The 70000-nt window shown below is 44.5% G+C and overlaps 4 protein-coding genes across 14 annotated transcripts in view; all 4 read left to right on the top strand.

Moving 5' to 3' along the window:
* Nucleotides 1-6852, top strand: part of jakmip3 (Janus kinase and microtubule interacting protein 3) — a 22687-nt gene extending 15835 nt beyond the window's left edge. For 4 of the 6 annotated variants that reach the window (XM_055004730.1, XM_055004729.1, XM_055004725.1 and 1 more), the window contains 11 exons: nt 15-77; nt 157-255; nt 348-446; nt 855-914; nt 1997-2062; nt 2473-2541; nt 3231-3308; nt 4061-4294; nt 5005-5070; nt 5229-5285; nt 5395-6852. In XM_055004730.1, coding sequence (XP_054860705.1) covers nt 15-77; nt 157-255; nt 348-446; nt 855-914; nt 1997-2062; nt 2473-2541; nt 3231-3308; nt 4061-4294; nt 5005-5070; nt 5229-5279 — 885 coding nt within the window. In that variant the 3' untranslated portion in view covers nt 5280-5285; nt 5395-6852. The remainder of the gene's footprint in view (nt 1-14; nt 78-156; nt 256-347; nt 447-854; nt 915-1996; nt 2063-2472; nt 2542-3230; nt 3309-4060; nt 4295-5004; nt 5071-5228; nt 5286-5394) is intronic. The other 2 variants (XM_055004731.1, XM_055004728.1) reach the window with 1 other exon arrangement.
* A 5541-nt stretch (nt 6853-12393) lies between these two features.
* On the top strand, nt 12394-26432 carry dpysl4 (dihydropyrimidinase like 4). 2 transcript variants are annotated; one of them, XM_035945943.2, is made up of 15 exons: nt 12394-12666; nt 15891-15979; nt 16072-16256; nt 17074-17238; nt 18886-18947; nt 19332-19412; nt 19651-19719; nt 19850-19970; nt 20051-20207; nt 20927-21068; nt 21792-21876; nt 21988-22073; nt 22159-22338; nt 22932-23097; nt 23369-26432. In XM_035945943.2, the coding sequence occupies exons 1-15, from the start codon at nt 12409-12411 to the stop codon at nt 23458-23460; spliced, it is 1938 nt and encodes a 645-aa protein (XP_035801836.2). In that variant the 5' UTR covers nt 12394-12408; the 3' UTR covers nt 23461-26432. The 2 variants fall into 2 exon arrangements, with proteins under 2 accessions (XP_035801836.2, XP_023121004.2); XM_023265236.3 differs by lacking the exon at nt 12394-12666 and adding an exon at nt 14952-15086.
* Nucleotides 26433-26708: 276 nt separating this feature from the next.
* Nucleotides 26709-40295, top strand: si:ch1073-416j23.1 (rac GTPase-activating protein 1). 2 transcript variants are annotated; one of them, XM_023265253.3, is made up of 17 exons: nt 26709-26988; nt 28707-28799; nt 28909-29111; nt 30161-30297; nt 30482-30554; nt 31284-31337; nt 32778-32876; nt 33554-33716; nt 34737-34867; nt 34937-35101; nt 36477-36572; nt 37248-37446; nt 37527-37632; nt 37919-38051; nt 38162-38279; nt 38535-38646; nt 39486-40295. In XM_023265253.3, exons 2-17 carry the CDS (start codon nt 28709-28711, stop codon nt 39529-39531), a joined length of 1926 nt encoding a protein of 641 aa, XP_023121021.2. In that variant the 5' UTR covers nt 26709-26988; nt 28707-28708; the 3' UTR covers nt 39532-40295. The 2 variants fall into 2 exon arrangements, with proteins under 2 accessions (XP_023121021.2, XP_023121020.2); XM_023265252.3 differs by having other exon boundaries at nt 26712-26988; nt 30158-30297; nt 39486-40293.
* A 2901-nt stretch (nt 40296-43196) lies between these two features.
* Nucleotides 43197-70000, top strand: part of tcerg1l (transcription elongation regulator 1 like) — a 45313-nt gene continuing 18509 nt past the window's right edge. Inside the window, exons 1-5 of one of the 4 annotated variants that reach the window (XM_023265256.3) lie at nt 43197-43354; nt 49973-50187; nt 51674-51760; nt 52410-52554; nt 61534-61653. In XM_023265256.3, the coding sequence (XP_023121024.2) occupies nt 49987-50187; nt 51674-51760; nt 52410-52554; nt 61534-61653 (553 nt within the window). In that variant the 5' untranslated portion in view covers nt 43197-43354; nt 49973-49986. Of the gene's footprint in view, nt 43355-47671; nt 48409-49972; nt 50188-51673; nt 51761-52409; nt 52555-61533; nt 61654-70000 lie in introns of those variants that run through there. The other 3 variants (XM_023265258.3, XM_023265257.3, XM_035945933.2) reach the window with 3 other exon arrangements.

The following is a 70000-nucleotide window of genomic DNA, read 5'->3' as shown; positions in this document are numbered from 1 at the left end:
TGTCTGTCTGTCAGGATGTGAAGTGGGTGGAGGAGAAGCAGCTGCTGTATCAGAGGAACCAGGAGCTGGTGGAGAAGGTGAGAACTTTAGAACTTGTCCCTCAGCTGTTAGAAGGTCTCCGCTCTCCTTGGTGTGACGGTCTGCTGCTGTTTCCAGGTGAGGCAGATGGAAGGAGAAGAGCTGCGACTGCAAAACGACATCCAGGACGTCAGAGACCAGAATGAGCTGCTGGAGTTCAGGATCCTAGAGCTGGAGGTAAAACTCACACAAACAACAGGTAAACACAGGTAGGACGGGAACTAACACTCTGTGTCTCTGTTTCCATGGAAACGCTGTCTGCTGTTCAGGAGAGAGAGCGACGCTCACCTGGCATGAACTTCCCACAACTACATTTCCCAGAAGGCCTCAGTCCTCTGCAGATCTACTGTGAGGCAGAGGGAGTCACTGTGAGTAGCTGCTGAATGCACCTGCATACACCTGTCACCACCTGAACACACCTGAACAAACACACCTGGACACACCTGAACAGACCTGAACACACCTAAACAAACACACCTGAACACACCTGAACAGACCTGAACACACCTAAACAAACACACCTGAACACACCTGAATACACCTGCATACACCTGTCACCACCTGAACACACCTGAACAAACACACCTGAACACACCTAAACAAACACACCTGAATACACCTGCATACACCTGTCACCACCACACAACACCTGAACACACATGAACACACCTAAACGCAGCTGAACACACATAAATACACCTGAACACACATAAACACACCTGAACACACCTGAACATCGCTGAGTAAAACAGTGTTTGTGTGTTTGTGTTTTTCAGGACATTGTGATCAGTGAGTTGATGAAGAAGCTGGACATTCTGGGAGATAACGCCGTAAGTGTATGTTGAATTTATTTTGTACATGTATGTGCTGCTACACATAAACATGACATCACCAGTTCTAGATCTGTGCATGTTCTCTGAATCATGCGGTGCTGTTGGTCAGGACAGATTTAACCTTCTGAAGTTCCACATGTCCATCAGTTGTCCATGTTTAACATGTTGCTGACATGTTAATTGTGTGTTTCTATGTTGAAATAATGTTGACTGAGATCATGAAATACTGACCTGTTGAAATGTTTGCCATGTTATTTGCATATTGTTGTGTTGTCCTGTTATCCTGTTGTTTATGTGTTGTTGGCATGTTGTTACACTGTAGGTATCCAGTTTTTGGTGTGTTGTTGCATGTTGTATTATTGTTTTTGACCTATTGTTGACGTGTTATTAGGATGCTGTTACCCTGTTGTTGGTGTGTGGTTGATATATTGTTTGTGTGTTGTTGACATGTTGTTGGCATGTTGGTGTGCTGTTATCCTGTTGTTGGTGTGTTGTTGACATATTGTTGGTATGTTGTTGACATTGTTGGTGTGTTGTTGGTGAGTTGTTGACATGTTGGCATGTTGCTGTGTTGTTATCCTGTTGTTGGTGTGTTGTCGACATGTTGTTGGTGTGTTGTTGACATATTGTTGACATGTTGGTGTATTTTTGAAATGTTGGTGTGATGTCGACATGTTGGTGTGTTGTTGACATGTTGTTGGCATGTTGCCGTGTAGTTGGTGTGTTGTTGTTATGTTGGTGAATTGATAACATATTGTTAACGTATAGTTGGCATGTTGTTGATGTGTGGTTAGTGTGTTGTTGACATGTTTTTGAAATGTGTTTAAGTGTAGTTGGTGTGTTGTTGACATGTCGTTGACATGTTGGTGTGTTGTTGATGTGTTTGTTAACATGGTGGTGTGTTGTTGATGTGTTTGTTGACATGTTGACATGTTGGTGTGTTGTTGATGTGTTTGTGGACATATTGTTGACATGTCACTGACATGTTGGTGTGTTGTTGGTGAATTGATGATACATTGTTGACGTGTTGTTGACATGTTGTTGGCGTGTTGTTGACATGTTGTTGGCGTGTTGTTTTCCTGCAGACTCTGTCCAATGAGGAGCAGGTGGTGGTGATTCATGCCAGGACGGTGCTGACTCTGGCAGAGAAGGTGAGAAGCACATCTGGACATGAACACATGAGAAGGTTACTTTGTGCTTCATCTGCTCTTCGCTTTCACAGGTTCCGCAAATGTTCTTCATGTCATTGAATATTTAATGTAAATTTTGTTCAGATTTGTTGTACTCATGGTCTGTGTGATAAATGTGGAGCCACAGTAGCTGGTTAGCCTAGCTTAGCATAAGCCTTGGAAACAGAAACAGCTTAGCTTAGCTCTGTAGGGTTAGCAGACCATCAGGTTCCACTCTAGAAACATGTTGGAGTTTCTTCACCAAAAGAGCTTTACTAGGAAGTGATAACTGTCTGATCCTTGTCCATCTACCTGTCTGTCCACCTACCTGTCTGTCCATCTACCTGTCTGTCCATCTGACTGTCTGACCATCTACCTGTCTCTGTCTCCAGTGGCTGGAGTCCATTGAGGTGACCAGGTCGGCTCTGCAGCAGAAGATGTTGGACATAGAGAGTGAGAAGGTAAAGTGTCTTCACACTGTTTGATGAAGGTTAGGGTTTACCTGGCTGTAGCTCTGTCTTGTCTTTGGACCGAACCGTCTGTCTGATGAGGGTCTCATGCTGAGACACGTTCTAATAAAACTACATGGACCTTCCTCCTTCTTCTCTACCTGGTGAAGTCCTGTGGTCAGTGTGAGGATCTGGCCTGTGATCCAGCTGCTGTTATTTGGCAGAAACATCACCTGTTGTCATGTGATCCTTCTGTGATCACGACTTTCTCTGGTTCAGTTTTGGTGTCAATCTGTCTTCACCTCTGGAACAGCTCCGCTCTGTCAGAAGTCTTTTTCTCACTCCTTTAGAGAATGAAACCCACAAACATGAGAGCAGGCAGACTTGTTAACAAGTTGATTCCGTAGATAGCTGAATGTGTGGTAGCTGTGCCTCCTCAACAAGTGGGACACCTGATCTCCAACATGTTGGTCCAACCAGGAGGGATTGATCTCAGCAGGCCTCACAGAGGAGATGGAAGGAGGAGAACATGTTGTAGATCAGTTCACATGTTAGAGCTGGACAGGCTGGAGATGTCACACCATGAACACACCATGACAAAGAGCCAGTCGTCATAGTAACAGTTAAAAACAAACACTGAAGATGTTTACAGCTTTGTTTGTGTTGCAACAAACAAACATCACTGATCTGGTTTGTTTCAGGATCTGTTCAGTAAACAAAAAGGATACCTGGATGAAGAGCTCGACTACAGGAAGCAGTCCATGGATCAGGCCCACAAGGTCAGCAGACCATTCTACACCACAGAACTACTGAATGATAGGAAGTCAGACCATTCTACACTACAGAACTATTGAATGATAGGAAGACAGTCAGACCATTCTACACTACAGAACTATTGAATGATAGGAAGACAGTCAGACCATTCTACACTACAGAACTATTGAATGATAGGAAGACAGTCAGACCATTCTACACCACAGAACTATTGAATGATAGGAAGACAGTCAGACCATTCTACACTACAGAACTATTGAATGATAGGAAGACAGTCAGACCATTCTACACTACAGAACTATTGAATGATAGGAAGACAGTCAGACCATTCTACACCACAGAACTATTGAATGATAGGAAGACAGTCAGACCATTCTACACTATAGAACTATTGAATGATAGTGAGGTACAATCAGACCATTCTGCACCGCAGAATGTTGTGGTAATGCTAAATTAGACTAGATCAACAGAGATCATTCACCTGGTCACTTTACCTGAAGTCTGCTCAGGTGATTTAACGTCTGAAATTATCGATGTGACCATTGAACCAATCAGCCACAGTTTGTGTTCAGGTCGTCACAGCAGGCAGCTGAGACTCATCAGGATGAATCACTTTCAATAAATATGATGCTGCAAAGCGAGTCATAAAACCTGTGTTTGTCTGTCAGACAGGTTTCAGTTCATTAACCAATAAAAATGACAGATAGGAACATGTGACAGCAGATCATACGTGTTCTTCCCGTGTTTCCTCCTGCAGAGGATCGTGGAGCTGGAGGCCATGCTGTTTGAGGCTCTGCAGCAGGAGGAGGAGTCCAGGATGGAGGGTTTGAAGATGGAGGAGGGCCGACTGTCCGAGACGCTCACTGAGGAGGAGAGGGAGGAGCTAAGGAGGGCCATGGACCAATGGAAACGCACCGTGATGTGTGAGCTGAGAGAGAGAGACGCACAAATCCTCAGAGAGAGGATGGAACTACTGCAGCTCACCCAGCAGGTAAACGGTAACACAACAGGTACACAACAGGTACACAACATGTACACAACAAGTAGACAACAGGGACACGACAGGTACACAGCAGGGACACAACAGGTACACAACTATAACACAACAATAACACAAGAAGTATGGAGTACAGCCATGTGTCCACTAGATGTGTTTTTCCCGCACATTTGACCGACGGCTAGTTTAGATGTTAGAGGACAGTTTCATGATGCGTTGGATCTCTGCACGCTGCATCGCAGCTCCACACGCACCAGACCAGCATGCAGCATGCAGTGCGTTGGAGCTGTGATCCGGTGTGTTTACCCGGAGCAGGTCGCAGCTCATTTACATAAAGTAGACTTGACTTCTACTTTATGTAAATTAGATGCAGCGTGTGGAGATACCACACGCATCACAAAACTGTCCTCAAATGTCTGAACTAGCTGTCGGTGAAGTAAAAGCAGGACAGATTCAGCTGCAAATTATTTCTCCACTCAAATGCTTTCAAAAATACTTTTCTCTGAACTGTTTTCAAAATAAAAGAGAAAGTTTGCAGCCGAGCGCTGTGTTTATCCGACTCATCTGCCGGACTGTCAAACTGAAAGTGCTGTCATGTGACCTCTAGTGACCTTTAATGACCTCTAGCGAACTCTAGTGACCTCTAGTGACCGCCCACCATGCAGGCGATTTTCAGATGTTGATGTTGTGGGTCTGTGTGACAGAGGAACAAGGAGCTGGAGGAGTTTATAGAAGCACAGAAGCGACAGATCAAAGAGCTGGAGGAGAAGGTAAACACAAAGAGACACAACACAGACAAACACGTTTGTTCAGCTTTAAACTGCTTCTTCCATCACTATGGCAACACATAACAGTCAAAACTAACAACATGTAGAGAAAACATCCGTTTCCTGAATTCTACTGATTCTACTCTCTGTGTCTCCTTCAGTTTCTATTCCTGTTTCTATTCTTCTCTTTGGCCTTCATCCTGTGGTCCTAGTAGCAGGTTAGTGACATCACCCAGGTAACAGTTAACCAGGTAACAGTTTAACCAGGTAAACAGGTGTTTGGTCATCACAGAGCACATGTTCAGGTGTGAAATTTGTCCTCCACAGTCCAGCAGCTGGACCTCAGGCTCGGTCCGGATCGGACAGGTGGGTCAGAAGATGTCCTGCCTGAGCCTTCCCTGCTGTCAGCCAACCAGAGCACAGACCTGCCATCAGCTGAGTCTGCAGCTGCTGCATCACACCTTCCCAGAATGCCGCTGTGCTGTCGGGATGATGGGTGGTTTCCATGGTAACAGAAGGACACTGTTCAGACTGAAGGATCAGCTGAGTCACTCAAACTGGTGCTGGACTCCTGATGCTAGCAGAGCTAGCTGTTAGCTTGGCTAGCATATTTTAAACTTGACCAGCTGAGTTTTCTGGTTCCTGCAGTCAACTCAGCTGGTTGGTGGACTGGGTCTGAAGGAGGGAACTAGCAGAGCTCCATCTGAAGCCCAGCAGAGGGTGCTACGTTCAATGGAGAACATCTGTAAAAACACAGATGGAGAACATCAGCAGCCGTCCTGATAGAAGTTCAAGTTAATTATTCTTTGTTCTGACTGGCTGTCAGGATTAACGCCGTAGAGGTAAAGGAGATAAAGTTACAGTCTGCAACCTGCCTGGTTCTCCTGGGACCAGAAGCTGATGAAGGAAACATCTTCAGGAGGTCTTCTGGGGGTTGAAGCTGTGAGGAGAACCAGAGAACTCTCAGAACAAAACTACAGAACCAAACAAAATTGTGTTCCATGTCTGTCCAGGTTCAGGTGATCCAGACTAACCAGGTCCAGATGATCCAGACTCACCAGGTCCAGGTGATCCAGACTAACCAGGTCCAGGTGATCCAGACTAACCAGGTCCAGGTGATCCAGACTAACCAGGTCCAGGTGATCCAGGTTGTTGGTGCAGTTTGACAGAGTAGCTCGCTAACCCTGATGGAATAAAGTACAGCGTGAGGTGACTGAGTGATGGAGGATAATTTCACAGAACTAAAGGAGAATAAATGATTATATCACTCTATATGATTCATTAGAACTTTATGAAATTATGCACCTTTTTATTCTGCTGCTGGAAATAAAAACTGAAACTACAGTTCAAATAAAAAGTTTACATATAAAAAATTTCTTGCTATTTTGTACTTTGGTTAATTTTAAAGTCAACTTGTCTGTTGGGGTTTTTGTTTGTTTGTTTTTAAGATTTTCAGGTTTGTGAGATTCACTTTCCGTCTTCAGTTTGATGTCAGCAGTTTGTTCTTTCAGTGCCAAACTGACTGATTATCTTTGGAGGTGGAGTAAAGAGAACATCAGCAGTTCCAGTGTTCTTCTGTGTGAATTATCTTCTGCAAGCATCCTCAGTGTTTACCTGAACAGGTTCAGCCTGAGGAGTCTGTTGCTGTTGTTTTAAACCTGGATGTTGTACTTTTATTATTCCAGATGATATTTTTCTATCCTTCCTGTGAGTCGGAGCTCTGTGAACATCTGAGGAGAAGATTGGCAGTTTAATGTGATTAAAAATGGTAGACACCACAATGAAGATCAAAGCGAGTTTGTGTTTCTTTTTGGCACAAGGGATGTCCTGATCAAGTTTTAATGCCCTGATCTGATCCAAGTCATTTAATATTTGCTATCTGCTCGTCCCAACCAGACACCGTTTTCCTGATCATACATTTACTTTATTGAAATCAATCCGAAGTACCCGGTTGTTCCACCAGGTGGAGCCTCTTCCTGTTTAATACGGTAGAGACCAGAGGAGGCATCAACATCAGCACAGGACAAATATCCACTAAGCTCAATTTGTGTTACACTGCTGATTGTGGATTAAGAATATTATTGTCAATTCACATTCCAGCATCCTGCCACATACTGAGCTCTCCCTTGACAACATCTGTGTGGCAGTGGACAGAAAATAAGGAAAAGGCCTTGGTTCATGCTGTTCAGTTAGTTAACAAATGCTTTTTTTGGCCCTGATTCAGAATGGTCTGCTGCACTCACTATCATTCTATAATTCTGTAGTGTAGAATGGTCTGATTGTACTTCACTATCATTCTATAATTCAGTAGTGTAGAATGGTCTGCTGCACCTCACAGGTCTATCTTGTTTGTGTTTCTTTAAACCAATCATTGTTGTCATGGGCGGGGCTAAAAACAGAATCACATGACTGCTTTTTATGTTAAATAGTGACGGAGGAAACTTGTTTCCTGTGGACAAACAATCATTCCAAAGGCTGATTCCCTGCAAAATAAATACCACAAACACCAATGAGAGATGACTTTCTGATCAGACTTTCACTGATAAAACAATCAGAACTTGATAACTGGAGCCCAACAGGTGAAGCCTGCTGATACTTCATTTCTGTAAGAGCTCACTGGACTCAGAACCACATCGTTGCTGGTCATATGTTGCAGAACCTTATTAAACCGACATCACAGAAGTTTGCGTGAAGTGGAACAGATCAGTTCGTTGGTTGAGAGTTCTGTCAGTCTGGGATCATCTATCAATCACTAGTTCTTTTGGTCCTGAACTGCTGGGCTTGATCCAGATGATCCAAACCATCAGCAGAATTTAGTACTTTCAGTGTTCAGGTTTCTGCTCAGAGGTGTTGTTTCCTGTAGTGATGGGATTTAAAAACAGATGAAGGTTTCTATCTGAGTCAGAACAACTGACAAACACAACTCTGTGATGCATGTGTTCCTCTAATGCAGCAAAAACCTTTAATTATTCCTGAGACATCATGAATCAGGTGCTCTGCAGTTACATTCCAAAGCTTCCAGATATTACTGACTACCGTATTTTCGCGACCATAAGGCGCACCGTATTAAAAGGCGCAGCCTCAGTTCCGGGTGCTATTTCTGTATTTAACACATACATAAGGCGCACCGGATTATAGAGCGCGTGCAGGTAAAACATACCAGTACGCTAGCTTAAAACATGCATGCTAGCGTGTGTTTTAAAAAAGGCAGCGGAAGCTAAATGTTTTCACGTTGTTTTTTAATCAATCCTCATTCACAAATCCATCAAAGTCCTCATCTTCTGTATCCGAAATGAACAGCTGGGCTAGTTCTCCATGGAACACGCCAGGTTCCCGCTCGTCATTGTCAGAGTCAGTCTCGTTGCCGTGCGGCTCCTCATAAATGATGCCGGCTTTTGCGAGAGCTCGAACAACAGTGCAAGCAGACACGTTAGCCCAAGCATCCGCAATCCATTCACAAATTGTGGCGTAACTCGCCCGGCGCTGCCTCCCAGTCTTAGTAAAACTGTGTTCACCATCTGTCATCCATCGCTCCCACGCCGTTCGCAACTTCACTTTGAACGCTCTGTTTACACTGATGTCCAGCAGTTGGAGTTCCTTCGTCAAGCCTCCCGGAATGATAGCAAGCTCCGAGTTCATTTGCTGCACTTGGTTTTTCACAGCGGCTGTGAGATGGACGCGCATGGAGTCACAGATCAACAGGGACGGTGACGCCAAACCCATGTTGTTTTGCATAATGCACATACCGGCACTATATACCAACTGGGGGCGTGTCTTTAGCGTCTTCTTTCACGCCCACACTTCCCCCTTCAACGTTCTCATGCTGTCCTCTGTCACGTCCGCCTTTTCTCTATATAAGCAGCGTGTCGGCAGGAAATGCTGTCAGTCAGTCAAGAGGAGCTGATCAAAGTCACACAACAACATTTACGGATTTTGGAACTCGGTGCACACATAAGGCACTCTGTATTATAAGGCGCTCCGTCCATTTTGGAGAAAATTTAAGACTTTTAAGTGCGCCATATGGTCACGAAAATACGGTATATAGTGTCGTGTATTGATCATATCTGTATATACATGTGTGTTACTCTGTATATAAAGATTGACAGACTTACTGTATAATATATATAATACTAGAGTACAATGTACATTAGTGTGTGTGTGTATATATATATATATATATATATATATATATATAGCTAGATAGATAGATAGATAGACAGTGGCACAAAAAAGTTTTTGAACACCCTTAAAATTTTACACAATCTCAAATATTATCATAAAATATTTATGGAAAAATCTTTTTTGTGTTTGTAAAGGTGTGGCTGCATTCGACAGTCACAAACAAATGCAAATTATATACTTTTTTTGTCCCCACGATGAATTGCCACCTTAGGGGTTTGAGTGTCCCTGTGATCCTGGGACCTCTGTTGTCCGAAGCAGTCGCCCCTGGTAGGGTCTTCCAAGGCAAACTGGTCCTGCGGGAGAGACCAGATAAAGAGTGATTAAGAAAACCCTGATGACAGCAAAGAAAAGAAAAGCTGCCACCTCGCCCGGATCAGGGAAGCTGGGACCTCTCCCTGGAGCCAGGTCTGGGGGGCAGCTCGCCAGAGAGCACCTGGTGGCCGAGCCAACTGGTTTGGGGACCTTCAGATCACGTCTCTGCTTTTTGCAGATGATGTGGTTCTGTTGGCTTCATCAGACCATGACCTTCAGCAGCACTGGACCGGTTTGCAGCCAAGTGTGAAGCAGCGAGGATGTGGATCGGCACCTCCAAGTCCGAGGCCATGGTTCTCTGCCAGAAACTGGTGGACTGCTCCTTCTGGGTTGGGGGGGGAGTTGCTTCCCCAAGTGAAGGAGTTCAAGTATCTCAGGATCTTGTTCACGAGTGATGGGAAAATGGAGCATGAGATGGAAAAGAGGATTGGCGTCAGCAGTAATGAAGGCGTTGTATCGAACCGTCGTGGTGAAGAGGGAGCTGAGCCTCAAGGAGAAGCTCTCAGTTTACCATCCATCTATGTTCCAACCCTCACCTGTGGTCATGAGCTCTGGGTAGTGACCTAAAGAATGAGATCATGGATACAAGTGGCTGAAATGAGCTTCTTCTGTAGGGTGTCTGGGCTCAGCCTTAGAGATAGGGTGAGAAGTTCAGACATCCGGAGGGAACTCAGTGTAGAGCCGCTGCTCCTTCACCTCTAAAGGAACCAGTTGGGGTGGTTCGGACATCTGATTCAGATCCTCCAGGGAGACTTCCTTTGGAGGGCTTACCAAACACGTCCACCCGGGAGGAGACCATGGGGCAGACCCAGAACTTGCTGGAGGGATTATATATCTCATCTGGCCTGGGAACGCCTCAGGATCCCTCAGGAAGAGCTGGAAAGTGTTGCTGGGTGGAGGGACGTCTGGAATGACCTGCTTCATCTGCTGCCTCCACGACCCGACCCCAGATAAGAGGAGGATTTTTTTGTTTATTGTTTATTTATTCATTTATTTGATCAGGGATCATGCAATTAACATAGAACACATCAGATGTATTACGTATAGAGTGTATAGCATTAAGCTAATTTTCAACTCCTGTGCCTGGCTGGGCTTTTCAGTAAAAGTAGTCAAAGGACCAACAACACTAATAAAAACAGCACAGACAACATTATAAATCTATAACACCCACACACACAAGCACACACACACACACACACACACACACACACACTTCAAAACATGAAAGCTTCATGTTCATCTTTTGTTTCAGTCCGCTGAGTGTGTGTGTGTGTCTCATTACATAAAGTGAATCTGACAAAGGAATTCAGTTCAAACTGCAGCGACTTCAGGGCTTCAGAGCATGAACAGTAATGAGCACTGACCTGTGTGTGTGTCTGTCTCTGTGTGTGTGTTTCTGTGTGTGTGTATCTGTGTGTGTGTCTCTCTGTGTGTGTGTGTGTGTGTGTGTGTGTGTGTGTGTGTGTGTGTGTGTGTGTTTCTGTGTGTGTCTGTCTCTGTGTGTGTGTGTCTGTGTGTCTGTGTGTGTGTATCTGTGTGTGTATCTGTGTGTGTGTATCTGTGTGTGTCTCTCTCTCTCTGTGTGTGTGTGTGTGTGTGTGTATCTGTGTGTGTCTCTGTGTGTGTGTGTGTGTGTCTGTGTGTGTGTGCGTGTGTGTGTGTGTGTGTGTGTGTGTGTGTGTGTGTCTGTCTGTGTGTTCTTGAACTCAGAGTGTTATTCAGTAAATAAATATCTGATATCTGATCGGTGATCAATCGTCCCTACAGTCAGCAGGTCTGTTTATCTCCAGATTTCTCCACTGCAGACTTCAGAACATCGATGAGCGGCTGGACGGATTCAAACCAACGATCTCTGATCAGAAACTGATCATCGAAATTAGCTTAATTCTGATTGAGTCTCAAAGATCAGAATCAATCAATGTATTGATAGATGATCGGTATGGAACCTCAGCCTGATGTCATCCAGGTAACCCAAAGGTAGAACCAGTGTGTAGAAGGATGCTATGGATGCTACTTTAGAAGAACTTTCTGATTCTACAACCTGATCAGTCAATGGTCAACCAATAAAACAATCAGATCACAGAAAACATTGGTTCTGTTCCATCAACAGACTCGTGGTTGGTTCCTCAGTCTGGTCTGATTCTTCAGCTACTGAGATCCAGGAACTCTGCAGTTCCAGTTCATCTGGAACACCTGAGCTCTGGTTGGAGGTCATGAACCTTCTCAGAAGTCTTTGTCATGGTGCCCGTTGCTGCTAAACTCCCACAATGCTCTCTGCTTTAACATGAACTGTAGTCTGAGTGACGCCTCCTCTGGTCTCTACAGGATTAAACAGGAAGAAGCTCCACCTGCTGGAACAACCAGGAACTACAGCTGATCTACATTTACTGACATCCAAACAGGTTTTCTATGTCTGTTGGAGCTTGTGGAGTCTCAGGAACAACAAGGTTCCTGTTCAGGAAGTAATGTTCTGTAGCATAAACACTGATGTAATAACTTTAATGTATTTGAAGTGTGTATTATCAGGAAATATTATCAGATTGGGAATATTAAATGAGTTGGACCAGGACTTCACTAGTTGAAGCTGATCTTCATTCTTCTTCAGATTAGTTTTTTTGCTCTCATCTTGCAGCTTCATCGTGTTTCTTCTCCTCTTCCTCCCTCTCAGTGTCAGTTTGAGGTCATGTTTCCTCCCCCTCATTGGCCTCCTTTTTCCTCCTCCTCCTCCTGTCTTCTCATTTATGGCCTGAGGTCTTTAGCCAACCGGCCTCTTCCTCCTCCTCCTCCTCCTCCTCCTCCTCCTCCTCTTCCTCTGCAGCTCCTCTCAGATCATCACTTCTCTCCATCATGTCTGAGAGGAGGTTTTCTCAGGAGGACGACTGCTCCTCTCTGCTGTCTCGGCTGGGCTCTGACTCTCCTCGTCCTCGGATGAAGTATGGAGGGATGTTCTGCAACGTGGAAGGAGCCTTCGAAAACAAGACCCTGAACTTTGAGTCCTTCAGTCCGCAGACGCAGCGACGCCGAGCCGCTCGGACCAGAACCGATGGAGGCCAGACGGTGGTCTATCCGTCTGGACACGCCCAGGAAAACTACGGCAAGAGAGAGGTACAGTCTCATCAGTTTACCATGCAGCTGGAAAACCAAACTCCCTATAATCCTGATGAGCATCACCAGAATCAGACTACAGCTGGAAATGTCCTGTAGTCATTAATGTCTGTTTTCTATCAGCTGAAATAGTTTTTATTCAGTGATTGTCAACATTAGAAAAGCTGCTGTAAGACGGAACTCAGTAACACTTGGGATCCACAAAAATACTGAACACAAATGTCTGTGTTCATCTGTGAATTCAGAAAACTTTAATCAGATTACGTTCAGCCAAATCAAAGGTATTTTAATAAACTGAAGATGGAGGAAGAGACTCTAAACTGGTTGAGTTCAAATTAAACACAGAATGAGCGTCAACTTTAAAAACACTGTTCTTAAAGGTCGATCTATATGATCCATCAACTCAACAGAGTGCTGGGAACAAATTCTCAAGAATACTCTAGAGGCTTAGGACTGTTTGGTGCAGCTGGAATGTTGTCTGACTGTTGCCTGCTTGTTGACTGGTTGTTGCCTGGTTGTTGCCTGATTGTTGTATAACTGTTGCCTGCTTGTTGTCTAATTGTTACCTGCTTGTTGCCTGCTTGTTGACTGGTTGTGGTCTGGTTATTGACTGGCTGCTGCCTGGTTGTTGCCTTCTTGTTGACTGGTTGTTGCCTGGTTATTGACTGGTTGTTGACTGGTTCTTGTCTGGTTGTTGCCTGTTTGTTGACTGGTTGTTGCCTGGTTGTTGTCTAATTGTTGACTAGTTGTTGCCTGGTTGTTGACTGGTTTTTGCCTGGTTGTTGTCTAATTGCTGACTAGTTGTTGACTGGTTGTTGACTGGTTGTTGCCTGGTTGTTGCCTGGTTGTTGTCTAATTGTTGACTAGTTGTTGCCTGGTTGTTGACTGGTTGTTGACTGGTTGTTGCCTGGTTGTTGACTGGTTGTTGCCTGGTTGTTGTCTAATTGTTGACTAGTTGTTGCCTGGTTGTTGACTGGTTGTTGACTGGTTGTTGCCTGGTTGTTGTCTAATTGTTGACTGGTTGTTGCCTGGTTATTGACTGGTTGTTGCCTGGTTGCTGTCTAATTGTCGACTAGTTGTTGCCTGCTTGTTGCCTGGTTGTTGCCTGGTTATTGACTGGTTGTTGCCTGGCTACTGACTGGTTGTTGACTAGTTGTTGCCTGGTTGTTGTATAATTGTTGACTGGTTGTTGCCTGGTTGTTGACTGATTGTTGACTGGTTGTTGCCTGGCTGTAGCCTGGTTGTTGTCTAATTGTTGCCTGGTTGTTGACTGGTTGTTGCCTGGTTATTGACTGATTGTTGACTGGTTGTTGACTAGTTGTTGCCTGGTTGTTGTCTAATTGTTGCCTGGTTGTTGACTGGTTGTTGCCTGGTTACTGACTGATTGTTGACTGGTTGTTGACTAGTTGTTCCTGGTTGTTGTCTAATTGTTGCCTGGTTGTTGTCTGTTTGTTGACTGATTGTTGTCTAATTGTTGACTGCTTCTTGCCTGGTTTTGGTTTTGCTGCCGGATGAAGGGTTCCAGCTGGAGTTCAGATTCTGAGTTTCCGTCACCTGCTGGGACGGCAGGGATAAATGTTCTGGTTCTGGTTCTGGTTCTGCTGTTTAATGATTCATAAACTCTTCAGCAGCAGATCAGTTTCCATCTAGACCCTCTAACATTCAGAAAAACTTCTCTGAACTCTTCAGCTGCTGCATCTGCAGACAAACATCCGTTTTCATGGAGTTTTTCTAAAAATCTCAGTGCAGCTGCAGTCTACAGTGAACTAACATCAAAGATAGAATTATAGTCCGAGGATAGAGGAGAGAAAAACTCTGATTAAAACACGCTGATTTAAAGACTTCCCTCTGGATTTATGCTGAACCTTTAGTTGGTCTGAAGAATGAATGTTTTCATGTTTTCTGATGAAAACACAAGCACAACAAAAACACAACAAATACAGCAAACACAGCAACCACAATAAACACAACAGACACAACAAAAACACAATAAACACAACAGACACATCAAACACAACAAACACAAACACAACAGACGACAAAAATGCACAGCAAACACAACAAACAAACAACAAACACAATAAAAACACAGCACTGTGTGAGAAAACATTCCTTTCATGTTAAATTAAATACTCTACAGTGTTCTGTTCCATGTGTAGGATTCTGAATGCAGTAATTTCATATGTGGTGAAGTATTTCAGTACTTCAGTGTTGCTCTGAATGCAGTATTTCAGAACTATTGAAGGCTTTTATTTTGAAACTCCACGCCGGCAGATGTTTGAGGGGCGACGGGGCGACGTCAGAAGTGACATCATCAACAATAGCTGCTGTGTGAGCGCGCGTGCGAGCGGATCAATCAGCCGATCGCGAATCGATCAAGGATGTCGTTCCAAAACAAGAAGAGCAGCACGAGACCCGCGGTAGGTCCCACCGAGCCAAACCGAACCGAGCCGGGCAGAGCCGAGCCGGTGCTCCCGGGAGGGAGGATGCTGCAGCTCCGCCTGTCAATCACCGCCGTTTAGAGGCTGAGAGCGGGAGGACCGGGCCGGACCGGGCCGAACTGAGCCGCAGAGCCCGGAGCAGGACAGCTGCTGCGTCCCCGACCTGGTTCGGTCCGGCTCGGCTCGGCTCCGCTCCGCTCCTCTGCAGCATGCTGACCGGTTTCACAGTCATGACGCTTTACGGTGCAGCGGTGCGTTCAGGAGCGGTGGGACGTTTCAGCTCCGCCCAGAATCTAACCCGGTTTAAAATTCTGACCCACTTCACAGACTGGTCCTATCAGAACCCAGACTGACAGGTCACCTGACTTCACCCGTGACATCATCAGTCTAACTGTTCTGATCAATAAAACCGATGAAGTGTTTTAAACAGCTGGTGTGTGGGTTCAGGAGACGCTGCAGCTGAAAAACAGATTTAATTATTACAGGTTGTCTAAAGTTTGTATGTAAATCTGCAGATGAGGAGTTGTCCTTTAAAATCAATCGTTAGCGTTAACGTCTGTCTGAACCTCGGGGCTGAATGTTGGTTCTGTAATTCCAGATCCAGACGGTTCACCTGGAATCAGAACTTTTTAAAAAGCTGTAAACCGTCAGCAGGGTCTGATTCTTGTTCTGAATTCACTGTGTTCTGTTGTTGGTCCCATAAAACCACAGGAGCTGAAATGAAGCCGACATTTTAGCAACTTCAGGTTTTTATTGTGCACTTCACTTCCTGTCTGTCTCCAGGGCGACCGTCTGGTCATCAAAGGAGGAAAGGTGGTGAATGACGACCAGTCGTTCTACGCAGACGTCTACATTGAGGATGGGACCATCAAGTAAATCTATCTAATCAATAATCACTCTGTTTGAGCTGAGCATGAACACCTGTCCTCCAGGTGTGTTAGAGCTGCTGTCCTGTCCTCATCAGACAGATCGGCGAGAACCTGATCGTCCCGCCCGGCGTGAAGACTGTGGACGCCTACGGTCAGCTGGTGATCCCCGGAGGCATCGACGCCAACACCAGCCTGCACGCCCCGCAGAAAGGCCTGAACCCAGCCGATGACTTCTACCACGGAACCAGAGCCGCCCTGTCCGGAGGAACCACCACCATCAGTACGTGATCAATAACCAATACAGAGCACCACCAGTCACTGATCAATAATCTATCAGAACAGTTCACTGATCAATAATCAATACAGAGCACCATCAGTCATTGATCAATAATCAATACAGAGCACCATCAGTCACTGATCAATAATCGATCAGAACAGTTCACTGATCAATAATCAATACAGAGCACCATCAGTCACTGATCAATAATCAATACAGAGCACCATCAGTCACTGATCAATAATCGATCAGAACAGTTCACTGATCAATAATCAATACAGAGCACCATCAGTCACTGATCAATAATCAATACAGAGCACCATCAGTCACTGATCAATAATCGATCAGAACAGTTCACTGATCAATAATCAATACAGAGCACCATCAGTCACTGATCAATAATCAATACAGAGCACCATCAGTCACTGATCAATAATCGATCAGAACAGTTCACTGATCAATAATCAATACAGAGCACCATCAGTCACTGATCAATAATCGATCAGAACAGTTCACTGATCAATAATCAATACAGAGCACCATCAGTCACTGATCAATAATCAATACAGAGCACCATCAGTCACTGATCAATAATCGATCAGAACAGTTCGCTGATCAATAATCAATACAGAGCACCATCAGTCACTGATCAATAATCAATACAGAGCACCATCAGTCATTGATCAATAATCAATACAGAGCACCATCAGTCACTGATCAATAATCAATACAGAGCACCATCAGTCACTGATCAATAATCTATCAGTCAGTGATCAATAATCAATACTAATCAGTATTGATTGTGCTGCTTGTGTTGCAGTGGACCACGTGTTGGTGGAACCAGGGACTAGTTTACTGTCTGCCTTTGATCAGTGGAAGGAGACGGCAGAGCAGCGGGCGTGCTGCGACTTCTCCCTCCACCTGGACATCACCCGCTGGCATGAAGGGCTGTATGAGGAGCTGGAGACACTGGTCAAAGATAAAGGTCAGATCAATAATCAATAATCAATAACCCGCTGGCATGAAGGGCTGTATGAGGAGCTGGAGACGCTGGTCAAAGATAAAGGTCAGATCAATAATCAATAATCAATAACCCGCTGGCATGAAGGGCTGTATGAGGAGCTGGAGACACTGGTCAAAGATAAAGGTCAGATCAATAATCAATAATCAATAACCTGCTGGCATGAAGGGCTGTATGAGGAGCTGGAGACGCTGGTCAAAGATAAAGGTCAGATCAATAATCAATAATCAATAACCCGCTGGCATGAAGGGCTGTATGAGGAGCTGGAGACACTGGTCAAAGATAAAGGTCAGATCAATAATCAATAATCAATAACCTGCTGGCATGAAGGGCTGTATGAGGAGCTGGAGACGCTGGTCAAAGATAAAGTTCAGATCAATAATCAATAATCAATAACTTGCTGGCATGAAGGGCTGTATGAGGAGCTGGAGACGCTGGTCAAAGATAAAGGTCAGATCAATAATCAATAATCAATAACCTGCTGGCATGAAGGGCTGTATGAGGAGCTGGAGACGCTGGTCAAAGATAAAGGTCAGATCAATAATCAATAATCAATAACCCGCTGGCATGAAGGGCTGTATGAGGAGCTGGAGACGCTGGTCAAAGATAAAGGTCAGATCAGTAATCAATAATCAATAACCCGCTGGCATGAAGGGCTGTATGAGGAGCTGGAGACACTGGTCAAAGATAAAGGTCAGATCAATAATCAATAATCAGTAAGGGTAAAGGTCAGATCACGATCAGTAACCAGGAACCTATAGTACTCTGTATTAGCTCCAGTATTTTGTGTACTCCTGAGTATTACTGCAGTACTGTGTGTATTCCTGAGTATTACTGCAGTACTGTGTGTATTCCTGAGTATTTCTGCAGTACTGTGTGGACTCCTGAGTATTACTGCAGTACTGTGTATAGTGCTCGGTATTACTGCAGTACTGTGTGTACTCCTGGGTATGACTGCAGTACTGTGTGTACTCCTGAATATTACTGCAGTACGGTATGTATTCCTCAGTAAAACTGCAGTACTGTGTGTACTCCTGGGTATGACTGCATTACTGTGTATAGTCCTGAGCATTACTACAGTACTGTGTGTACTCCTGGGTATTACTGCAGTACTGTGTGTAGTCCTGAGTATTACTGCCGCACAGTGTATAGTCCTGAGTATTACTGCAGTACTGTGTGTACTCCTGGGTATTACTGCAGTACTGTGTGTAGTCCTGAGTATCACTGCAGTACTGTGTATAGTCCTGAGTATTACTGCAGTACTGTGTGTACTCCTGGGTATTACTGCAGTACTGTGTGTACTCCTGGGTATTACTGCAGTATTGTGTATAGTCCTGAGTATTACTGCAGTGCTGTGTACTCCTGAGTATGTCTGCAGTACTGTGTATAGTACTGAGTATTACTGCAGTACTGTGTGCATTCCTGAGCATTACTGCAGTACTTTGTATTGTCCTGAATATTACTGCAGTACTGTGTGTATTCCTGAGTATGACTGCAGTACTGTGTATAGTACTGAGTATTACTGTAGTACTGTGTGTACTCCTGAGTATTTCTGCAGTACTGTGTATAGTCCTGAGTATTACTGCAGTACTGTGTGTTTTTGTATTTCAGGTGTGAACTCCTTTCTCTTCTTCATGGCCTACAAAGATAAATTCCAGAGCTCTGACTCCCAGGTGACCCACAGATAAATTTTGTTGTTTGTAGGTTGTGACGCGTGTTGTTGTTTTTAGGTTGTGATGTGTGTTGTTGTTGTTGTTTGTAGGTTGTGATGTGTGTTGTTGTCCTTGTTCGTAGGTTGTGCCATGTGTTGTCGTTTGTAGGTTGTGACATGTGTTGTTGTTTGTAGGTTGTGACGTGTTGTTGTTTGTAGGTTGTGACGTGTGTTGTTGGTTTAAATTTGTTTTTCTTGTTGATTGTTGCCACTGTTTGTTTTTCCTTGTTTATTGTTGTTGTTTGTCATTGTTGTTTGTTTATTGATGGTTTTGTTTGTTGCTGTTTTTATTGTTTCTGGTTTGTTGTTTATAAATGTTGTTTATCTTGTTTGTTCATGGTCTCAGCTCTACGAGGCGTTTGGGGTTCTTCGGGATCTCGGAGCGATCGCACAGGTCCACGCTGAGAACGGTGACATCATCGATGAGGTAATCAAGCCTGACCAATGAGGCGGGAGCTTTCGATAATTAATACTGTTGATTAACAATAAAGAAACAGAAGTTTCTTGTTTCATTTTAGAGCCTCAGCCAGTTTAAACTGGTTTAACGGGTATAATATGGTATTACCTGGTGTAAACAGGTTAAACTGGTTTAACTGGTATAATATGGTATGACCTGGTGTAAACAGGTTAAACTGGTTTAACTGGTATAAACGTTTGCATTTCAGGAGCAGAAGAAGCTTCTGTGTCTCGGCATCACTGGACCTGAAGGACATGTTTTATCTCACCCTGAAGAGGTACGTGTACTGGAGACGCACCTGAGGCACACCTGAGACACACCTTAGATGCACTTGTATCACACCTTACATTCACCTGTACCATACCTGAGATTCACCTGTGTGATGTGTGTGTTGCGTTGTGTCTCAGGTGGAGACGGAGGCGGTGTATCGGGCCATCACCATTGCCAAACAGGCCAACTGCCCCCTGTACATCACCAAGGTGATGAGTAAATCTGCTGCTGATGTCATCGCTAAAGCCAGGAAGAAAGGTAACATCATGATCCCCACCTATACCATCATCATCCTGCCCTGAGTGCTGCACCTCAAACTGGTACCCTTCTGTCCTCAGGTATGGTGGTGTACGGGGAACCAATCACAGCCAGCCTGGCTACTGACGGCTCTCACTATTGGTCCAAAGACTGGGCCACAGCTGCTGCCTTCGTCATGAGCCCACCCCTCAACCCGGACCCTTCAACTCCGCAGTATCTGACCTCCCTTTTAGCATGGTTAGCATTCACATTTCTGTTAGCATGGTTAGGATTCATCTCTCTGTTAGCATGGTTCGCATTCACCTCCCTGTTAGCGTGGTTAGCATTCACCTCCGTGTTAGCGTGGTTAGCATTCACCTCCCTGTTAGCATGGTTAGCATTCACCTCCCTGTTAGCGTGGTTAGCATTCACCTCCCTGTTAGCATGGTTAGCATTCACCTCTCTGTTAGCGTGATTTGCATTCGCTTCTCTGTTAGCGTGGTTAGCATTCACCTCCCTGTTAGCATGGTTAGCATTCAACTCCCTGCTAGCACGGTTAACATTCACTTCTCTGTTAGCACAGTTAGTATTCACCTCCCTGTTAGCACGGTTAGCATTCACCTCCCTGTTAGCATGGTTAGCATTCATACACTGCAAGGATGTAATAAAGTGTAAAATGGTGCCAGAACTTCTCCCAGTCCCATAAACAGCCGCGGTGTAAAATGAGCCCAGTAATATCTAGTAATATCCAGTAATATACAGTACTGAGTGCTGCAGCCTACAGAGGGCATATGAACACACAGAGGGAACGTACAGATGCTTACCTGACTGATGTCCTAATTGCAGCTAGTGTAACAGTGGGCTATGGTTAGTGTCTCTGGATACTAGCATGTTAGCAGAGCAAGAAGTCGCAGGTGTGTGAGGAGCGAGTCTCAGGTGTGTGAGGAGGGAGTCTCAGGTGTGTGTGTGTTTTGCAGTGGGGACCTCCAGGTGACCTCCAGTGCTCAGGCCAGCTTCTCCACTGCTCAGAAAGCTGTTGGTAAAGACGACTTCACTTTGATCCCGGAGGGAACCAACGGCGTTGAGGAGAGGATGTCGGTGGTCTGGGACAGAGCTGTGGTGAGACAACAGGACAGGCTGACCAACCGGCCAATCGCAGCCTCCTCTCAGTCACATGGTTGCATCCAACAGTCTGCAGTGTTTCTGTGTTTTATTGTCCAGTCTGAGTGTCCTTCTGGTCTCTGTCCAGCCACTGGGTATCTCTATCTCTCTGTGTCTTTTTATCTCTTTGTCTTTCTGTATCTCTGTCTCTCTATGTCTCTCTATGTCTTTTTGTCTCTGTGTTTCTTTGTGTCTCTTTGTCTCTGTGTCTGTATGTCTTTCTGTGTCTCTTTGTCTCTCTGTTTCTCTTTGTCTCTGTGTCTCTATGTCTCTCTGTGTCTTTTTGTCTCTTTGTTTCTCTGTGTCTCTTTGTCTTTCTGTGTTTCTCTGTGTCTCTTTTTCTCTGTGTCTGTGTCTGTATGTCTCTCTGTGTCTCTTTGTCTCTGTGTTTTTTTGCCTTTGTCTCTTTGTCTCTGTGTTTTTTTGCCTTTGTCTCTTTGTCTTTCTGTGTCTCTGTGTCTCTCTGTGTCTTTTTGTCTCTTTGTTTCTCTGTGTCTCTTTGTCTTTCTGTGTTTCTCTGTGTCTCTTTGTGTCTCTTTGTCGCTGTATCTTTTTGTCTTTTGTCTCTGTGTGTTTCTCTGTCTCTATGTCTCTCTGTGTCTCTACCGTCAGTCAAACAGAGGCGGACAACCGGAGACATTACAGATGATTCATGATGTGTCCTTTGTTGTGTCTCTGCAGTCGACGGGGAAGATGGATGAGAATGAGTTTGTTGCTGTAACGAGCACCAACGCGGCTAAACTCTTCAACATGTATCCTCGTAAAGGTGATACACGGTGTCCCGAAGACAGATAACACAGTAGGACAGAGGACAGAAACCCTTCCTGTCCTCTGCATGTCAGTTCCCTCAGCAGTAACCCACCGTCTCTGTGTTCAGGACGGATCGCCGTCGGATCGGACGCCGACGTCGTCATCTGGAACCCGAAGGAAACACGAACTGTTTCTGCAAAGTCTCATAACCTGGTAACAACCTATCTCTAACCCTACCCCTCTGGTCAGTCTGTCCATCCATAACTGATCATCACCACCAACCATCTTCTGTCTGCAGACGCTGGAGGTCAACATCCTGGAGGGTCTGGAGCTTCGAGGCGTCGCATCACTGGTGATCAGTGCCGGCCGAGTCGTCCTGGAGGACGGAAAACTTAGCGTCACAGAAGGTTCCGGACGCTTCGTTCCCAGAAAGGCATTTCCAGACACCGTCTATAAGAGGATCAAAGCCCGCAGCAAGGTAGCGAACAGGTTAACCTCTGACAATTAACCAGCTAACCAGAGCTAACTAAAGCTAACCTCTGACAATTAACCAGCTAACCAGAGCTAACAAGAGCTAACCTCTGACAATTAACCAGCTAACCAGAGCTAACCAGAGCTAACCTCTGACAATTAACCAGCTAACCAGAGCTAACCTGCAGGGTAACTGAACCATCTAACCAGGTATCCAGTTGGTTGTTTAACTGGTGATTAGTGGTATCAGGTTGGTAACCAGTAACAGATTAGTTGTTTACAGCTGGAGGTCAACATGTAAAACCTTTAGTTGTAGTCTGATTGATAACCTGATTAACAATTAACAGCTGGTTGATTGATTACATATCTGATTGATAGCCTGATTAACAATTAACAGCTGGCTGATTGATTACATATCTGATTGATAGCCTGATTAACAATTAACAGCTGGCTGATTGATTACATATCTGATTGATAACCTGAGTGATCATTTTTTGAATCCAGGTCATATCGATGAAGTAATTGATGAATAGATCAATAAATATTAATAATATAGAATAATTTTGGAGGGTCTCAGATGTTTCTGTCTCCTTGTCTCAGATGGCCGAGGCTCGCGGCGTTCCACGTGGAAACTATGATGGTCCGGTCCATGATGTCATCAGTATGACCAAATCGGTCCCGCCCACTCCGACCACCAGGGGGCCCCCCTGTCCAAAAACCCAGCCTGGTCCCCGAAACCTCCACCAATCAGGATTCACCCTGGCTGGTAGGAACACACAAACATGTGTGCAGTATTCTGATCAGTCACCTGATCATTAAAGTGATGTGGTGCATTGTGGGTAAACATACAGCAGCTAAATGAAGAAGAAGAAGACTGTCATAAAGGCAGCAAAAACACAGCGGCCCCCCTGAGCTCCCTTCACACAACTGAAATAACAAATAAAATGAAATAGAATAAGAAATAAAATAAAAATAATTAAAGATAAATCCTGAGGAGAGCCTCTGATAATGAACTCTGTTCTTCTTTTTGTGTCCAGGAGCTCAGATCGACGACCACATCCCTCGCCGCTCGGCTCAGAGGATTGTAGCGCCTCCTGGTGGTCGGTCCAACATCACGTCTTTATCATAAAGAGTCAAAGAGTGGCTTCAGTTTGTTCTGAAGTTCCTGCGTTCCTACCAACAGCTGAATCTTAGTACAGTGGTACTGTAGTTAGTGCTGAATGTTAAAACTTGGTGTTCTCAATCTTCTCAGAAATCCAACTTTACTGAATAACATTTGATCGTGTCCTTCCTAAAACTCGTCCTCATGTCTGTCAGCTCTGACAGTAGTCATAGTAGTGATAGTAGTAGAAGTACAACCATGTTTCCTTTCACCTGACTGTACCATCGGTTCACCTGTCACACCTCTCCAGGTGTTTCTCTCTGACAGCTGGAAACATCCTCGTCTTTCCATGAACTCTGTGTGCTCGTTGTGAATTAGATCCACTGAAGTCGGTCTGGAATAGGACCTGATCGAGTCAATCAATCAGTATTGTTTGATCAGCTTTGTCTCTGAGTCAGATTGACGCTGTGGATGGTGCTAATAAATCCAGTGTAGCCTGCTAGTAGCAATCCCTTCAAACCACGCCCCCTACAGGAAGTAAACACACTGACCCCGCCCCCACAAGTGTGAAATGCTGATGTCATCGTCACAGAAATAGCTAATCATGGATTTATTAATGAGCCTACTGCACATGCTCACTACAGCTTGTGATGTCCATCATTCCTTCATCAGTTTTTACAGTTTCCATGAATTAAAGGCCTTTTTTAGTCATTAATCAGCGCGGATCCGAGACCTTTTAAAGAAAGTAACACTGTTACTGCTCTTTAACAGCTGATCTCCGGGAGGCGCTGTACGATCGGATCCAAGTGGAAGACATCAATAACATCGACCACAACCTCTGACCTTTGACGACCCTAAAACTGACCTGTTTTTAGCCTGTGATGTCACAGTTGTCTCCTCCAATAGCTAGCCTCCTATGACCACTGATTTTTACTGGTGTGTTTGGTTTCTAAAGAATTCACGATCATTTTGTATTTTTTACAGTTTTTGTATCCTGGAGTTGTTAGCATTAGCATAATGTTAGCATTAGCATAGTGTTAGCATCAGTGTAGTATTAGCATAGTGTTAGTATTAGCATAGTGTTAGCATAGCGTCCATGCAGCCACCAGCAGCCATGTTGGTGCTTCGCTGCTGCTATAGTAACATGTTGTTAGAGGATGTGATGGAGAACAGACAGTGTACATCAGCAGAGTACAGCCAAGTGATTCTAAACTTTATGCCCCCACAGTAATCAGATTACTTCTAGTTCTGGTATCAGATTACAAACTACAGTTCAGATTCTATATTACATTCAGGCTCCACAGCAGGAACTCAGAGGAACTAAGGTGAGGTTCTTTGGTTCCTCCTTCAGTTGTCCTCATGGAGGAAACCAGAGTCCACTCATTTGTGCTCACATCTTCTCACATTCTTCTGTTTTCTTCAGCTGCTCTTTGCTGGAGGGGTTGTGTTGCTCTACCTTTCTCTGGAGAACACCTCAAAGGTTCTGCTGGCTTCAGGACTCACACTGTCCAGGTCCTGGTTCCACTTGGTTCTAGTGGAGAAGCTCTGTTGTGATGTTGTTCTTTGGATGTTCTCCTGCTGGAATGTTCCTCTTCTGCATCTGGTCAGCCAGTATTCTGGTTCATCCTCAGACCTTCATGCTGCATCTAGAAATGTCTTCAACACCTTCTGACGTCATGCAACCGCAGATCATCACACTCCCACCTCCATGCTTCACTGTCAGGACTATGCATCCACTGTGGTAGTCCTGGTCAGGTTCTCACTTAACATCTGGACTCCATCTGAGCCCAACTCATTGATCTTCATCTGACCAAAGAATGTTCTCCATCATCCATCAGGCTTCTTTTCATGTTCTTCAGCAAACTTTCATCTGGAAGTTTAGTTCTGAGCAGCAACCAGGTTTAGTTCTTGTCCTCCGTCCATAGAGGTTGATGTTCGGAAGGTTTCTTCACACTATCTGATCTTCACACTAACTCTGGTTTCCATTGAGAACCCCTGAGCCCAGTCTGAAGCAGCTGCTGTCTGTTTTTACAGATGGATGGAGGAAGTAGTTCACTGTCTGTGGAGTCATTTTAGGAGCTCTGATTAGTGGTACTATGACTCCTTCTGTACCTCCTGATTAGTGGTACTATGACTCCTTCTGTACCTCATGATTAGTGGTACTGTGACTCCTCAGATTTTTCTCTTCTTCTGTTTAGTTCTTTTCCATGTGGAGCCATGATTTAGATGTAGATAGACCCAGTCCATAGGTCCAGAACTGAAAATGTTCTGCTGTTTTCAGCTTATTTTAGAACCCTGTTCATCAGTTAGACTAATTGGAATCACAGCTGGACTCAGTTTGGTTCTTTTGAGTTTCTAATCTGGCTTTATAAGTCTTTGGTAAAGGATTTGTATGTGCCCTAAACATTTAGTGACACCTCTTCTTGTCGTTCTCTCTGAGTCATATGGTCAGACTGATTCCACATGAAGCTATAGCAGCTAGCTTAGCTTAGCTGACAGAAAACAGGGGAAATAGCTAGCTTAGCTTGGATTAAAGACTGGAAACATGGAAACAGCTAGCTTAGCTTAGCTTAAAGACTAGAAACAGGGAAGCAGCTAGCTTAGCTTAGCTTGAAGACTGGTAACATGGAAACAGCTAGCTTAGCTTGAAGACTGGAAACAGGGAAGCAGCTAGCTTAGCTTAGCTTAAAGACTGGAAACAGGGAAGCAGCTAGCTTAGCTTAGCTTAAAGACTGAAAACATGGAAACAGCTAGCTTAGCTTAGCTTAAAGACTGGAAACACCTGGCTACAGCTGGATCCAACATGGCGGTGGTGCTTTTTCTGTACTCTCAGATGCACTGGAGCCAAAATGGAGGGCATGAGCTCTTTGTGCTAGCCTGGCAGTGTGTACAGAGGGTGTTGCCATGGCGACAGTGCTTCTGTTGTTGTTCCTGTGGTGAATGTAAAAGTTCTTCATGTTGTGATGAAAGCTGCATGAATAAACTGAAGAGAAACACAACAGAGTGAGATGTCTGCTCATTTAACCCATCTGTGTCCCTTCAGATGAGCTAGAGATGCTAAGCTAACAGCTAAATAGGCTAGTAGAACTCTGGAATGATCAGATGGAGGCAGCAGAGGAGGCCAGGAGGTTTCAGGAGGTTCCAGGGTTTATGGAAACAAAAATTAAGATAATAATGTTGTGTTGTTTCCAGCTCTGCAGCGCCCCCATGTGTCCAGTTCTAAATATTACCATGAACCCTGCTCTGTTTATTAATCACAGCTGTTAGATTTAAACTAGGGTCAGGTGGTCGGCTGTGACGTCATCTTCACCTGACGTCGCTTTAAACTGACGCTCAATTAAACACCTGCTGCCTCCTCACGGCTCAGCTGGGAGGAAGAAGATGATGAAGAAGAAGCAGCAGGACTGAAAGTTTAGCCGGTGAAGGAGCAGCAGGAGCTGCAGCAGGACCAGGACTGAATGAGCTGAACGTCTCGTTACTTCACCTCCGGATCAAACGCTACCTTCAGACGCAGCAGAGACCGGAGAGGAAGAAACACCTGCGTGGAGTTTACAGGTAACTGTCGGTTTTGATTCGGTTAACGGACTGTCCCGACAGACAGGTGTGTTCAGATAAAGCCTCAGAAGAAGCTTCAGCTGGAGGTTTCATGTTCTGATCAGTCTGTTGGTCAAGATGAAGTAAAACTGACAACAGAAAGTCACAGAATTGATCTGCTGTGGAAACACTGAAATATGGATTACAAACTATTGATCGGAATATGGAATAAAAAACTGCAGTATAAATTACATAATACACAATAAATAATATAAACAGAATAAATAAAATAGTACGGAATAAATAAAATAAGCAGAATAAATGAAATAAAACAAAAAAAATTACAGGATAAATAAAATAAACAGAATAACTGAAACAGAATAAATGAAATGAAACAAAATAAATAAAATAAACAGAATAAATGAAATAAAACAGAATAAATAACATGAAACCCTGCAGCTTTCTCCATCTGTTCTGTGTTTGACAGTTTTATATTCTGATGACTTTAGTGTGTTAAAGTTGACTTCTGGCTGGTTTTTAATCCAGTTGTATTTCAGGCAGTAAACAGTTTTCCAAACACTTAGGACGAACCGACAGCTGGTTTCTGTGTGATGCTGGATTATTTCCAGTCAACAGATAATCTGAGTTTACACTTTGCAGAAATACTGTCAGCTAGGACATGAAAAGAGTTGTTTATCTGCATCCAGTGCTGCTGGTTGGATGCCTGAACAGGTAGCTCACCTGAACAGTGAGGTCACTCAGGTGAAGGCTGGACGAAACTGTTTAAAGGGGAGAAATGCTAAACAAGAAGTGGGGAGTTTATTTCAAACTGAACTGGTTTTTGACAGCAGATGAAGTGCTGTAGACATTGTTCCATGATGGATCTATTTCAGAACCCTAACCCTATCAGAGATTAACCTTAAGTTACTGAGATCCAGGAACTCTTGAGATCCAGTTCATCTGGAACACCTGAGCTCTGGTTGGAGGTCATGAACCTCCTCAGAAGTCTTTGGCCGTTCCTCAATTCCAAGTACACAAGTCCATACTCGCGTACTTGGTGAGTAGGGACTTGCAAGTACGACTCCAAAGTACGGACTTCTGAGAACGCATCTCAGTTAATGTGCAGTTGGAACACCAGCGTAATTGATGACATCACTGCCTCGCTCCGGTTATTTTTACCATGGAAAACAACCAAATGGAATCAGACCTAATAACACAGCTGTGCATGTTCACATTTAATATAAAAACGGTTACTCTGTGGATATATTCAGGTCGGTAAGCTAGTTCTAAATCTTTTTTTAATGTTCTAGAGGTATCTGAAGTCACAGACGTTCTCTCCAGCAGATTTCCAAGCATCTCATTTCCGTGTGGCTCGTTCATGTGGATAGAATAACCCAGCCTTAATAGTCTTAACTGACCCCGACTATCAGTCCTAACTGACCCCGACTCTCTGTCCTAACTATCTCTATCAGTCCTAGCTATCTTTAACTATCAGTCCTAACTATCTCTAACTATCAGTCCTAGCTATCTTTAACTATCAGTCCTAACTATCTCTATCAGTCCTAGCTATCTTTAACTATCAGTCCTAACTATCCCTGACTGTCAGTCCTATCTCTTACTATCAGTCCTAGCTATCTTTAACTATCAGTCCTAGCTACCTTTAACTATCAGTCCTAGCTATCTTTAACTATCAATCCTAACTAACCCTGACTATCAATCTTACTAACTAACCCTAACAGTGATGGGTGAGTCACGGCGTGTTGTGGAGGAGCTTCTGGCTTTGTGTCTGCAGAGAATCACCATGGAGGAGAACAACATGAACGCTGAGCTGAGTGAGACACACAACACAGCAACTAAAAAGTCCAACACAGCACAGTCCAACAATATGACAGCAACACAACACAACTCAGAGCACCTCCTTTTTCTATGATCTTCTTCCAGAGTTCATCGAGGTGGTGAAGAACTTCGAGTCCGTCCAGAAGAAATGGCTTCATGCTGAGATGGAGCTGAAGAAGTACAAAGAGCTGCTGGTGAAGTCTGACGTCTCCAAAGCTGCTCTGGAGGTCAAACTGAAACATGCCAGAAACCAGCTGGATGTCGAGATGAAGAAACGCTACAAGATCGAGGCCGACTACCAGTACCTGGTGAGAAAACACAGGAATCAACTGAAGATTAGATGTTCATGGACGTCAGATCCCAGTGAGAACAACCAGAAAAGCTCTAAAACCTGAACCTTCGCCATCTGTTAGTTCTGTTGGACCTGCTGCAGTAAATGTCAGATTCATCAGCTTTATTTAACAGCTGATCCATCTCTCTGCTATCTGGTTGGACTGATAATTGAGTAATGTATTAATTAGTAATATCAGGGCTGCAGCTCTTTGTGTTTTCATGATTCTTTTTTACATGAAAGTTTTTATTCCAGTAGAAAAATGTGTCTCTCAGCTCCAAATATATCATTTTGCATAAAATCCTGTAAAGCAGCTGCCAGACGTCTTTCATCAGTGGTTAACTAATAATTTCTACTGTAGAAATATCTTTATCAGGATACCAACTGTTTCTGTTCACGTCTGTTTACTGCAACACAGCTGGAAGCATCAGATGATTAATGTTTACTGATCATTTTATTTAGATGTCATGGATACATCCTTGTACTTGATGAACAGATCCTCCAGGTTTTCATTTATCCCTCAAATGTGTTGATCATGAAGATAGTAGTACAGAATGTTAAAAAGAACAAAAAGACTCCACTGCCCCTTTAAAGAGGAAGATCACTGGTGTACAGTTACAGCACTGAAGTTAATGCAGCCTACAGGGGGCGCTAACAGCTGAGGTTAATGCAGCCTACAGGGGGCGCTAACAGCTAAGGTTAATACAGCATACAGGGGGTGCTAACGGCTGAGGTTAATACAGCATGCAGGGGGTGCTAACGGCTGAGGTTAATACAACATACAGGGGGCGCTAACAGCTGAGGTTAATACAGCATACAGGGGGCGCTAACAGCTGAGGTTAATGCAGCATACAGGGGGCGCTAACAGCTAAGGTTAATACAGCATACAGGGGGTGCTAACGGCTGAGGTTAATGTACGCCTACAGGGGGCGCTAACGGTTGAGGTTAATGCAGCCTCCAGGGGACGCTAACGGCTGAGGTTAATATAGCCTCCAGGGGGCGCTAACAACTGTGTGTTTCCAGCAGCGGCAGATGCAGCTCATGTGTGACATTCTGGTCCACGACAGTAAATCCAGCGCCTGCCTGAACGATGAGCAGAAATCTCTGCTGGCGACGTTTGAACATAAAGCAGGAAATGCGACTCTGCAGAAGAGCAGCAAACGGTGAGTTGATCAATCAATCAGAGTCAGTCACATCAATCAACAACAGATCAATTTTTAGACATGAAGCATTTAGAGCCATTTCTAGATGTTTACTGAAGTGAATTTCAGACAGTAATGAGTAAAGATCTAAAATGATGAAGACTTCCAGCTGCGTTCTTTAACCAATGTTTCATTAAATCATCAGGCTCTCTGTCATCGATGAGTCATCCTTCCTGTCACATTCTGACATCAGCTACGACCGCACGGATGATGACGTGGTAAACACACAACTGTGGACAGACACACAACTCTAGTGCACACCCCCCAATGTACTACATATAACCTGTTACATCTTCATGGTAACTGATGTTGAGGAGATGTTTAGATTTAACTAGATGTTTTCCTGATGATTCTCTCTGAGTGATCCAGATGCTGGATGCATCCTGTTGCCATGGAAACTTACATGTATCCAGCTGCTGATGCAGACATTCCATAAATACATTTTTATGTTTGGACCATTTACTCTGCTCATCCTGCAGCTGGTAGATCTCTGATTAGATCATTGATCATCTATTGGAATTTATTACTAGAATATTCAATCACTAACTTTAGTTTCACTTTGATTTGTCGATGAATTAAAGGGATTTCCTGCATTATGAGATGGAGTCAGACATAAACACACTTTAATAAAATGTCAGGTTTGAATATATGCTCTGTTGCCCCGTGAAGTTTAACAGCTCTCATTTGTCAGTTATCAATAATCAGCTGCATTGATCAGTAAAATAAATACATACATAAATACGTTCTCCATTAAAACAACCTGTTGGGTGCAGTAGGAGGAACCTGATTGGTCCGTTTACTGCAGAAGAGTCGCATGACTTGTTAAACTCCTCCCAGTCTGAGACAGGAAGTCTGAGGGAACAGACAGCTGGAACCATCTCTGAGGGCTTTTAGTTGTGGATCTGTTGGACCTGCTGACTGACTGATGCTTCTTCATCTGGTCTCAGGATTTGGACACCACCGTGATTAAACCTCTGAGATCTCGAGCCAGAGAGAGGAGGGTGAGACATCCTCCCTTTTTACATGTTTACAGCATGTTTGTGCTTCTTGTTGATTTGTTGCTCCGGTTTAGGTTTACTGACGTTCAGCTACTAACTCCTATCAGTGACGTTCAGCTACTAACTCCTATCAGTGACGTTCAGCTACTAACTCCTATCAGTGACATTCAGCTACTAACTCCTATCAGTGACATTCAGCTACTAACTCCTATCAGTGACGTTCAGCTACTAACTCCTATCAGTGACGTTCAGCTACTAACTCCTATCAGTGACGTTCAGCTACTAACTCCTATCAGTGACGTTCAGCTACTAACTTCTATCAGTGACATTCAGCTACTAACTTCTATCAGTGACATTCAGCTACTAACTCCTATCAGTGACGTTCAGCTACTAACTCCTATCAGTGACGTTCAGCTACTAACTTCTATCAGTGACGTTCAGCTACTAACTCCTATCAGTGACGTTCAGCTACTAACTCCTATCAGTGACGTTCAGCTACTAACTCCTATCAGTGACATTCAGCTACTAACTCCTATCAGTGACGTTCAGCTACTAACTCCTATCAGTGACGTTCAGCTACTAACTCCTATCAGTGACGTTCAGCTACTAACTCTTATCCAAAGAAACCTAAGAGACACAATCTAAAGACTGACAGGAAAACACAGCTTCTACCGTCTGTTGCCCTGTCATGTTGTTGCCCCGTCATGTTGTTGTTCTGTCATGTTGTTGTTCTGTCATGTTGTTGCCCCATCACATTGTTGCCCCGTCACGTTGTTGCTCTGTTGCCCTGTCATGTTGTTGTTCTGTCATGTTGTTGGTCTGTCATGTTTTTGTTCTTTCATGTCGTTGCCCCGTCATGTTGTTGTTCTGTCACATTGTTGTTCTGTCATGTTGTTCTTCTGTCATATTGTTGCCCCGTCATGTTGTTGTTCTGTCATGTTGTTGCCCCATCACATTGTTGCCCCATCACGTTGTTGCTCTGTTGCCCTGTCATGTTGTTGCACCGTTATGTTGTTGCCCCGTCACGTTGTTGCCCTGTCGCCCTGTCATGTTGTTGTTTTGCCATGTTGTTGATTTGTCATGTTGTTGGTCTGTCATGTTTTTGCTATTTCATGTAGTTGCCCCGTCATGTTATTGTTCTTTCATGTTGTTGTTCTGTCACATTGTTCTTCTGTTATACTGTTGTTCTTTCATGTTGTTCTTCTGTCATGTTGTTCTTCTGTCATGTTGTTCTTCTGTCATGTCATGTTGTTGCCCTGTCATGTTGTTGCCCTGTCATGTTGTTGTTCTGTCATGTTGTTGTTCTGTCATGTTGTTGCCCCATCACATTGTTGCCCTGTCATGTTGTTGCCCCATCACATTGTTGCCCCGTCATGTTGTTGCCCAGTTGCCCCGTCATGTTGTTGTTGCCCTGTTGCTCTGTTGACGTTGCTGTTGTTGCAGCGCTCCTCGATGGGTCCTTCCTTCGGTCCTCCGGTAGTGAAGCGAAGCCGAGGAGGAAACGTTTCTGCAGAGCTGCTGGACAGAAGAACGGTGGAGAAGGTGAACAGATCAAACCATCTTCAGATGCTTCTGTCTCTTTATTCTTCACCAAATGCTGGCAGGTTGTTGGTTCATGAAGTTGTAGCTGAATGCAGTCAGCGAGGAATCCTGCAGACGATGCTCAGGGCTAAAATGACACTTTAACTCCTTGATGTCTGTTGTCATGAATTCTCATCATCCCACGTCCATTCAGGCTGTAGATAGCGTATCCATTCCCCCAGTGCTGGTTTGTTCATATTCAATACGGACCTGGAACCTTTTAAAGCACTGGTTTCTGGTAGGACAGATCGGAGTGGGACCTAATTGTTATATATCTGTTGCTATTATTATTATTATGTATCTTTTGTTGTTATGCCATATGTTGTGTATATATGTATATATGTGTGTGTGTGTTATTATTATTATTATTATTTATCTGTTATATATGTGTTCTATAGATAAATTAACAATCTCCACTTATTTTAGCATCAGCTGGAAAGCAAAAACACACAAAAGTTTTTTTTTTTATATTTAATTGTAAATAAATTCAGGCATCAAGGGGTTAATGATGATCTCTGAGATACTGGTTCTGATGTTGGTTTTAATGAAAACCAGTTAAACTCCCAGCGAACACAGATCTCTGATGGGACCAGCAGAAGCTCCTCGTGGATCTGAAGCTGACTCTGTATTTGACTCAGGACGTGGAGACCATCGTCAAGGCGTCTCTGATGACTGCTGAGGCCGGAGGTCAGATCCACATGGTGGTGGGAATCAGCCAGGAGACCCCCAAACATCCAGCCGGGACCTTCAGCCAGGAGAACCCTGAACATCCAGCCGGGACCTTCAGCCAGGAGGCAGCAGGTGAGCTGTGAGTCGGCATCCAGCTGCTCTCTGATGGATTCTGGCAGATATATCAACTTATTTTAGGCAGCTTCTTATCAAACTTTCTGGTCTCTTCAGGTAGTTTTTGATTTTTTCTAAAAAAGAGTTATTGCGCCTCATGTGAGATGAAAACAGTTTTTCTGAAGAAGTTCTGATGCCGTGAACTTTTAGGTCACATGATCAGCGTGAAACGTGGCCAACACAAAGGAAGACTCTGGAGCAGTTTAACGTTAGCCATGGTCCATATTTAATATCTCCACTGCTGTCTGGATTCAGCTTCTTATTCTAAAACGGTTGAACTGATTCTAAATGAAGACTTGGTGTCTTCTGGATCCTGATGTCTGAAAAACTGCAGCAGAGGTGAGGAATGTCTGAAACACTCTGCGTGATTCTCATTTCCATTTAAATTAGTAAAAGAAACCCTTTTGTTCAGAAACAAATGTATTTTGTCACATGGTAGAGAAGGCTTCCAGAAGAATAGATCAGGCCTCGTTCGGTTCTCCTTCAGCATCATGTCTGTAGGTCACGGCTCATCAACAGCACATCAGAACATCCAGGCTTCCTCCATGTTTTGGAGTTTGTGGAGCCTCTAACCTTCTGACTTGATCTGGAGCTACGTGTCTCTGACCTCCTATCTGTTGGTTCTTCTGTTCTGATGGGTTTCTTGGTTTGTTGTTGTTTAAAGGAACTTGTTGCGTTTCTCTCTGGAAGGTTTTAACCTCTCTATGTAAAACATCTTGAGATGCCATATGTTGTAAATTAGCGCTTTATAAATACAGTTTAATGGATTGTTTTTAATAATCGTCATGTACTTGAAGAGGGTGTTGGGACGGATGAGTTAAAGGAACAAACATGATGGGGCAGAAAAGAAACTTCCTCAAAATGTAATGGAGAAGCGTTTCATTTCAGGAATGAATAATGATTTATGGTAACTGGGTTCCACACCACAGTAGCTGCAGGACATCCAGGACCCTGATGATGTTCCTCTCTGTTCCTCAGACCAAACCTCAGTGTGGTTCCCCTGCGATGACACCGTGATTGAACCCGAACCTGAAGATCTGCCAAAAGACGAAACCGTTCACGCCTGCAGAACTCAAAGAACCAACAGCCATGTGTTTCTGTCGAAGACGGTAAAGCCCTCCTGACGTTCTGAGTGCTGCCACACACCTGCACATCCTCTAACGCTCACCTGTCTCCAGGTGATTCGGCCAGAGACCTGCCTGCCCTGCGGGAAGAGGATGCGCTTCGGGAAGATGGCGGTGAAGTGCAGAAACTGTCGCGTGGTCGCTCATCCAGAATGCAAACAGAAGTTCTCCGGTGGCTGCTCAGCCTCCAAGCCAGCAGCTAGAGGAACTGTTCAGATGGTGAGATGGTTAGACCAGGTCTCACGTCATCATCTCCAATGTCTAGCAGAATAAACCGCTGAAAACCAGAGAAGGATATGGTTTAGACACTGCCTGGGAAAGTTCTTAGCTTCAGTCAGTATCACAGTAGTCATGACAAGCTGCAGACACTTCAAAACCTCTTTCAGTACGGTTAGAAATGACTGAACAACAAATCAACACAGTAATCAGATTACTGGCTTCCATTTCTGTTGTGTTTGATCCCAAGCTGGTTGAAATATTCAGCATCAAACATTATTTAATTTACTATATGTTTAAAGCTTTGGTCTAGCAGCAGGTGAATCAGACTGATCTACATGTTTAAAGCTTTGGTCTAGCAGCAGGTGAATCAGACTGATCTACATGTTTAAAGCTTTGGTCTAGCAGCAGGTGAATCAGACTGATCTACATGTTTAAAGCTTTGGTCTAGCAGCAGGTGAATCAGACTGATCTACATGTTTAAAGCTTTGGTCTAGCAACAGGTGAATCAGACTGATCTACATGTTTAAAGCTTTGGTCTAACAGCAGGTGAATCAGACTGATCTACATGTTTAAAGCTTTGGTCTAACATCAGGTGACTCAGACTGATCTACATGTTTAAAGCTTCAATCTAACAGCAGGTGAATCAGACTGATCTACATGTTTAAAGCTTTGGTCTAGCAACAGGTGAATCAGACTGATCTACATGTTTAAAGCTTTGGTCTAGCAGCAGGTGAATCAGACTGATCTACATGTTTAAAGCTTTGGTCTAGCAGCAGGTGAATCAGACTGATCTACCTGTTTAAAGCTTTGGTCTAGCAACAGGTGAATCGGACTGATCTACATGTTTAAAGCTTTGGTCTAGCAGCAGGTGAATCAGACTGATCTACATGTTTAAAGCTTTGGTCTAGCAGCAGGTGAATCAGACTGATCTACATGTTTAAAGCTTTGGTCTAGCAACAGGTGAATCAGACTGATCTACATGTTTAAAGCTTTGGTCTAGCAGCAGGTGAATCAGACTGATCTACATGTTTAAAGCTTTGGTCTAGCAGCAGGTGAATCAGACTGATCTACATGTTTAAAGCTTTGGTCTAGCAGCAGGTGAATCAGACTGATCTACCTGTTTAAAGCTTTGGTCTAGCAACAGGTGAATCGGACTGATCTACATGTTTAAAGCTTTGGTCTAGCAGCAGGTGAATCAGACTGATCTACATGTTTAAAGCTTTGGTCTAGCAGCAGGTGAATCAAACTGATCTACCTGTTTAAAGCTTTGGTCTAGCAGCAGGTGAATCAGACTGATCTACATGTTTAAAGCTTTGGTCTAGCAGCAGGTGAATCAGACTGATCTACATGTCTGAATGAATCTCTACTGTTTCAGGACTCGTTGGAGGGTTTTGCTCCGCAGACTCATCCCAGAGTTCCTGTGCTGATTGTAAACTGTGTGGCTGAGATTGAACGGAGGGGGCTGCAGGAGGTGAGTTCCCCCAGACCGGGTCTCTCTGGCTGGATCCACACCTGGATTAATGACCCTCTACTCGGAGTCTTTATTCTTCCAAAACCAACCAGCTGATTTTGTTAACACACACCTTTCATTTCTCAGATCATCAACTCATTTTTTGAATTACCAAGCATTTGGAGAGATGAGTATTTCTGGGAATAATATAGACAATTGTTCAGTATTTTATGCTGTGAACAATCGTAAGATTTTTAGATAAAATGTCCCATGTACTGATAATGAAGATAAGTATTGGTTGCACATCCACAGTTCTCCTGCAGCAGATTAATGTAACCCTGCCTCATGTTTTCTGTGTTCATTAACTGAAAAAATTCAAGCTGTATCATTTTAAAACTGGGTTTGGAATCCGTGTAGCAGAGCAGAACCTGGACGGACGGTAGAGGACACAACAGACTCTATGTTCGAACATCCCAGAGTCTGGATAAAAAGTGAAGAAGCTAAGAATCCAAAGAGTCTGAAGGAGTGAAGGTTCCTCAGCCCGAGAGTTTCTAGTGTCATGTCACCTGCTGGTGGTGGTCCACCAAGCTCCGTCAGGTCCACCAAGCTCAGTCAGGTCCACCAAGCTCAGTCAGGTCCACCAGGACGAAAAATTTCTTCCCAAAATGTTGTTCTGTCTCACCTGTGTGTCTGCAGAGAGGTCTGTACCGGGTTCCTGGAGGGGAGCGGCTGGTGAAGGAGCTCAGAGATCGGTTTCTTCATGGGGAATCATTGGTGATGCTCAGTAAAGTTCAGGATGTCCATGTGGTGTGTGGACTTCTGAAGGACGTCCTCAGGAAGCTGAAGGAGCCTCTGCTCACCTTCAGACTGCACCGGACCTTCATGGAGGCTGCAGGTGAACTCTGAACACAGACACAACAAGCAGCTGGAAACCTTTGAGATTCTGAAGGAAGCTTTACCTTCGATGTGTTTCAGAGCTGGCCGATGCTGACAGCTGCTCGGCCATCATGGTTCAGAATGTTTCAGAGCTGCCCAAAGCCAACAGAGACACTCTGGCCTTCCTAATGCTGCATTTACACAAGTAAGAGCTTCCAGCTGCTCCTGGGGTCTTAGATTCATTAACAGTCAGCTTTACTGGAACCCCGGTGTTTCCTCTCAAAGTCCTGAAACTAAATAAAGCACCTGTTTGCTTAAATAAAAGCTGCAGGTTAAACTACAGGTATGTGAAATTAACGCAGAATTACAGAGAACCCAAGTTTAGTCCGGTTATTAAACGATGAGTACAAAGTTCCTCTCATCTTAAGGTGGTTTTGGTCTCCATCTCCAGGGTGAGTGAGACTTTCTGATAAAGTGTGTTCCTCCATCAGGGTGATGAGGAGTCCTCAGTGCCAGATGGACCAGAATAATTTGGCCCGGGTGTTCGGACCGACCATCGTGGGTCATGGGATGTCTGAGCCGTCTCCAACCACCATCATGAGAGACACCAACACTCAGCCGAAGGTCAGCCTCCCTCTAAATGTCCACAACAGCAAAATGTGGGTTCTCTATGGGTTTAGGTGAACATGTTGAAGCTACATAGTACTTCAGAATCCTGATCCTGTTGCTTTCAGGTTGTTCTCCGCCTGCTGTCCCTCCCTGAAGACTACTGGAGACGTATCCTCACCATTCAGATGGATCAGGGGCCCTCCTCATCCTCCACCTTTAAGATGAACCAGGAAGAGACACATGGTGTGTTTCCATGTTTTAAAAGTTTGTTAGCGGCGCTGATGGCTGCAGGTTGGATTAACGTTATGTTGCGGAGGTTTTCAGCCATCCTCCAGCCCACAATCCTTCAACTCTTCAAACTGTCAGGAAAACAAATATTCTTTCTGCTCCACCTTCTGAAGGATTGTTAGCATATCGTTGTTGGAGTGAGGAAGGGATTGTTGTTCAGTGTGAACAGGAGGAGGCATTTCCCGGCCCTGAAGGGATTTTTCTCTTCAGGTCGGCTGTTTAAACCAGTCACTTCTCCAGAGTTGAACAGCTACTACAAGACTGCCAGCAGAGGAAATCCGAGAAGCCAGGCCAGGAACCTGGGCAACGCTTTCAACAACACGTAAGACCACAACAAACCAAGAAATACTAAGTCTGTTCCTCTAAAACATTCCATTCTGTTCCTCTAAAACATTCCAGTCTGTTCCTCTTAAACATTCCAGTCTGTTCCTCTAAAACATTCCAGAGCAGGTGAGTGTTTCCAGGATTGGCCCTCTAATTGTCCCTTTCAACCTCAGCTGTAGATCCAACAGCTTCACCGTTAACTCGGTGGACAGAACTCCAGTTCTAGGTAGGGAACAGAACAATGGAGGTTTGTTCTGTTAGAATGTATGGAGAACTTTACTGTTGGAGATAGTACCCACACTGGAGTAGGGACTTCTGAAAGTGGTTCTACATGAACAGTTCCTCTAATCAGATCCCCCCAAAACAAACCACAAGTTCCAGCTGGACAACCGCTCTCTGGGGGAACATTGGCAGGCTTTGTTATTTTGTTTTGTCACAAGAAAATGGAGATGATCAGATTGTCTTGTATCAGAAGAATGTGAGAAATAATGTCCTAAAAAAAAACAACAACCCACAAACATCTGAAGGTTTGTGTAGATTAGATGGGAATGCCCAAACAATATTAGCATGAGTCAGCTAAAGCTAAACTATGGAATTAAATTGTTAATGAACAAACAAGACATCTATTCTAGATTCATAGTTTCACAGTTAATGTTATAAATATTCCAGCATGTTTTCCAACAAACCTTTAGCAAACCTCCAACAAACCTCCTGCCTTCATGCTTACTGGGCTGATAGCTGCTATTATGTGTTTACTGGTTTACTGGACTTTAATATGAACAATTTTTACTGTTCATCTTCATCCCTCATATCTTCTGTCCTGGTTTCTGTCCTCAGGGGTCGACTGGAGCCAGGGAGGAGGTTCTTCACGTCACCCAGCTGATTCCAACACTCTGTTGCTACATCCAGTCTTTAGTTTTACACCAACAGCAAACACTAGATGTCAGAATGTAATTTACGTGTTTCATTTCGTGTTAAAGAACTCTGAATAGAATCAGTGTGAGTTTGGAATATGCTGTTTGTGTTTCTGGTAGTTTTCTGAGATATAGAATCAGACCACAACTCAAACTGTTCATCCCTCAGTGATGTTTTAGTGTGAGAAAGATGGATGCAGAGTCAGTGTTCACACTTTTATGAATATGTTCAACAGAGTCGGACTGGTGGGACTGGTCCATTACAGAAGCACCAATGAGAGCACAGCTTTCCCCTGCAGCAGATAAAGATATCTGCAGATGACTTGCTGTTATGTGTTCTAGGATGTAGGACATTCAGACTGGGTCAGACTGGATCAGACTGGATTAATCCAGGTCAGACCGGTTAGCTCGATCAGGTGGTTCTGGAGTTAAAGCATTTTCCACTGTGGAAAATAAAGTCACGTCCATGTTGAAATGTAAAAGAAATAAAAGTGAAACAGCTCATGCTGCAGGTGGTCGTTTCATTCCTGCTGATCTCCTGTGAACCTCTGACTGTATACGAACATGTCTGAACCCTCAGGTTTCTTGTAGAGCAGTTCAGAGGTTCTGGTTGGTTCCACCTGTTTCCATCTTGGCAGTTCCTGACCACGGACTGCTTGGAAAGATGGATGTCACCGGTTTGTGGCTGGCTAGTCTGAAGTTTTGAAATGGAACCTGAGGGGCAGCAGTGAACTTGTGGACATGGTGATCTGGGGGGAGCCTGTCAATCACCAGATAGCCCCGCCCATCCAGCCAGTCTGTGGTGTTCTAAATGGAACGATGGTTTACTAAAGGAACACATGTTGTCCTGAAGAAGCCTTGAAACTAGAGACTGAGGCTACCAATGCATCAGGAAAATGTGTAGTGAGGTTAGAGATGGAGGAACTAGTAGACTCATTTCTCCACAGACTTTGTTTTGTACTCAAGGAGTCGCCTCTTGCTGACAGAATACAGGTTTCAGTTTGTAGATTCTCTGTCATCAGGTCATGGTGATCCTCAGAGCTTCAGTAGAAACATATAAACTTCTCTGGTAGGTTCTTGAAGAAGTTTCCCCTTCATCCAAGGTTCTTCAGTTCAAACGGACTGATGGGGAGTTACAGAGTTTATAGTCCCTCCAGCTCACATGGCTGATGGAACATTAACCACCAGGACTCACCTGTTTCCAGGTGTGGATGCTGTGAAACCAACAACATGGTGGTGGAGCTTCCAGTTTACACCACAAAGGAAATGAATCTGTCAAGACCCTAGATGTTGGTGATGGAGAAACTTTCTGGAGAGAAAGTTTATTACTGCGTTAAAGGAAACTGATGATGTCATAACCCTCCTCTGGTTAGAGATGATGTTCCAGTTCGACATCAATATAAAGGTCTGTGTTCTCCTGTAGTTTATTCTCCTATATAAAGGTTCTCCTGTAGTTTATTCTCCTATGTAAATGTTCTCCTGTAGTTTATTCTCCTATGTAAAGGTTCTCCTGTAGTTTATTTTGCGAGGTTCTCCTGTTGTTGTTCTCCTATATAAAGGTTCTCCTGTAGTTTATTTTACAATATAAAGGTTCTCCTGTAGTTTATTTTGCAATATAAAGGTTCTCCTGTAGTTTATTCTCCTGTATACAGGTTCTCCTGTAGTTTATTCTCCTATAAGGACGATTCCTAACAGAGGATCTACACATAAGTTTCTGAAAGAGGCTCCAGAGGAACAGCTCCTGAAGGAGGTTCTATAGTGTTCATGGTAGAGATTCTACATGTTCCTTCATGTTCCCGTTGACACCAATAAAAGGAACACTCAGCTTTAAATTCAAACTGTGTTGAACAAATGTCCAAAGACACACTGTCTAGTTCTGATGATGGAACATTTTGAGTTCTCCTCTGATGGAACTGTGTGGTTCTCACATCTTATTGTTCCTCTCTGCTCTGAGGACAATTATTTCACCTCGCTGCCTAATTTCTTTCTGCTTTGATGGAAAATGATTTGTTGTTTCCCAGGAACTTTTAGTGAGGAGTCTAATTTGAGCTGGATGCTCTCTGCTCAGCGGCTCATTCCTTAACGAGGGTCTGAAAGTGTAACGAAGCATCCGGCTCATTACTGACTGAGACTCTGAGGCAAAGAATGTCTTTGTTTCTCTCAGGGACTGACTTCACCTCTGTGACTTCCTTCCATTATTCAGCTGCTCCATCGACTGAGAGGAGAACAGAACTCCAGAGTTTAATGTATATAAGCTAATGATTTCAAACAACCACAAACAGGTCAGTAATGACTCAGTTTCCTAAACCAGGCCAGCAGTGGTATCATTAACACCCGCACTGACTGTAGCAGCTGATGTTTGCACACTGTTCACTACTGCTACACTCATTGGTTACCGTGACACACTGACTGGTTGCTATGGTGATACAGCAGGGCTCTGGGGAGTGGAATTCAGTGCAGCTGTTTATGATTCAAATATTCATTTCCATAATTAAACAGTAAACTGTTTGAGTCACGACGGTTTCTTACAGCAATGACAAGAAGCTGCTGAGAACAAACAGATCAGTTGTTTGTCCTCTGATGAACAAACAGGAATTTAAAACACCTGAACTCCGCATTAATACCAGCAGTCAGCCTGCTTCCTCCTCAGTTACTGTTCCCACAATCTGTCTGTCTTTCACTAAACAGGGAGGAAAAGCTGCTGTGAACCTGCCAGAGCTTCACGTTTGTCCAAATACAGTCGACAACAGCAGTGACTGTTGTAGCATTAAACAACAGTATGAACAACATAGCAACAGCATCACTTACATGTCAAATGATTCTGAACTGTCAGCTCTCAATGACTGAATAATACTAATAATACTAATAATACTACTAATAATAATAATAATAATAATAATAATAATAACTTTATTTATATATGTAACACCCATAAATTGCACTACAAAGTAGTTGGCAGTATTTATAGGGTTAACTCAGTGCAGTTTTGTCGTTGTGCCAGCAGAGTGCGCAGTAGTGCTGCCGAGTTCTTTTTCTACTTTTTTAAAAATTTTTTATTTACGGCAGAGACTAGAGCAAGACGTATTTTCGTCGGATCGTGTTGAGCTGGTAACTTCTCTAAACGTTTAGTTCCAGGTATTTTCCTTTGGAGTTTTTGCATTGTGGAGACTTTTACCGCTGAGAAAGCAGAGATAAACTGCTGAGTGATATCTTTCTTATTGTTTTCCGTTGGATTAAGCTCCGGTGAGTCCACTTTTATCTTACATTAGCTTAGCATGCTAGCTAAGTTCGCCACGAGGTTACGTTGTGTCTGTATGCAGCGTTATGAATCCTATTATTTATGTTGATGCAAATCTAAAAAAAACAGTCGGAGACAGACAATGAATGTATCTTGTGATATGTTTAATTTGATGAAAATATGGTGAATTCTGTGTTGTTTACTGAAAGCTAATGTTATTGAGTTAATTCATTTACACAGCTTTATGTGTTGTGTTTTCTGTTATCACTGAATTCATGCTTCAAAAATAGAGAAATATTATAATGTACAGTGAGTGGAGAGATATAGATTGTAATTGTAAAACAACTGCTGTATGCAGGCTGTTTTTTTTTGATACTGTTTAAAGTGGATGCTGAATGGAGAGCCAGATTCCAGTGAGCTTCGTAAAGTGAGGAGTGGATCAGCGTGGAGGGTGGGAGACCTGGACTCTGCTTTGTTGGGCGGCAAAGGAAAAGGATGCACTCGTCTCTTCTGAAATCCAGCTAAGACATTTTGAACAAAATCATATTACCTGGGTAGGTAAACTGAACTGAACACACACACACACACACACACACCACACATTGTCACACTGTCCATTTTTAAATTTTTTTGTCTATTGTTTTCCAAGTGCACTTGATAACAGATTGTTTATACTTACTGGTAGTGTTCTGTTGGAATTAGTACAGAGTTAAATGGTCATTTATCAGATCCCCCGATGGTTTGTGATCAGTTACAATTTAAGGTTGATCATTTTAAAATAAATGTCAAATGAAAGCTGTTTAACTAAAATATTGTACTTGTCCAACTATCCTTCTTGAGCGAACCTAAAGTTACCACTGCCAGAGATAAAGCCCATATATATACATGAAATTGTATTATATTTTGAGATTAAGCTTCCTATTGTAGTAATAGTTCATACTTTGCTACATATAGCACCTTTAAGTCAAAGTGCTTTACAGGGCAAGCAACAGATAAATTACAATGAAATGATAACTGATAAAAGCAATGGTTGAGAAGACACAATAACAACAATAAAACTGATAAAAACAATATCTAAGAAGACACAAGGGCCATATGATGGCCCAGTGCCATTTCCAGCTTTATATATGTGTTATGGAGGTTTCACAGTAGAAACTCAAAGAACCAAAGACTCCAGCTGTGATTCCAGTCAGTCTAACTGATGAACATGGTTCTAAAATGAGCTGTGAACAGCAGAACATTCTCAGTTCTGGACCTATGGACTGGGTCTATCTATGTAAACAGTTTATATTCTTGGATGCATCACCACGGTAACCACTGGTGATACCGCGACGTGTTGGAAACTGTTGTGTTTCCATGGTGACAATAAAAGGAGAAAAGGGAGATAATTGTGTTTTAGGAAACACTTTAACCAATCACAGCGGCTGACAGCCGGGGCTTCAGGGGAATAATGGTGTGTTTTGCGTTGTCATGCCGACTGCAGCTTATTAAACAGCTTTCATCATCACAACATGTCAACAGAAAGATGGAAAGATGGAGGATAATAGGAGAAAATGGAGGGTTATAGCTCAGCCTCTCTCTGTTTTTCTTTCCTCTCAGTCTCCAGACTGAAACAACTCAATTTCACCCCTCACTAACACCGTGTGTGTGTTCGAGTGTGTGTGACCAGCACTCATTTAAAACAATGACAGAACGCCAGAGGAGCTCCAAGAGAAATGATTCACACAGACTCTGTTTGTCCATGAAAGACAGAAAGCCGTCAGTCATTCCGTCAGGAAGCCTCTGGTTCCTGAAGCTCTGACAGCATCCTGCTAACCGTCTCAAGTCGAACATCTCAACCACCCGAGTCCTGCTGCTTTTACTGAAACTCTTCAGATTACCTGATGACTGAGGATCTGCACAGTCTTCACCATCCTTATTCTGACACCTAAAGCCAGTTCTAGGTTATTAATCTTCTAAACTCCAGGCAGTGGGTGGGTCTCATTCTTCTTCACTGAGGTTCTAAAGTCCTGCTACTCTGAGGAACCAGAACATCATGAAGGAGAGAGAACTCAGAGATGTCTTCTGGCACCATGACACAGAACGACATCGATCAGAGAAAACGTGTTCAGAACTAAAAACATATCCAGACAAGATTATTATCTTTGGAGAGTTTTTAAGGGGTTAGGGTTGTGTGTGTGTGTTTATATTTTATATGTATATGTGTGTGTGTGTGTGTGTGTGTATATATATATACACACACACACACATATATGGGAAGTAAAAAAAAACGATGATTCCTTCTGATTTTCCAGTTTGTGGCTGTCAGGGTCTCTTCCTGCTGTCTTCTCCCTTCTTCTTCTCTTCCTCTTTCTATCCTCAGCTGCCTCTGGTCCTCCTCCTCAGCTGCTCTCCTCTCTCCTCCTGGCTCCTCTTCCTCTTCGCTGCTCCTCTGGCCGAGCTGCTGATCCTGGTCATTGGATGCAGCTGAGCTTCATCACTAATAAACACCTCTGTATGAGGTCACTAATACACATCTCTGTATGAGGTCATGAAACAGTGAAACATGGTTTGTCTTTTCAACATAAAGATCGTGTTTATTTTTCATCATTTCTTCTGGTCATGGAGGAGCACCTGTGGTTTATTGGGTGCTAAAATAAACAAAAGATTTGAAAACACTTTCTTTCCCCACAGCAGCCACTTTATTAGGAACACTTTCTAATACTAGACTGGATCCTCCAGTTCCTTCAGAACTACTTTTCTGTGGCACAGATTCAACGAAGTCCTGCAAACGTTCCTCAGAAGTTTGGGTCCATATCGACTTGTTCCTCTACATCCTGAAGCTGCTCTGCCAGACTGATACCTGGAGACCGTGGAAAACTCATCAGCCAATCACAGTGCTCCTCGGTCTCCTCCACCGCTGAGATGTTTCCAGGAACTTTATTTCTCCTCCTTAACACTTGTCTGTCCTACTTCCTATAAATATTTGTTCACAGGATTCGAGTTTGAGTTGATTTTCAGACACTGAGGCGTTCAGGCTGAATCCTTGATGAATGCAAATCCTCCCGTCTCTCTTCCACCTCCACCAGGGATTAGCAGCTACACAGAAACTGCTAAATGCTCTCTGATGTCCTCTGCTAATTTGAATTAATTGAATCAGTGGTGAAGCTCCACTCGGCTGCCAACCAGGGAAAATCATTCATCACGTTCTCAAGTTCTGCCAGTTAATAAGCTTCAGTGTGACACAATTCAAATCTGGGCAGAGTTCAGTGAATCCTCCTGTCAGCCGGATTGTATCAGCTGCAGTTCAGGAAGGACAGCTGTGGAAAAATGCTTCCTGTGTTCAGATGTTAGGATCCAGAACCAGGAAGGTTTTCAGTCTCAGTAACATTCTGATCTAGCATGTTAGCAGGGTTAGCATTTAAGGCTATGTGATTGTTGTGAATCAGGTATATATATAGATATATATAGGTTATACATTTACATTTACAGTCATCCCCCATGATGCTGCCACCACCGTGCTTCACATCATGATGCTGCCACCACCGTGCTTCATGTCATGATGCTGCCACCGCCGTGCTTCATGTCATGATGCTGCCACCACCGTGCTTTAATCATGATGCTGCCACCACCGTGCTTCATGTCATGATGCTGCCACCACCGTGCTTCACATCATGATGCTGCCACCACCGTGCTTCATGTCATGATGCTGCCACCACCGTGCTTCATGTCATGATGCTGCCACCACCGTGCTTCATGTCATGATGCTGCCACCACTGTGCTTTAATCATGATGCTGCCACCACCGTGCTTCATGTCATGATGCTGCCACCACCGTGCTTCATGTCATGATGCTGCCACCACCGTGCTTTAATCATGATGCTGCCACCACCGTGCTTCATGTCATGATGCTGCCACCACCGTGCTTTAATCATGATGCTGCCACCACCGTGCTTCACATCATGATGCTGCCACCACCGTGCTTCACATGGTGGTGGCTTCCACATGTCTTCTGGTGAACTCTAGTCCAGATTTAATTGGAGCTTTTTCCATCAGAGTCTTTCTCTTTGTCTCCATGAAGCTTTGACTGGTGAAGAACAGACAACGGTTGTTGGATTAACAGTCTGAAGCTGGAACTCCTTCAGAGGAGTCATAGGAGTCTTGGTGGCCTCCCTCTCTAGTCTTTCAGGTCTTGAGGACGTCCTGCTCTAGTCAGATTTATTTATGTTCCATCTTCCTTCATTTCTTAATGATGGATTTAACCGGACTCCTAGAGATCTTCAGGAACTTTAAATGTTCTTGTTTCGTTCTGACTGATGCTTTTCAACAACCTTTTCTCAGAGTTTCTTGGTTCTTCAGTCTTCATGGTGTAGTTCTATCCAGGAGTTCTGATCCACCAGAGATTGGACCTTCCAGATCCAGGAGTCTTTATCCTCCAATCACTGACCTCAGATCATCCATTAAGGACTTCTAGACTAGCCCAGTTCCATCAGAGTACCTTTAAAGGAGGAGAAAACTTCTGAATCTCTTATTTTACATTTTATGTCTTTAATTCATTGACATTATTGTAGTAAAAAGCAATAAAAGAGAAAACTTCCAAAGGCAGTAAATACTTGATTGCTTTACTTCTATTATTATTATTACCATTTCATTATTACCGCATTATTACTGTTATTATTACTATTATTATTACTACTGTTGAACTGCTTCATGCATGAATTATTCAAAAACTAAACTTTAAACACGTTCAACTGGATTTATTCCAGTACTGATTATAGTGAAACGCGCGCGCACACACACACACACACACACACACACACACACACACACACACACACACACACACACACACACACACACACACACACACACACACACACCGGGAGCGGCTCTTTTATCTCACAGCAGCTCCATTTACCGGAGCTTTAATCGGTTTGTACCGGACAGGACGGGGAGGAGGGGGGAGGTTCCGTGACGACGCTCAACTGCACGCGGTCTCCGGTATTTTTCTACCAACAGGCGTCGCATCGCCGTGACTCTCTGTCCGTTAGAACCGGGACTCTCTGTTAGAACCGGGACTGTCTCTCCGTTAGAACCGGGACTCTCTCTCCGTTAGAACCGGGACTCTCTGTTAGAACCGGGACTGTCTCTCCGTTAGAACCGAGATTCTCTCTCTCCGTTAGAACCGGGACTGTCTCTCTCTGTTAGAACGGGGACTGTCTCTCCGTTAGAACCGGGGCTGTCTCTCCGTTAGAACCGGAACTGTCTCTCCGTTAGAACCGGGACTCCCTCTCTGTTATAACCGGGAATCTCTCCTTTAGAACCGGGGCTTTTTCTCCGTTAGAACCGGGACTGTCTCTCCGTTAGAACCGGGACTTTGTCTCCGTTAGAACCGGGGCTCTCGGTATTTTAACCTCACGTCGTGTCTACACCATCTCCGTTATCGGAGGGGAGGATGATCTGCGGACCTCCGTGAAGCCGGAGGAGCGAGCCGCCGCTCGGGACGTGACTGGACCGGAGGGTCGGTGTCGCCGGTCAGAGGACGAGGTTACCGGACAGCAGGTGGAGGAGCTCCGCAGGTGACACAGACTGAAGCCGTTTACCAGCTGGGATACTCCCGTCATGTGCAGGTGTTTATATTCACACTGATCAGGAATCGGTCACCGATGATCAGTGACGATCGGTGATCGACCTCTGGTGATCACTGATCAGGGATCGATCAGGGATCAGTGATGATCAGACATCAGTGTTTAAAAAAATATCTGCTTCAGTTTTATTGTTTTAGAGAATTTAGTCTGATTTCATAAAGTGTGTGTGTGTGTGTGTGTGTGTGTGTGTGTGTATGTGTGTGTGTGTGTGTGTGTGAGTGAGAGAGAGAGAGTGTTGATCATGTGCTGGTTGTGTCTTAGTTGTGTTTCTGTGTTGTGTGTGTTCGTAAGATCAAAATAAAAACATTGATAGCACATAAATAGAGCATTAATAGAACATTAATAGAATATTAATAGAACATTAATAGAGCATTAATAGAATATTAGTAGAGCTTTAATACAGAATTAATAGAGCATTAGTAGAGCATTAATAGAACATTAGTAGAACATTAGTCTGTATTAAATGTTGATCATCATCCAGACAGAGATGAAGGTATCAGGACGAACATAAACATGTAGATAAACATGTGAAGGTGACATGATCAATAGTTTTTATTGATCAGGGAGCTTCTTACAAACGTCGATCAATGTTTGCTGTGAGCAGAAACTTGGAAATAGATCGTCCTCAGTTCACCTGCAGACATGGTTCTCCATGTTTATATCAGGGTTCCGTCTCTATGTGGTCAGGACTGGTGCACGGACATATAGAACCCAACAGAACCCTGATATAAACATCGGTCTGGATAACAGGAGGAGATAGAACCCAACAGAACCCTGATATAAACATCAGTCTGGATAACAGGAGGAGATAGAACCCAATTAATGATTGTTATTTATTATTGATACAGGAGGTGTATATGCTACTGATGCTGATAGTCTTTATCAGCTATTGATTCAGCATTAGTGAGTTATTGATACAGCATTTATGTTGCATGATTGATGAAGGAGAACTAAAGTATTGACGAGGTGCTGATGCAGTATTAATACATTCCTGTAGTGGTTCTCATGGTAATTCAAAAACAGTTTTTAGGATGTTTTCTGTCAGTCACAATCAATCGGGTTTAACCAGTCAGGATCAGTTAGTCTGGATCAGTCATTAAGGATCAGTCAGTCAGGATCAGTTAGTCAGGATCAGTTAGTCAGGATCAGTTAGTCAGGATCAGTCATTAAGGATCAGTCAGTCAGGATCAGTTAGTCAGGATCAGTCATTAAGGATCAGTCAGTCAGGATCAGTTAGTCAGGATCAGTCAGTCAGGGTCAGTCAGTCAGGATCAGTTAGTCAGGATCAGTCAGTCAGGATTAGTTAGTCAGGATCAGTCAGTCAGGATCAGTCATTAAGGATCAGTTAGTTAATATCGGTTAGCCAGAATCAGTTAGTGAGGATCAGTCAGTCAGGATCAGTCATTAAGAATCAGTTTGTCAGGCTCAGTCATTAAGGATCAGTTATTAGGGATCAGTCATGATCAGTCGGTCAGGATCAGTGAATTGGGATCAGTCTGCTTCTGCTTGTTGGTGCTCCGTCCTGATCGGTGTGTTTGTTGCACAGGTGGTGATGTCATCATGATGCTGCCAGTCTCCAGGGTCAAAGGTCAGCCAGTTGGCATGGTAACCAGCACCACACCCTGGCTGTCCATCAGCAGTGATCCCGCCCCTCAGTGGTTGTGGATGGCCAGCTGGTCAACAGCCACATACCAGGCCACGCCCCCTCTGGTGTTCTACCCTCCAGCTGTGTGGGTACCTGAACACACACACCTGATACAGGTAACACACCTGATACCTGAACACACACACCTGATACAGGCAACACACCTGATACAGGCAACACACCTGATACCTGAACACACACACCTGATACCTGAACACACACACCTGATACAGGTGACACACCTGATACCTGAACACACACACCTGATACAGGTAACACACCTGATACCTGAACACACACACCTGATACAGGCAACACACCTGATACCTGAACACACACACCTGATACAGGCAACACACCTGATACCTGAACACACACACCTGATACAGGTGACACACACATCTGATACAGGTAACACACCTGATACAGGCAACACACCTGATACCTGAACACACACACCTGATACAGGTAACATTCATTTGTTATTTTTCTTCCATGACACCTGAACTGATTAAAATCTGATCATGGAGATGTTTGTTTTGAGCTCCAGATCTGTCAGGATTTCACAATAAAACTCTGTCAGACTTCCTCTGACTGCATAAATACATAAAACTATTAAATCCAGTTTAAATACTCTGAGAAGCAGTAGTTGTATTTGTGATCTGATGGATTGTACGGATGTTATTTAAAGAATGGAATCAGTAATATCCATATTGTGAACTGGCAGCTGTAACTGTTTTTGATTCAGCTGAGAGTCACACGCTTCCCAGCATACCTTGTGGTCGACTCAGTCTGGTGGGTTTGTGGTTGTGATCAGAGCCGGCTGGTCAGCAGCATTTACAGCAGCTTCATAGAGGAGAACCTGGAGATCAGAGGCTGATGGTGGGTTTCTGTGAGAAGTGACGATTCAGAGGGTTTATCGTCTCACGTCTCTTGTCTCATCTGAAGTGTCTTTAAGTGCTGCTTCCTCTGCAGGCTGGAGATAAGATGAAACTTTAATGATCCCTGAGGGCAAAGAGAATAATTGTCTGTTAATTATTGGTGGCGTGTTAATTATCTCATGCAGCTCTTCTTGAATTATCTCTGCTTAAACTCCAGTGACAGACTTTAACGTATTATCAGCAGACCTTCTCATGTGTTTGTCTTCAGCAAAGAAAACTGACTGAAGTCCTAAAATGTGACATGAGGCTCTGCAGAACCAGAATCCGCTTTTTGGAAGAAGCTGCAGGTTGTTCTCCAGTCACAGTGTTGGATGTAGAACCTGCTCAGAAACCGCACAGGAGCTCTGGAGACCCCTTCAGCTGGTTGGACTGTCCAACATGAGCTTCTTCTGGCCTCTAAAGGGCCTTTTACTGCAGAGGAGAACCTCAAGAAGGGTTCTGGTTCTGGTTCTGTATGTGGTTCTAATGGTTCTTCATGTGATTCTGTTAGTTCTTTATGTGGTTCTAATGGTTCTTCAAGTGGTTTTATTAGTTCTGTATGTGGTTCTAAGGTTTCTTTAAATTATCTGGTATTTTGTGGTTCTAATGATTTGTCCCTCAGTCTCTGATGGTTCCTGTGGTCGTGACTTATGGATCTAATGGTTTCTGTTTGTGGTTTCAGTGGGAACGTCCAGCAGTTGAAATTGTTCCTCTGGTTCCACCGTTCTACCAGTCTTCACCTCTTCATCCTTGTCATCCTCAACCCAAGGTACGCTCTCACACAGACACACAGACACACTTGCCGGACACTGACATGATGCTAACATGACGCTATCACCATCATGCTAACATTATGCTATCATCATGCTAAAACGATGCAAACATGACACTATCATCATGCTAACATGACACTTTCATGATGCTAACATGATTCTATCATCATGCTAACTTCATGCTAACATGGCGCTATCATCATGCTAACATGATGCAAACATGGCGCTATCATCATGCTAACTTCATGCTAACATGGTGCTATTATCATGCTAACTTCAAGCTAACATGGCACTATCATCATGTTAACATGATGTTAGCATGACACTATCATCATGCTAACATAATGCTAACATGGTGCTATCATCATGCTAACATGTCACTGTTATCATGCTAACTTTATGCTAACATGGTGCTATCATCATGCTAACATGGCACTATCATTATGCTAACATGGCGCTATCATCATGCTAACATGTCATTGTTATCATGCTAATTTTATGCTAACATGGTGCTATCATCATGCTAACATGGCACTATCATCATGCTAACATGATGCTAACATGGCGCTATCATCATGCTAACTTCATGCTAACATGACACTATCATCATGCTAACTTCATGCTAAGCTGATGCTCTGTTTGCAGTTCTCTGATGGGTGGATCTCTCCAGAGGAAATGGGCGTGTTCTTGCGGAGAGACAAACCTCTGCTGCTGACCAATCAGGTCATCCCAGGGCCTGGTGGACGAACCTCCAGGTCCCGCCTGCTGCTGTGTCCATCTCGACGCTCAGGTAAGAGGTCACCTGTTGCAGATGGACGTATGTTTGCGTGTTTTTAACTCATGTCATGAAGATCATGTTTGGCACCGTCAGGCTGACATGTTACATGTAGATGACAACATGTCACGTTACATGTAGATGACAACATGTCAGGTGTTTACCTGTTGGCAGCACACCTGCAGCATCTGCTGCATGATGTCGTCCAATCAGAAGCATTGTGTTGTCTCCGGACTTGGTGTGTTGACTGATCGTCCAATCAGATCAGACGGATTTTCTCCTTCTGAAAGGCGGGGCTTCCTGTAGCCAATCAGCACACAGCCCGTCTGGAACTGAACCAGGGACTCCTGGAGGTCGGATGTGTTCTTGGATGCTGCATTCAGGTCTGTCATGTTGCTATGACAACAGAGCTCATATCTGAGAGGTAATTGGCTGTGTGCTGCTGGAGGTGAATTTGTGTGTTTTCTGCTGGGACACACACACACCACTGCCATCATGTAATGTGAGGATGATTGGTGGATTTGAAGTCACTCAGTGGAGCATGATGGGAAATGCGTGCAGTTTCAGATCTGGGACTTCAGACGTGTTTCATCCACAGCGACCTAAGATGGACGGCTGGTCAGACTCTGGAATATTCTCTCCATCGATGAACGTAAACCTCATTTAAAACACTCCGTTCTTCTCTCGCTTCTCCTTCAGTCAACTAACTGGTTTTTAATGTTCGCTCCCTGCATTTTCATCTGTTGTTGTTTCTACTTTCACTTTCATTACAGCAATATTATTGCTTTCATGTTTTTTCAGCTTTCATACTTTAGTCTTTCCTCCAATGTATTATCCTTTTTATTCCTCTATTTCACCATATTCACTGCTTTGTTGAATAAACTGGTGTCCATCTCCATGCCGGTTAGTAGATGACTGTATGTAGCAGAACCTGGTTTCCCTCAACTCAAAGTCAATGTCATCAACGTACTTTAAAAGTGTCACTCCATCACTGCTACCATCAACTGTCCTGATGACGTCTCAGAAACACATTCAGTGGGTGGAGCTTCTGGATCAGTTTCTGAATCGCTCTGATGTTACAACGTAGCTTTACAGTGATGGAACAGAGTCATGGTGAGCTGGTGTTCTGAGCTGCAGAGAGGCAGGACCTTCTAGAAGAACCAGCAGTTACATCTGAGACATTTTAGTTTAGCTTAACAGAGCCCTGTGTTTAATGTCACCTTGGTGGATTTAAAACCATTTAAAGGCCTGTCCTGTATAACACCAGTGTGCAGAAACTGTTGGCAGTATTTAAAGTCCATGAATAAAATCTGAGTCTACTTAGAGTCTAAAGGAATCAGACTTCCATGCAACATTTATGACTCTAAGTTCTCCATTTTGTGAAGGTTCTACTGGTTCTCAGAGCTTCAGGATATTCATTAGTCCACTGAGTTCTTTGTGTCAGCGTTTAGTTTTCATCAGATGGTGATGGACTGATACATGTCGCTCCCTCAGGGTTCACCGGAGTTTCTGCTGGTTTATGAACCTGCAGATCTTCTGCACATTGAACAGTGTTGAACAGATCAGCTCGGACATTCAGGCTTTCTAACTGGTGGAGTTTATTTCAACCTGAACCTGTCTTTTACAGACTCTGCTCAGTTAGCCTGTTAGCGTCTTACCTCTGCTGCAGTTTCATTAACACCTTTAGAGGCTGCAAGTGTTGTTTGCATTTTGCTAAATTTATTAGAAAGGATTTTATTGAATCCAGTTTCAGTCCAGAAAGAGGAGCCTCTTCCACATCGTCTCACAGATGGAAGTCTCAACACTATGTTCCTTCATCATCTCCTGCAGACTGGTCTTTCACCAGCTCAGATGTTCTTGTAGTTTGAAGGAGCTCTGATGTGTGTCTTTATATTACTTATGGAACGACAAGGTAAACAACATTTGCTCCCCAAGTTTCTCCTTCAGACAGCTCCTCCACAGCCTTTAGCAGCTTTACCAGAATACTCATGTTTCCTGCTGCCTTCACAGCTGAAGTCAGGGAACAAATGAGACCTATTTCTCCCTCCAGCATGTCCCTAACTATCTATCTGCAGGACCACACAGCTGGCAGAGCTTCTTCTGGGTGTTGCAGGCTGTAGTGTAAAAGGTCATCTCTTTGTTTGCACTGCGATCAGTGTGACGTATGCTGCGCTGCAGAGGATTGTGGGTCAGAATGACCAGAAAAGCATGCTGGCTGCAAACTGTACCATCTAGCTTCATGTAGGAGGACGTGCTGATGTTTTTGAGCTGCTGTATACTGGGACATGGGAAGTCTGTTTCCATTCTGCATAGTGCTGCATTTGGACGTGTTTTCCCTGCGTTTCAGTGTGAACAGTTCTGGAGCATGAAATGGTGCTGAGAGACCAAACGTTCTTCTTGCTCTTCTTGGTGCAGTCAGAAAAGGCCATGACTCTGCAGGATGAACTCTGATAGACGCCACACTGTGTCTTTCATTGAAACAGTGCTAAAGCAGAGACTGACACAGATTTTAATTTCTCAGTTGGTTTTCACTCACAGACATATTGGAGTCATCTGTTTCCCTCTGCAGTCTCTCTGCTAAATTGTTTGAGAGGATGCTCAGATGCAGTTGGAGGCTTCTAGAAGCCAACAAATGCAGATTAAATTTGCTTTTATTTTGTTGAACGTGGGAGTGCGTTCGTGTTGTTGATGTTTTCTGGCAGAGGCTCAGTTTCTTTTCTGTTTATAGTTTGTCATGATTGATTTGTCTCAGATTGTCACTACATGCTTACAGATGGAAAACCTCTCCATGTAAAATTCAATTCTGCTAAACCTGGACTGAGATCCACAAACAGCATGGCAGGAATTCAACACTCGTGATGTGCTATAAAAAACGATGACGCCTTTAAAACAAAGCCTGAATGTGCTATTATACAACCAGGAGATGAAGGTGAATAAAACAAAGGGCCAAACATTTTCAGTTCTTTCTTATTTTACCTACAGCCACCAAACATCAGCGTTCATCTTCAACACATTCAGTGTCATAAACTGCAGTTTGAAACAAGCAGGAACATCAAAAAACACCTTTGTAGAGAAACAACAAGAAGACAAATGGTCCAGCTTTGAAAAGGAGAAGTCAAGACGCGTAGCAGAATGGAAACATTAGGTTTATACAGGTGAGACATCAGGTTTATACAGGTAAGACATGTTTATACAGGTGAGACATCAGGTTTATACAGGTGAGACATCAGGTTTATACAGATGAGACATGTTTATACAGGTGAGACATGTTTATACAGGTGAGACATGTTTATACAGGTGAGACATCAGGTTTATACAGGTGTGACATGTTTATACAGGTGAGACATCAGGTTCATACAGGTGAGACATCAGGAATATACAGGTGAGACATCAGGTTTATACAGGTGAGACATCAGGTTAATATAGGTGACATCAGGTTCATACAGGGACAATAGGTGAAGTTTCCATTTAGAGAGAGTCCACCTGAACACTGTATTCCAACAAACGATCCGTCCAATCAGAAGAGAAAATGTCCTCCACAATATTGCAGTTTAAAATCACAGATCTGTTGTGTAAGACTAGATGTTGATTTCCCTCCTTGAGACCCCTACTAAGACTGTGGGATGGTCCAGTGGGTGAGGACATCCTCTGGGTTATCCAGTGGGCATCCTCCTTCCTCAGTGTTTCGCTGATAGACCCATGACACCTTCATTGGGTTCAGCAGTGAATCCCAGGTTCACCCCCTAGATGCCATCTACTCACCTGAAGGCCCAGGTGGAGTCCTTTCTCTTCATCCACAGCCACTGACTTCCCTTTTCAGCGGCTCTGGAGAGGTCCTTGATCTCCTGCCGGTGGACCTTCCCACGTACTCTCATCTTCAGGAGAAGCCTGGGTGTCCAGGTGGCTATGCATCCTCCTCAGCCTACTTCGACTGGTCGGACCCTCACCTTCCAGCTTCGCTGTTCTGCATCGGCGAGAAGCTCCATATATCTCAGCTTCTTGCACTCATAGGCCTCCTCTACTGAGCTCTCCCAGGGCACCGTGAGCTCTAGGAAGTAAACGTGTCTAAGCGAAGCTGAGCATAACACCAGGTCTGGTTGCAGGTTGGTGGATGTGATCTCAGGTGGGAAGCAGAGCTTTTGGTCCAGGTCTACCAGCATCCTCCAATCGCAAGGCCAAGAGGACCCTCACCCTCCTGGACAAATGTTGTTTCTTGCCATTGGGTTGACGTGGGTGTAAGGGCGTGAACACTCATCCGCTGCGTCTCCAACACTAGTTCTAGACACTTAAGCACCTGGTTGTACCACCAGGTGTGACAGCCTTGAGTGAGGCTGGTCTTGCAGCCCACTAAGATGTGTTTGAGTGGAGCTGGAGTTGGGCAGAGTGAGCATGTATGTATTTTAAATCCTGACATTCCCCCTGTATGGAATATTAGGAACATTTTCTCAAATGGAAAAGCTTTCAACAGAAGTGTTAAAACTGCATCGGTGAGGCTTCACTTGAATGGAAACATGATGTCTTTGTGAAAATGTGCTTCTTTAATATGAGATCTATCTTAGTTGAAATGAAATGTGACTGTCCTGATCTGGGAGAATCTTTAACAGCTCAGGTATGTTTTCCGCCATCAGCTCATTGTACCACCACAGGCAGACACCTGATTGGCTGCAGTACCAGCACTATCCTACAGGTTTACCGCATTCTCCACTGGCTCATTCATAGATGAACATGAGCGTCGCAACAGTTTAATGAAATGAGGACAGCTAATCCCCTCTTGTTTCAGATGTCGTCACCACCGGCGACATTTTCAGCAGACTGTCGTCAGTTAAGGTAGAAACTAGTAACAGCAACAACCCAGTGGATGTTCAGAGGTTTTTAAACTGCATTTTAATGTACAACAGGATGTTCTGCTGCAGTGCGATGCAGTACGCTAAATACTGCTCACATTCTGAGCATTAACTTGAACTACAGATTATTAATGAGCTCTTTGATCTTGGTAAATTCATCATCACGAGTGTTTGTGTACATGAGCTGAGCATCGTGCTGCATGAAACATCTTTACACAGATGTTTTATTGTTGCTGTGAACAGATTTAGGTCAGTGTTTCCTGAAAGGAGCACAAACATGTGGAGGCGGACTGATCTGCTAACACATTCTGGACACACAGATCTGCGTTAAAGCTGGAGGTACGTTAGAATATGACTTCAGTGAAACCCAAGGTTACACCTTCATCACAAACTGAACATCCTCTGCAGCGTTGTGGAACTTCCTCATTCATTCTGGACCATGCCAACTGTTAATGATGGACTGTAGGTTTTTGCAGCGTGAAAATCGAACAACATACTCATGATCTATCTACTGTCAGGAGTCTGAAAGGTAGTGGAGCTAAACATGTGAAGTTTGTCCTGAGGGTGGCGCTAGAGGAAAGATGTAGGGACATTCAACAAAACATGTATCTGTGCACAAGAAACTCTGGAAACCATTGAAGCTCTGATTAGTTCTTCCTGCTGAGCTGAAAACCATTTAGACAGACAAACAGACACCCCCCGAGGAATCGCCACCTTATCGCGGTGGAGGGGTTTGAGTGTCCCTGTGATCCTGGGAGATATCTTGTCCGGGGCAATAGCCCCTGGTAGGGTCTCCCAAGGCAAATTGGTCCTGGGAGAGGGACCAGACAAAGAGCCATTCAGAAAACACCCGATGACAGCACACAGAAGGCAAGCCGCTACCTCGCCCGGACCAGGGAAACCGGGGCCTCACCCTGGAGCCAGGTCTCGGGGGGAGCTCGTCAGAGAGCACCTGGTGGCCGAGCCTTGGGGCCCCGTGGGGCTTGGTCGGGCACAGCCCAAAAAAGTAACACGGGGTCGCCGCCCGGTGGGCCCACCATCCACCGGGCAGGAAATTGGGGTCGGGTGCTATGCCAACCAGACAGTAGACAGGAGCGGGTGTCTAGGCGTACCGCCTGCTGGTGGCGTAGACTAGCTCTGGGGACGTGGAACGTCACCTCACTGGCAGGGAAGGAGCCCGAGCTGGTGCAGGAGGTGGAGCAATATCGGCTAGATATAGTTGGGCTCACCTCCACGCACAGCAAGGGTTCCGGAACCAGAATCCTAGAGAGGGGTTGGACTCTCTCCTTTTCTAGAGTTGCCAAGGGTGAGAGACGCCGGGCAGGTGTGGGGATACTCAAGAGCCCCCGGCTGAGCGCCGCTTTGTTGGAGTTCTCCCCAGAGAACGAGAGGGTTGCCTCTCTGCGACTTTATGTTGCGGAGGGGAAAACTCTGACTGTTGTTTGTGCTTATGCACCGAACAGCAGTTTGGAATACGTGGCCTTCTTGGAGTTTCTGGGTGGTGTCCTGGAAGGGGTACCACCCGGGGACTCCATAGTTCTGCTGGGGGACTTGAACGCTCATGTGGGCAATGACAGAGAAACCTGGAAGGGGGTGATTGGGAGGAACGGCCTGCCCGATCTGAACTCGAGCGGTGTTCTGTTATTGGACTTCTGTGCTAGTCATGGACTGGCTATAACAAACACCATGTTCGAGCATAAGGTTGCTCATAAGTGTACTTGGTACCAGAGCACCTTAGGCCAAAGATTGATGATCGACTTCATAATCATATCATCAGACCTGCGGCCGTATGTCTTGGACACTCGGGTGAGGATAGGTGCAGAGCTGGAAGCTGATCACCACCTGGTGGTGAGTTGGATCCGGTGGCAGGGAAGGATGCCGGACATACCTGGTAAACCCAAATGTGTAGTGAGGGTGAACTGGGAACGTCTAGCAGAGGACCCTGTCCATGGGGTTTTCAACTCCCACCTCCGGAAGAGTTTCTTCTGCATCCCGGGGGAGGTTGGGGACGTGGAGTCTGAGTGGGCCATGTTCAAAGCCTCCATTGCAGAGGCGGCTGTTAGGAGCTGTGGCCTGAAGGTCACTGGTGCCTGTCGCGGCGGCAACCAAAAAACCTGCTGGTGGACACCAGTGGTGAGGGAAGCCGTCAGGCTGAAGAAAGAGGCTTTTCGGGCTTGGCTTGCTCAGGGGTCTCCTGAAGCAGCCGACAGATACCGGTTGGCCAAAAGGGTGGCAGCTGCGGCAGTCATGGAAGCAAAACCTCAGGTGTGGGAGGAGTTCGGGGAGGCTATGGAGAAGGACTTTCGGTTGGCCTCAAAGAGGTTCTGGCAAACCGTCCGACGCCTCAGGAAGGGGAGGCAGGGCTTTGCTCAGGCTGTGTACGGTCGGGGTGGAGTACTGTTGACCCGTACTGGGGATATTTTCGGGCGGGGCAATGGAAAGAGCACTTTGAGGAACTCCTGAACCCGGTAAACACGTCCTTGGTGGAGGAGACAAAGCCTGAAGGCTTGGAGGAATCTTCGTCCATATCCATGGCAGAGGTCGCCGAGGTAGTTAAAAAGCTCCTCGGTGGCAAGGGGCCAGGTGTGGACGAGATCCGCCCTGAGATGCTGATGCTCTGGACATTGTTGGACTGTCTTGGCTGACACGTCTCTACAATGTTGCATGGCCATGGGGTACGGTACCGGTGGAGTGGCAGACTGGGGTGGTGGTCCCCATTTTCAAAAAGGGGGACCAGAGAGTGTGTGCCAACTACAGGGGTATCACCCCCCCGCCCCGGAAAGTTTACTCTCGGGTGCTGGAAGGGAGGCTCTGACCGATTGTCGAACCTCGGATTCAGGAGGAACGATACGGATTCCGTCCCGGTCATGGAACAGTGGACCAGCTCTTTACTCTTGCGGAGCTGCTGAGGAGGTCATGGGAGTTTGACCTGCCAGTCTACATGTGTTTTGTGGATCTGGAGAAGGCCTACGGCCATGTCCCCCGAGGGGCTCTGTGGGGGGCACTGCGGGAGTGTGGGGTACCGGGCTCGCTGACACGAGCCATTTGGTCCCTGTACAACCAAAGTGAGAGCTGCATCTGCATACTCGGCACAAAGTCAAACACGTTTCCAGTGGGTGTTGGACTCCACCAGGGCTGCCCCTCGTCTCCGATCCTGTATGTGATTTTCATGGACAGGATCTGAAGGCACAGCCAGGGTGAGGAGGGTGTCTGGTTTGGGGGCCTCAGGATCGCATCTCTGCTTTTTGCAGATGATGTGGTTCTGTTGGCTTCCTCACATCATGACCTTCAGCACGCACTGGAGCGGTTTGCAGCCGAGTGTGAAGCGGCAGGTATGCGGATCAGCACCTCCAAGTCCGAGGCCATGGTTCTCTGCCAGAAACCGGTGGATTGCTCCTTCTGGGTTGGGGGGGAGTTGCTTCCCCAAGCGAAGGAGTTCAACTATCACGAGTGATGGGAAAATGGAGCAAGAGATGGACAGGCGGATTGGTGCAGCGTTAGCAGTAATGCGGGTGTTGTATCGAACTGTTGTGGTGAAGAGGGAGCTGAGCTGCAAGGCAAAGCTCTGAATTTACCGGTCCAACCCTCACCTATGGTCATGACCTCTGGGTAGTGACCAAAAGAACAAGATTGCGGATACAAGCAGCTGAAATGGGCTTCCTCCGCAGGGTGGCTGGGCTCAGTCTTAGAGATAGGGTGAGGAGCTCAGACATCTGGAGGGAGCTCGGAGTAGAGCCACTGCTCCTTCGCGTCGAAAGGAGCCAGTTGAGGTGGTTTAGCCATCTGATTCAGATGCCTCCAGGGAGACTTCCTTTGGAGGTTTTCCGAGCACGTCCGCCTGGGAGGAGACCCCGGGGTAGACCCAGAACTCACTGGAGAGATTATATATCTTGTCTGGCCTGGGAACGCCTCGGGATCCCCCAGGAAGAGCTAGAAAGCGTTGCTGGGGGGAGGGATGTCTGGAGTGACCTGCTTCGCCTGCTGCCTGCGCGACCCGACCCCGGATAAGCGGTAGAAAATGGATGGATGGATGGATGGATGGACAAACAGACAGACAGACAGACAGACAGACATCTCATTGGTTATTTGGCCTCATTAACCTTGACGTGTCGTTGATGAGTTCAGGAACAGAATCTTTTTCTGTGTCCAGATCGAGTTAGGAGAGATGCTATGAAGCCCAGAGATCCTGAACCAGAGGACTCTTCATCCTCGTCCATCTTATCGGTGTCTCCTGGCCACCTGCCTGTCCTCACTGCTCCTCCTCCAACAGGTGAGTCACCTTTTCTCTCCAGCTTAGATATATTCTGCATTCATTAATTCATTAATTCATCAGGTTTTTGACCAGAACAGTCAATGATGCAGGGTGAGATCTGTGAAGCAGCTGACAGAAGAAAGCTGAAGCTGTCATTAAATAAGACGTGTGTTAACACCACTCTGCTATCTGCTTCTGTTCTGACTGATAGCTTTGTTTTTGCAATCACTGACTGTACTCATGCTAACAACAATCACATCGACAATATGCATTCATGGAAACAATGGTTAGACCAGCCTTGTTTTCTTCTATTTCTTGTTCATTTTAATGCCTGGTACCACTAAAGGTATATTACCTGAAGAATACAGTGAACAGGACTTTAAAAGCAGCTGATTCCATGATACTTTATGTCCCATCTCACATGCTTCAGCTTCAATGTATTCCCAGGGTATATAAGAGGACATTTCAAAGGCCGAGAGTGGTTTCCTGCTGACATTCAAGTAGTAGCACAATTCAGAAGTTGTCAGCTCTCACATAATTCCTAAAACTAAAGAATTATGTGAAGTCACAAAGGCAGCCATCATGAGTGAGAGACAGGTAGTGTAAAAACTGAAGATCTCCAAGACAGCTGTTCATTACACAAGAAAAAACAAGCCGAACAAGGTTCTACCAAACCGCTAGCTGATCGTGTCAGGAAACGTCTTTCTACCCACCAGAAGACCGTCACTCATCCGTTCCTGTCAAGAATCGTCCTCAGATCTCCAGGGACCTTAAAAATGAGTGGGCACTACGGAGAAATGGGACTTGTTGAGCAAGGACAGTTGGGAAGCAACTTGTTGAAGCTGGTCTGAAGTCCCACAGGGCAGGAAGAAGCCCTTCATCAACGAAAGGCAGAGGAAAGCCTGGTTACTCTTTGCTGGGATCTCAAGGATTGGACTGCTGATGATTGGGCTAAGGTTCTCTTCAGGAATGAATCCAGTTTTCAGTTGATGTCCACTCCAGCCAACTTACTGGTTAGGAGGAAGCCTAGAGAAGCCTACAAACCAGACTGTCTGCCCCTACAGTAAAACATGGGGGTGGATCAGTGACCATCTGGGGTCTTTTCAGTCTGGGTGGAACAATGTCAATGAACCAGGTCATGTTTGGGACTACTCTGGAAAACAGTCTTCTTCCATCAGCTGGAAAACCCTTTCCTGCCTTTAATGACTGGATTTTCCAAGAAGACAATGCCCCTTGCCACATGGCGAGGTCAGTTAAAGCCTGGATGGAGAACCAGAACATTGGAACCATACCTTGGCCTGCCCAATCACCACATCTAAATCCAACTGAAAACTGAAAACCTGTCATCAAATGCTAAATGGAGAACCGCAAGCCCAAAAACAAAGCAGATTAGTTAGAATTAGTGCAACAGGAATGAGATGCTCTGACAGCAGAACAACGTCAGAAGCTGGTGGAGAACATGAAGAGATGCATGGCTGCAGTCATCAGAAACTATGATTATGAATCAGTATTAACTCCTATGTGGATCATGAGACTGAAACAGACAGAAAAGAAAACATGGAATCCTAAAGGCTGTTTTTGGCAGGACAATGCCAAAGCTATTGATGTAAGAACTTAAGTGATTTTGGTTATGATCAAGAAAACCATGGAAAATGTCTGATATCAGCTCTGAAATTAAACTCTTATCAGATATTTTTGTTGTCATCATTGTATTTGTCCAAACAAATGTACCTTTAGTGGTACCAGGCATTAAAATGAACAAGAAATTTAAGAAAACAAGGGTGGTTTAATCATTCTCTCCATGACTGTATGTTTCTGGCTTGATAACAAATTCTGGTTCTGGTGCTATAACGGGCCGTACTTTAGATTTGGGATCTATTACCAGCTTTGGGTGTGTTTCTGGATGATTTACTGACTCTAGATCTGATGGAGAAAAGAAATTGGGCTGTTCAGGCACCTGCAGCTTTAAGCAGACAATAAACCAGGTCCTGGTCCTGGTCCAATTAGCCAACAGATGCAGGAGTTGAACCTGCTGCTGCAAAAATGTTTTTATAACTAATACATGAAAATAAGGATGATGAAGTTGACGTGTTTCAGTCTAATTATTTCAGTCTAGATCCAAACCGTCATTGTGCTTTTAGTGGCAGCTGATTTAACTGGTTATACTGGTTAACAACGTGGCTGAATTGGTTTTGATGTGATCTGTCTCAGCAGCGACCCTGTGGTCGCAATCAGCTGATCCAGTTTAGTAACACTGATGTTGCAGATATTTTTGCTTCAGTTTTATTATTTAACTGCTGCTTTAAAAACGTCATCATTTATTGATCATGATGGGATCAGAGATGGGTCCACTGAGGCGATGCTCCTCTCTGCTTAACATCCCGCTGCTGAACTGCCGGGGCTGAATGCTATCAACATCCAGTACCCGACTATGTGCTACAAGCTTTTTACCACTTCAAACTGAAAGAAGTTAGTCAGGTGATTCTGATTCATACCTGAGCAAGGTAGACGTCTGCAGCTGCATCATGGGATATGTAGTCTCTGGTACAGTGTTGCTGTCTGACAGATTCTATCACGTCCTCATCCATCTGTTGTTCAGCTGCACTCAACTTCTGTTTTTCATTTTTCCATTTTTTCCAATTAACATTCAGCCTGACATGATTTCATGCTGCTGTGGATCTGCAGCCCCAGCATCGGCTCTGGTTTCCTGCAGCAGTGAGACAAATCTGCAGCTCAGCGTGTCATTATTGAAAATAAACTAACAGCAGCATAAACTCCAACCAAATGATAAACAACAGCAGGCAGTCGAGCGTCCAGTCATGCATATCAAAAACTAATCTTTTCTCCAGATTTTATACTTCAACACCAGGCACCAGTGACTGAGCTGATTTTATTAGAATCTACACCTGATTAGAACCATGTTACTGTTACTGTTTCAGTCTATCAACTTTGAACACAACCAGTTTAAAACCAAACAACTAAACTTCCATTGATGCCATGTTTGAGACAATAGTTCAAACATTAAAACACTAAAAACTCATCAACGTAGCATTCTGGTTAGAGTTAGAGTTAGTAGGGTAATGGTTAGTAGGGTTAGAGTTAGGGTTAGGGGGGTTAGTAGGGTTAGGGCTAATGGGGTCGAGTTAGAATTAGTAGGGTTAGTAGGGTCAGGGTTAGTGGGGTTAGAATTAGTAGGGTTAGTGGGGTTACAGTTAGGGTTAGTAGAGTTAGGAGGGTTAGGGTTAATGGGGTCGAGTTAGAATTAGTAGGGTTAGTAGGGTCAGGGTTAGTGGGGTTAGGGTTAGTAGAGTTAGTAGGGTTAGGGTTAATGGGGCTAGGATAATCCATGAGGTCCAATAACAAAACTCAGGTTCAGATCAGGCAGTCTGTTATTGTCAATCAGTTACTGCTAGGGTTCTCCATTACAGTCCATATGAGTGTGTGTGTATGTGTGTGTGTGTGTGTGTGTGTGTGTGTATGCATGTTTGTGTGTGTGTGTGTGTGTGAATAATTAAGCTTTACCAGCTTTTCTAAAATGTAAAGTAGCTCATTACACTGCTGTTTGATTATCCTGAAACTGTGTGTGTGTGATTTCTCTGAGGCTTTGTTTAATCTTCTTCCCACAATCCTTTGCTCCTCTGATCCAGATGTGTGTAGCTGTCTTCCTGTTTCTGACACAGTGGATGATATATTTGCGTCAGACATTCTGTATCAATCAGTTCTTAGACATTGTCCTGAACACCAAAGCAGTGGCTGGTGCAGAGGGAAATTTTGCTGTTTCCATTTCCATTCTGCTTTTTCTAAAGCAATATTTCAAATATGTATAAAACACAGTTACTGAAGAGAAAAGATTCCCTTTTAACAGGAAATAACCTCTGACAGAACCGGCAGTGAGGTCAGTAACAGATCAGAAACCTACGGCTCTGCTGACAGATACCTGTTAAAAGGTATCTTCATGCTGCCCCTTCATGGACATGTGGAACCAGCCAGCTTTACCGGCTGCACCAAACACTGAAGTTCTACTTCTGTCTGCTCCTTCTCAGAACAGAATGCATCCAGATCATCTGCTTTTTTCTTCTTTTTACATTCTTGTAATTGCTGAATGTTTGGTGTTAATAAACACACTGTGATAGACTTTTAATAACTAAAAGGACATTGAGGATGTTAAAGAAAGAAAGGCATAAATGTCTTTATTGAACAGTTAATGTTGTCCAAAGTGCAGCAAAAACAGAAAACCTCAATTAGATGAATAATTGTTGAGAGAATTCTCTGTCCTCCTTAGTTTTTATAGCTTGTGGGCTGGTCCATCTGTTGGAGAACTCACCACAGTTCTACTGTCCATCTCTTACAGTGTATTCCAGACTGACTCTGTGATGTTAATATCTGGGTTCTGTCTCTTCCTGTGATCCAGACTGATGTTTATATCAGGGTTCTGTGCACCGTTCTGTGTAGCAGCAAATTGATGTAGCTCCGTTGTTGTGTCGTTTCTTAAATGTTTTGAAAGTGTCTGTTTTGTTTTTTTTGTTCTTTTTACTGGAAACAATGTGCATAGTTGGGAGAAGAATAGCATACACAAGGGGCAGCGGACTGAGACCAGAGTTAAACATCTCATTCCGAGTTGAAGAAAGCATTCAGTGGACAGAGAGCGGGTGCTAAGCTAAAGGCTAAACTCAGGGCTAGGAAGTGGAGATACAAATCTTTTTAACCATCGATCCTCATGGGTAACATCAACTCTTCAACCAACTCGTGAGGTGCTAGAATCACCTGTAAGGACCTAGCCTCATGTGTTTCACAGAGACTGTCTGGCCAATAACATGTTTGACTCGTGTGGATCCACCTGTCTTCACTACATACATGTGGACAGAAACTCAAGAGTGAGTGGAAAAGCAAAGATGGAGGTCTGGTGCTGTTAAGTAGATGGTGTTACCCCCGTCATAGATTTACTGTCTGGATGTCGAACTTTTAGCAGTCAGTCTGAGACGTTATTATGTCCCGAGGACACGTCGTTGCCATTGTGGTTTAAATCCCACCATGTGCTGCATGGGCCGTCACTCACGAGACCATTAGAAGGACATAGACTTTAGACACTGATGCATTCATTGCAATAACAGGAGATTTAAACCCTGCTGACCTCACCTCCCATCTGACTGGCTTTGTACAGCATGTTGACTGTCCCGCAAGGGAGCAGAAAACAGAGAACATGGAGACTCCATGCAGAAAGAAGGCCGGGACACAAACCGGGGATCTTCTAGCTGCGAGGCGACAGTACTACCCACTGATCCACCGTGCAGCCCTCCAAATGACCCAGTACTCTAAAATTCTAATTTTTAAGGAACCAATTAGTTTTAAGTTTTTAATGACTTTTTTAGGATTAGATTCATATTTGGCTGTGATTAGCAAGATTTCACAAATGGTTCACTACCTGACTGACACACACACACACACGCACACACACACACTGTGTCAGTAAACTCACTGATCTCTGTTGTGTTCAGAAGCAGTTTGATAAAGTGACTCTATAAACTGAGAGCAGAGTTTTATTGAACACAAACATACACACAGACACACACACACACACAGACGCACACACAGACACACACACACACACAGACACACACACACACACACACACACACACACACACACACACACACACACACACAGAGTTCCCTTGAGTGTAATTGGGTATTTTCAAGAGGACAGCTCATAGCTCATCTTTACAGGGTTCTGCTTTGTACATCAAACACACACACATAAAGACACACACACACACACACACACACACACACACACACACGCACACACACACACACACACGCACGCACACACACACGCACACACACACACACGCACACACAGACTGTGTGTAATTGGCTGAGCTCAGTCTGTATTGATAAGCAGCTGATTGATTGAAGGACCTGAAATTGAGGTAATTGGCCACAGGAGCCATTAACACTGTGTGTGTGTGTGTGTGTGTGTGTGTGTGTGTGTGTGTGTGTTGTGTGTGTGTGTGTGTGTGTGTGTGTTGTGTGTGTGTGTGTGTGTGAGCCAAACAGATTTTTAACTGAGACCAAACTGTACTGAGATCAGCTGAACATGTTGTGCTGAAGGTGGCGCTGCAGAGCCACTTCCTGTTCCTCCTCTGGACGTCACATTCAACCGACTACTTTCTCTTCTCCATCCTCAGACTCAGCAGCTCATTTCTTTTCCAGCAGTGTTTTCCAGTTTGATTCTGAGGTGTTCCCAGGCCAGATGAGCTATGTGGTCCCTCCAGAGTTCTTGGTCCACCTGGGTTCTTCTCCTGACTGAAAATGATCCTAACCAGAAGCTGAACGGTCTCAGCGGGATCTTTAAAGGAGCAGCGACACTGAGTGCCTCATGGTGTCTCCGAGGCTGAAACCCTCCAGAAGAAGCTCATTCCAGCTGCAGTGTGTCCAGAGCTCCTGACCAAACGTTGGACCGTAGATCTGTCTGTAAACAGAGAGATGTGGCTTCTGGCTCAGCTTCCTGTTCACCACCACGCTCTGGTACACAGCAGACGATCCCTCTGTCCATCTCAAGATCCTTTTTACCGTCACTGAAAACAAGATCCTGACGCTTTAAACGTCAGCAGCTGCCTTTAGACAAACATCCCAGCATGCATTTCACCATCCAGTGGTGCTGGTCCAGTCAGAATGATGGCAGACTCCTGTCACATGGTCAGTTCAATACAATAACGTACATTGAGTCTCTCTTCATGGTCATCCTTCTGGACAGGTCTTTGTTTTTAAAGCAGTGTGGTTTCTGACAACATTCGCTCAGCTTCTAACCTGGAACGACACAGAAATAGCAACACCAGCAGGTAGAAACGCAGTCTGACAGGAAAGACTCGTCTTTGTTCTGAAACGTTCCTCTGTCTGTTCGTCTGCATCTTGTTCAGCTGATTAATAAATAACTGGAAAACATTCAGCTGATTAATAAATAAATGAAGCATGTGAATAAGACATGAGAGAAAAGGTAAAACTGCTGCACTCCTGAATTTTTCAAACAGAAATTCTTGGCATTCCTGTCGAATTCTGGCAGTCAGTCAAACATGAATCTCTTTCTGGTTCTGATCATTATTGATCCGGATTATTGATTGATTAAGAACAATTAAGTCTGAAGGCCTCATGGCTCATCTTCACCATAACTGCTCTTCTAGAACCTTTAGAACCTTCAGAACCTTTAGAACCAGAGGCTGAACCAACGTTGAACTCCTCTAGCTTTTTATTTTTATTTCACTTCAGGACAAACGTCATAAATTATCCTGACCGACTTTCTGGGTTTCAGAATAAAATTAGCAATCACTACCTCAGTTTAGAACTGAGCACACACACACACACACACACACACACACACACACACACACACACACACACACACACACACACACAGCAACACAAACATACTGTGTTAATTTGCTGAATAATTTCACGGCAGGTTTTCTCGTTACCAGACTGGAAATCACTGATCAGACACACAGCAGTCTGTGAATTTTAGTCCGTTAATAATTGAATAGACAAAGTTTGAGGGAAAAAAATCAGATTTATGTCAACATTTCCACCTGAGCAGCTACAACCTTGTCTCCATCATCTTGATCATCTTCATCAGATAGGATGAAAGCATGTAGGAAAAAGTCAGAAATGTACATGAGCACTGTTGAAGGACCGATTCTCCGTATATGTTAAAGATATTAAACAGAATCTTCCATGTGTCTGAACGCGTTGATGATGCAGCAGAGCTCTCCATGTGGTCCACTGGGACTCGTGTTGGTTGGAGAGTCTACCGTCATCAGAATCACCAAATCCCCCCACTGATGGCTCCACTCTACTCCCCGACCCGATGTCAGGAACCCATCATCTCTGACCAGCATATCAAACCACTAAACGTCCTTCATCGTTTATCATAGATCCATGCAGACGTGACTTCTGTATGGGACGGCATCCCAAACACTCAACATCCATCCAGAATTCTGCTGGCCACCTGCTCACAGAACCCCACCTTCAGACCCTTCACCGGCTCCCAGTAAACCCACTTCAACTTCGTCCTCATCACCTCCAAAGCTCTCCTGTGAGGTCTGGTGTGAGCAGTGCTGCTGGGTTTCTCAGTATTTTTCTGCCCAGTGCTTTCAGCCCTGCAGAGGATGAGCTGTTCTCCAACAGGAATCCTCCTCCTGTTTCCACTTCCACTGGGTTGAGGGAACATCCCAGAATCGAGCTGACCCTCCTAACCAGCTGAAGTCTCCTCAGCAGGAAGAATCTGCTCTGTCCTAATTTATGATGTTGGATGGTGTTGTCAGATTAGTCTGGTTTGTTGTTCAGGTGAACATCCAGCTACTATTTAGAAG

Source organism: Amphiprion ocellaris, chromosome 18, assembly GCF_022539595.1.
Source record: "Amphiprion ocellaris isolate individual 3 ecotype Okinawa chromosome 18, ASM2253959v1, whole genome shotgun sequence".
NCBI lineage: Eukaryota > Metazoa > Chordata > Actinopteri > Pomacentridae > Amphiprion > Amphiprion ocellaris.
The sequence above is the reverse complement of the archived record's forward strand: the minus strand, read 5'-3'. Positions and strand labels throughout refer to the sequence as shown.

What these genes read in the sequence shown, in the direction of transcription:
- si:ch1073-416j23.1 (XM_023265252.3), top strand. Translation starts at nt 28,709, where the DNA reads ATGGGTGAGTCACGGCGTGTTGTGGAGGAGCTTCTGGCTTTGTGTCTG. An exon ending in AGGCCGACTACCAGTACCTG is followed by an intron (nt 29,112 to 30,157) that starts GTGAGAAAACAC and finishes GTGTGTTTCCAG; the next exon opens with CAGCGGCAGATGCAGCTCAT. An exon ending in ATGTGTTTCTGTCGAAGACG is followed by an intron (nt 34,868 to 34,936) that starts GTAAAGCCCTCC and finishes ACCTGTCTCCAG; the next exon opens with GTGATTCGGCCAGAGACCTG.
- dpysl4 (XM_035945943.2), top strand. Translation starts at nt 12,409, where the DNA reads ATGTCTGAGAGGAGGTTTTCTCAGGAGGACGACTGCTCCTCTCTGCTG. An exon ending in AAAACTACGGCAAGAGAGAG is followed by an intron (nt 12,667 to 15,890) that starts GTACAGTCTCAT and finishes GTCTGTCTCCAG; the next exon opens with GGCGACCGTCTGGTCATCAA. An exon ending in ATTGAGGATGGGACCATCAA is followed by an intron (nt 15,980 to 16,071) that starts GTAAATCTATCT and finishes TGTCCTCATCAG; the next exon opens with ACAGATCGGCGAGAACCTGA.